At 42.7% G+C, this 71,346-nt stretch overlaps 3 protein-coding genes across 4 annotated transcripts in view; 2 read left to right on the top strand and 1 right to left on the bottom strand.

The window, feature by feature from the left end:
• The window catches only part of cpdp (CPD photolyase), a 5,558-nt gene extending 21 nt beyond the window's left edge, over positions 1–5,537 (top strand). The window contains exons 1-10 of the mRNA XM_069139447.1: positions 1–183; positions 383–750; positions 846–994; positions 1,689–1,871; positions 2,091–2,249; positions 2,784–2,982; positions 4,073–4,225; positions 4,422–4,543; positions 4,655–4,814; positions 4,907–5,537. The exon at positions 1–183 is cut by the window's left edge and continues 21 nt beyond it. Of these exons, the coding sequence (XP_068995548.1) occupies positions 161–183; positions 383–750; positions 846–994; positions 1,689–1,871; positions 2,091–2,249; positions 2,784–2,982; positions 4,073–4,225; positions 4,422–4,543; positions 4,655–4,814; positions 4,907–5,055 (1,665 nt within the window). The 5' untranslated portion in view covers positions 1–160 and the 3' untranslated portion in view covers positions 5,056–5,537. The remainder of the gene's footprint in view (positions 184–382; positions 751–845; positions 995–1,688; positions 1,872–2,090; positions 2,250–2,783; positions 2,983–4,072; positions 4,226–4,421; positions 4,544–4,654; positions 4,815–4,906) is intronic.
• Positions 5,538–12,471: 6,934 nt separating this feature from the next.
• Positions 12,472–15,493, bottom strand: LOC138192274 (neuromedin-U receptor 1-like). The gene is made up of 3 exons (XM_069139567.1): positions 14,809–15,493; positions 13,552–13,782; positions 12,472–12,782 (listed from the first exon to the last, which is right to left on the bottom strand). The coding sequence occupies exons 1-3, from the start codon at positions 15,491–15,493 to the stop codon at positions 12,472–12,474; spliced, it is 1,227 nt and encodes a 408-aa protein (XP_068995668.1).
• A 21,213-nt stretch (positions 15,494–36,706) lies between these two features.
• On the top strand, positions 36,707–68,824 carry ephb3a (eph receptor B3a). Of its 2 annotated transcripts, none has more exons than XM_069139452.1 (15): positions 36,707–37,258; positions 43,229–43,293; positions 45,573–46,245; positions 48,305–48,460; positions 51,274–51,609; positions 52,423–52,547; positions 55,963–56,119; positions 56,310–56,418; positions 56,718–56,770; positions 57,298–57,420; positions 58,132–58,379; positions 61,467–61,682; positions 62,105–62,254; positions 64,310–64,503; positions 66,410–67,026. In XM_069139452.1, exons 1-15 carry the CDS (start codon positions 37,195–37,197, stop codon positions 66,516–66,518), a joined length of 2,778 nt encoding a protein of 925 aa, XP_068995553.1. In that variant the 5' UTR covers positions 36,707–37,194; the 3' UTR covers positions 66,519–67,026. The 2 variants fall into 2 exon arrangements, with proteins under 2 accessions (XP_068995553.1, XP_068995552.1); XM_069139451.1 differs by lacking the exon at positions 66,410–67,026 and adding an exon at positions 67,043–68,824 and having other exon boundaries at positions 36,708–37,258.
• Positions 68,825–71,346: the final 2,522 nt, after the last annotated feature.

Here is a 71,346-nt window from a genome sequence, read left to right as displayed (position 1 = left end):
AACGCGCTCATGTAACTGCTGGTTTAAAGGCGGAAACGACACGTTTCTCTCTCTGCGCTGCAGCAATAACGACGTTTTCGTCTGTCTGTCGTGTCTGTCGGTTATCTCCACATTTATGTGGTGCAGCAGAGACCACGTGATTTGAACTTTGTTCCGCTGTATGTTGCACGGTGTCTGGAGGAGGTTCGTGTTTCACACCTTAACACCGGAGCAACGCAGTGAACTGAGCAGTGTTGTTGTGTCCGCTGCTTGTTTTTGCTTCACTTTGTATCTCGCTTGAGCTTCATTTATATTTCGGAATATTTTTGTCTTTCATTTGCAGTTTTCTGGCTTTGTTAACTGTTTTGTTTTTTTCTCACCGTTTCATTGTGGTTTCCTGCAGCTCATCCATATCCTCTTCACCGAGGCTGCTCTTGAAGCTTGTCATTCACCGTAAACAAAGGCCCTGCCCAGCACTCCTCTTTTTGACCAACTGTTTCTCCAGTAAAACCACCATGTCGGGCAAAAAACGCAAGGCATCTGCTGCTGCTGCTGCTGCTGAGAAAGAGCCCAGTACCAAGCAGCGGAAAGTGGCAGAGGAGAAGGAGAGAGCAGCTGGCTGGCTGCAGAGCCTGGTACAGGAGCAGAGGTCAGAGAAGAAGGAGATGAAGTTCAACGAAAAGCGCCTGCGTATTATATCCGATGCTGAAAAGATAAAGCAGGGCTCAGAGGGCGTCCTGTACTGGATGTCAAGAGACCACAGAGTACAAGGTAAACGCCGAGCACAACCAGCAGCACAGACCTTTTGTTGCTTTCATTTTCTCCCATGTCTCTGTTGATGTGCAATTTTCACCGTGTGTCCCAAGATAACTGGGCACTGATCCACGCCCAGCGGCTTGCTGCGAAGGAGAACCTCTCTCTGCATGTCTGCGTCTGTGTGTCGGTGCCAAAATCACAACTGTCCACCCTGAGACATTACAGCTTCATGCTGAAGGGTCTGGAAGAAGTGGCAGAGGTATAAAAACGTTATGCTTTTAACCATTTGATTGAAAGAAAAGTCTTATGTTACATTTACTCCCATTAGTAAAGGATTAAGTCATACCACAAAACCCTTGCAAGCTCTACAAAAGTTTATTGCTTTCATTTCTTCTCTAAGTTGAGTTTTACAGTGTTTTATACATGTTAGCATCTGGTAGCTGCTGTAGTTCAGATCTGGCAACTTTAGATGGATGTTTCTCTTTTTTTTTTTTCTCATTTAAGAAGTTGAAGTGATTTGACAGCAAATGAAGTAGTTGAAATTATGCCAAATTAATAATTGGAAGTCAATCAATAAGTAATAATGTGACGATGTGCAGCTCTGGTTTTTCTCATATCATTTAACATTTTAGACTGTTGAATAAAACATGTCTTTTGAAAATGTACTCTCATTGTGGACATCTGTGACTATTGAATTATGTTTTAAAGACTAAAGTAACCGATGAATTGAGAAATATTTCATGGATTCATTAATAAGGTTAAATAATAAACAAATCAATGACGCCTTAACACTTTTTTGAATGAATGAATGAATGTGTAGTTTGAAGGCACACAAGTCCAAATATTCTGTAAATATCACCTGGTATCTTTTACATTTTATTAAACGGTAAATGATCAAGGAACCCACCACCAGATCTGTCAATCTTAACTTCTCTTCTGCTTCCGCCAAACAGGAATGTAATCACTTGAACATCCAGTTCCACCTGCTGCGTGGCGCAGCGGGAGAAGTTCTCCCCGGCTTTGTGTCCGACCACAGCTTTGGAGCAGTGGTGACTGACTTCTCCCCCCTCAGAGAGCGACTGCAATGGTTGGAGGACGTCAAAAAGGGACTTCCAAAGGAAATCCCCCTCATACAGGTAAAACACTCTCCCTCTCCAAGACGTAGTTTATAGGGAAGGTGTATTGATAAGATGCTCCAGATTCTGCCTATTTTTTGTTGGGTGCTCTTGATTTCCTTGTTGCCCTCATCACACTGGTTCTGACCTCATTTTCATTTTATGAGCATTGCCTTTATTTTTGCTCTCTGTATCTTTTCATTATCTCTTCTAATTCAATGCCCCATTTTCTTTTTACAGGTGGATGCACATAATATTGTACCCTGCTGGGTAGCATCACCTAAGCTGGAGTACTCCGCCAGGACGATCAGAGGAAAAATTACCAAGCTTTTGCCCGAGTTCCTCACCGCTTTTCCTGTGGTAGAGAAACACCCCGACACTGCTGCACGTACCGCCAAAGTAAGTGCTGCAGTAAAAAATGAAACGAAGAAATCTTATCAGGCATTTAGGAGGAGTATAGAAGAAGTTAAGTTTTTATGTCAAGTTCAAGGACTTCTGGATCAGTTAAGATGTCATATTCATCGGAGGTGTTTTCTAAAATCAGTTCAAAGGAAAGAGAGCCGTTGTGGAGTTTGGAAGTCAAACTCCTGCAAGAAAACACATACTTTTAACCTTCAGCTGTCTACCAATCCTCCGCACATTATTTATTGATGAGTTAAAATAAACAGTACACTTTTAGACTGTCCAAAAGTTGTTCATTTCCTTCCTCGCACCAGTTCTTAAAGCTTAAAGCGTGGGTGTGTGCTTGCGCTTCGGCGTTGAGATTGAGGTGCCATTCACTGATTTGAGCCTCCTGATATTGTGGTGAAAGGCTCAGAACTTTCTTTTGAAGTTTGCAGGTCTCTTCAACACTGCAGTGTATATTTGAGCTCATCACTGTCAGCTGTGACCTCTGCTGAGTTTTTCCTCTTTTCTCCCCTCTCCACCTCGCAGCCAATAGACTGGGACAAAACCCTGGCCTCCCTAGACATTGACAGAACGGTAGGAGAGCCAGAGTGGGCTAAGCCGGGCACCAAAGCAGGGATGGCTATGCTGGAGTCCTTCATTGATGTACGCCTTAACATGTTTGGCACCCAGCGCAACGACCCAAACGCTGTCGCCCTCAGCCAGCTCTCCCCGTGGATCCGCTTCGGTCAGTAATGTCATAAAAAGCACAGCGAACGTGTAAATAACACGACTCGGGGTAAAAAAAAAAAAAGAAGAAAAATCCTCCATCAATTGTGCATTAATTCCTAACAATTTACTCTTCTATCAACCATTACTCACATTTCTCTCCACTTCCTTCCATCGTCATGACCTAGACAACCGTCAGCCTGTGTCTGGGCTTTCCTGTATACGTAAAATCCTGGAATCATTTGTCAATACACAATTTATGGAGGACGTTTTTTTTATTATCTCCTTTAACCCCAGCAGTCACTGCTCTTCACTCTATGTAGATCTCTCCAAGGCTTTCGATACTGATGATCAATTGAGACTATCGTTACAGATGGTTTTAATCCCACAAAGTAAGTCCAAAAATAATAAAGGTGTTCCACATGGTATCAGTATTAATGCCACTGCTATTCACTTTACAGATAAAATTATATTTACTTTCCAAATAATCATTGCAATGTCCATTTTTATGCTGACCACATCATCTTCTATGTCATCAGCCACATGTCTGATTTTCAGACGTGTTATTGATTTGAGGCTTGTTCTGAGGTCCAAAAATACAATATGTGTAAAATACACAATATTTACAGCAGCTACTATCAACTGAAATGGGATTCTTACACCAGAACAGAGGTTGTTCCTCTTTTCAAAACAGAAAATCCATCATACAGTCCACTGTACTATCTGTATTTGACTGTAAAGACAGTATGCTCATGCTGCTGCCTCTACTATTAAACCACTGGATACCTTATATCATGGTGTCATTTAATTCATTACTTAAGACGGGAATAGTACTCGTCACTCTGGAGTGGAGAAAAATGTGAGGTCATCTCTGACATCCAGAGGGCATCAGCGTACCTGTGTGTTCATTTTTCAAATCCTTGGTTTCACAGATATTGAAGATCCTCATTTGAGTTCAAAGCGAACGGCCGTGACGCCAGATCACAGAATATTTAAGCTTTCAAAGATGCTCATCTAATCTCTGAGCTGGGGGAGACATTTTAATTGCCTCTTCATTATGTCCATCTTTTACATCCTGTCCAATCACCTCGTCGTCTTCTTCTCATCAGGCCACCTTTCGGCCCAGCGTGTGAGTCTGCAGGTTCAGCGCAGTGGGAAGAACGCAGGTCAGTCCATCTCAGCCTTTATCGAGGAGCTGGTAGTGCGCAGGGAGCTGACCGACAACTTCTGCTTCTACAACAAGAAATATGACAGCGTGGAGGGTCAGTAGAGTTCTCAATAAATCCTGTGATAAGTGTCCAATTAGTGACACTGTTTAGATGAGTCACCTGCTCTCAAGTTGGATTTGTCTGTCCTGACAACCTGTCTCTGTCTCTCTGTCTCTCTCTCTGTCTGTCTGTCTGTCTGTCTGTGTGTGTGTGTGTGTGTGTGTGTGTGTGTGTGTGTGTGTTTTCTCAGGTGCAAAGGAGTGGGCTCAGAAGACCTTGAAAGATCATGCTGAAGACAAGAGGCCGTATCTGTACACGCGTGAGCAGCTGGAGAAAGCAAAGACACATGACAAACTGTGGAACGCAGCTCAGGTACATTTAGTCTAAAACACATTAGATTTAATCTGTGTCCATGTCATTCAAAGTGTTTTGAGCATCTAAATGTTGATCCACTCGTGTGTGTGTGTGTTTTTTTTCCATCAGTACCAGATGGTCAGTGAGGGGAAGATGCACGGTTTCCTCCGAATGTACTGGGCCAAAAAGATCCTGGAGTGGACTTCTTCACCAGAGGAGGCGCTCTCCATCGCGCTGTACCTAAATGATCGCTACGAGCTGGACGGTCAGGACCCCAACGGCTTTGTCGGTAAGGACACAGATCGAATCCTACTTATCGGAGCAGCTGCGCTACTGATTTACTCGATTACTGTCCTCCCCCACTCTGTTCCCATCCCGCAGGTTGTATGTGGTCCATTTGCGGCATCCATGACCAGGGCTGGGCAGAGAGACCCGTCTTTGGAAAAATCCGCTATATGAACTACAAAGGATGCCTTCGGAAGTTCAACGTTGCCCAGTTTGAGAGAGAGCACTGTCCCAAAAACCTTTGAAGATTGACATGTTTTGAGGGATGTATGTAAAGTGCTTGACATCTCTTCCATGTTTGTCTCATGGAGCATTTTTAAGGCCTTTTTAGCATTGCATGTTGTTGTCTTCTTTTTTCTGCACTACTTGTTTTGACATATTGCTTGGACGGTTTCTTTTGTTGAATGTTCAAACTTGTTTATGCTTATTGAAAATGTAAGCTGTTTGTGAGGTAGTTGGCAGTGAGCTGTTGCGTATATATTTAGAGGATGTTGCTCGTTACAACCTTTGTATGAGAAAGAGTTTATTTAAATGTTGCTTTTCATATTACCAAATGAAATTAATGATCTAATTACTAATTTACTACTTTTCATTTTATTTTACACAGAATATGTTGTTTTCTCATTATTCGTTGAAGAACTGATTTCATGTCATGCTGTTGCTGTTTGTTTTTTTAGTCATCTATTCAAACAGTAAACAAAGTTATAAACAATTTTCTTTTCACTTATATCAGTTTCTGTGTTCATTTACAGTTCTCCCACAGTCTATTCCATTTATCTATAAGGCCTGCTTACAGATTGTAACTGTTCTTTACTCTAAAGCACTCTCCCACCCACAATGACTTGATTGCATTTGAATTGAAGTACAGCTACACTATTGCCACAATATCACTACCTACAAACTTGTGTTTGATGAGAGGCTTTCAACATAAACTTAGCAAATCAGCACATAGATGCTGTTGTCAGCATAAACCGTCAACAAACATGACAAAAGAAATTCATTCAGATTTGTCATACTGCTATGTTCCTTAATCCAAAATGAAAGATTAAAATATGTACAGTTTTATGTGCCTGTATTTTCAGCGACTGGGTTTCATCACGATTTCAAATGTGCTTTTATTGAGCAGTGATGTAATTAAACTGAAATAAAACCCACTGCTATCCAATCTAATTAGCTGCACCCTCAGTAGTGGATAAAAACAATCCCTATAGGTAATGACGCGCTGAACAATCATCCGCAAATTACAGTACGAAGCCTCGTCTGTGCTGTGGGCTCTTCGGTTGTTTTACTTGTGTTCAGGGGAGAGAGATACAGCTCCCGAAATTGGGATTTTTTTTTTTGTTGCTAATTAGTTGAAACCATTTTGGTCATAGGGAAGAAGAATATTACAGTGTTGTATGTTGTGCTGTAATTTACAGGTGTGTGGTCCTCTGCACTTAAAATAGGTTTCTCCTGTGCTTATTTGCTTTTGTTAAGATGAAGAGTAAATCAGTTCTTTATTAGATGGTTGGATGGAAGGCAGCAGGTCTGTGAGTCATATTAAGTGCTGTGATTTCATACATGAGTTATTTTCCTTGAGGTAATTGACACTGATGTAAACAATTTTAGCAGCAGTGGTGGAAGAAGTCTTTAGCTCCTTTACTTAGGTAAAAGTATCAATACAGCGATGTAAAAAAAAAATGCTCCATGGTAGGTAGGTAGGTAGGTAGGTATTTACTTTATTAATCCCCGAGGGGAAATTTTTTCGCTAATAAAGTACAAGTGAAAGTACTGGTTTGGTGTCAACAACTTATCTAAAATGTGGCCCTGACTAAATAATGTTTTTTGTGAGACGTCAGAAGACAAAACAGTTGGTTTAATCTTTAACATTGTCTTGTATTTAAAAAGCTTGGGATATTTATCCATTGTGTCAAATATTCATCTTATAATTCAATTCAATTTTATTTATATAGCGCCAAATCACAACACAGGTTATTTCATGGCATTTAACACATTAAAGTCCTTACAGAAGAACTTTACAATATTATACAGAGAAACCAAACAATTCCCACATATGCTAGGAGGGAAAAAAAAAAAAACTCCAGCAGAGGGAAGGAAAAACTCCCTCTTAACAGGAAGAAACCTCCGACAGAACCAGGCTCAGAGGTGGGCGGCCATCTGCCTCGACCGGTTGGGGTGAGAGGAGAGCAGAGAGAGAAAAGGACAGCATAGAGATCCAAAACATGAACTGTTGGTGGGGCCGACAATAAGAGCAGCGACATGCAGCTCCATGACGGGACATCTGCAAAAGAAATAACCAAAACTACGTGAGCGAGGAAAATGTATGTAGAGGGAACAGACATAATCAAAAACTATGGGAGAGTATATTTGAGAGTGAAAGAGTGCGAGGAAAGAAGACCCAGCAGCCAAGTGTATAACAGCATAACTAAGGGATGGTTCAGGGCCACCTGAGCCAGCCTTAACTATAAGCTTTATCAAAAAGGAAAGTTTTAAGTCTAACTGGATTTGCTAACTTCACGTTCCGCAAAATAGAATCTTCAACAACCGACAAGTTGTTTCTCAGCGGGTGCGTCTGAGTGAGGAAAATCGGTTGGAAACGTGAAGGGGTTGGTGGTGAAACGTGGGCTTCTGCTTCAGACTATGCTTCCTTCGTACTGCCACCCAGCCGCCCTGCGGTCCCGGCTGTTTGTGTGCTGCGGGGAACTGGCTAAGGAAACCTGTAGCCGTGGGCAGCTGCACTTACAGAAAAATATGCATCCTTCTTTATCACGAAGGGTATGTGTTAATGAATAGATTTAATAAAATGTTTTTATTATTATCATTATCAATTTTACCAACCACATGGCTTGTGCTGGAGCTGCAATCTGTCTCTGACCTTCAGCTTGTTCACATTATCACTGAGGTCTAATGGATTGAACATCGATCTGCACTGTGGTTACTGTCCCCAACATACCCAGTGTTTATTATCTCTTCTATATTTATGCTGTTCTTTTCTCTCTCCACTCTCCCTTCAACCCAACTGGTCGAGGCAGATGACCGTCCACCAAAAAGAAAAGTAGAGCGATCAAATGCTGCCACAATCCATTGTTGTTAAGACACATCATTAAAACTACAATTGTGAACATTATGGAGGCACTTGTGGAAAAGTCAGGAGCTAAATCAAGTGTTTAGGATTCATCCTCTGGGAATCATGAGCCTCTGTACAAAGTGGAACTACAATACCGTTTTATCAGTCTTTATCAAAGTTGATGAGCAACCATCAGACTTCAGAGAGTGTTGTTCCTCCAGCTTTGTTTCTGCGCGGCTAAAAACATCTAAAGAGGAGATATTGGACTTTGACTTCCTCCCACTCTCCTCTGGACTTTCTCCTTCTCGACTTGCAGGTCTATTAGTCATTCTAGCACACGAGCATCAGACTTACAGCCACACAGGGAGACTGCAATCATAGCAGAATTTCTGTGTCCTGGGATTTACCTGTTTTATGTGAAAAGGCTTGTGTATAAATTGAGTGGAGAGCTAATCCCACTCACTAAGACTGGTCTAACAAGGAGAAAATGAAAACGGTGGAGTGGTGCCAGAGTTCAATTAATGTGCCGCTGATATTCCTTTTTCTCTTTAATCCACCAATATACATTTATATTGACCGTCTTTTTTCCTCACCCTGGCATTTGCTGTAGTCTTGTTGTTGATTTTTTTTGCAAGCTTTTCTGTGAGTATTTTTCTGCAAGCTTTTCTGAGTTTTTTTTCCGTCAGGTTGCATCTGAATGAAAAGTCACAACCTTGACACTCCTGTAGTGTTTGGGAGCCTACAAGCAACTTAGGGGAGTAGAGGGGGAGAAAATGCTTTCAGATTATGTTTCTTACGTTATCTTTCACTGGCCAGGTTTGTTGAAATGGAACTTATTCCTCACAGGTGAATATTTTCCCTGGAATCTGTAGTCACACATTCACATTCAGCTTTTATTTTCCATTCATACATTCATTCTACTCCCCCTTATCTTGTTCAGGGTCAAAGCAGAGGAGTCATCTACTAGGTGAGAAGCTGAAGCCTGATGCACCCTTTGCTGGGTTTTTAATTAACCACGTTCTTCATATAGCTGTATGCTGTTTGGTGCTGGGCTGCAAATATGTTGTGGGACTATCGTTGTCTTTTCTGATAATAACAAGGTACCCGCTATCAGGAAGTGAAGTTAATTAGAGTGAACCAAATCAACCAAATCAACTGTAACACCAAAACAAGCTTAAAACGCTTAAATTGCTTAATAGTGCTCAGGTGAACAGCAGAGGTGAGTGACGTGTTTTCGTGAGTGCCTCTTTCATTACGCGCAGTCGTTTAATGCATCGTTAGTTTATTCCAACTAAGATCTTGCTGTGATGTTAGCACTCTCTGTGGCTATGCATGGCTAAATGGTAACAATAGCAATTTAATACCATTAGTTTTGCAGGTAGGCTATATGGTCAAAAACCAAGTGTTTATTGAAAATTTGAATTACAACTTTGTCCTCTTGAAAGATCTACAGAAAAAAAACCCAGGGGATCTCTGAAGTTATTGCAATTCATTCTGCGTTCGTCCATGCCAAAATTTATGCCATGATGCCAAAACACTCCATTCAATACAACACATTTCATCCTCAAGGTGGCTGCTATGATATGCTGATACAAGTCAGTGGATCACCAAGTACACTTCAATTTTATTTTGAGTGTAAAATCATCATGCAACAGGGTGTCACAAACTTTACAATAAGAAAATAGAAGACAAAAAACAAGTAATGAAATCCATTTAAGCAACCTAGGCCTCAGACAGGTGAGCCATTGCCAGGGAACTATGACTTTCTATGCAAAAAAATCAATCCAAAGGACAGTTGTTGACATTCAGGGACAAATAAGACCCAAAGTGGTGGTCCGACTGACTGACACTGCCATCCCTAGAGTCGTAGCATGGCTAGAATAGTTGATTGGTGGTATGCACAATCCTTTTACAGACTGCATATTGCTGCTGAAAGTGAATTCAAACCACTGCTAGTGAACAGAGATGTCCACTAGTGCTGCAGCCCAGACAATGTACTCTCACCAATACTTTACACATCAGGTCAATGACATATTGTCCTCATGTCTCCGCTCTCATTTTTCTCAACTGCTATTAGTGTTGACTGGACCTTTGAGCTCCAATCAGGCCATCAATGTCAGTCATCTTCAGAATACACTTAAACTCGTCTCATTATGAAACACTTCACATCTTCCTTTTGGCAGGAAATCATATCTCCTCCTTCATATTCTTCTCATACATTTTTGTGCTTCTATATTATTTCCTGTCACTGCACATGTCTCAAATTATTACATTATTACTTTGGAAAAAAAACTACAACTCCCACTGAGCGTCATATTGCTTCCTATTCTGGGATTTCATGGCTCTCAGAATGTAGAAGTTTCTCGATCTCTTTCCATTTCCATGAGTGAAAGTAAAATGAAACGCGTCATACTTCTCATTTGTGCTGATTTGCCCCCTTAATTTCACAGCGTCAAACATTCTGCTCACATAAATCTTGAAAGGGAAATAATGCAGTCTGCTTCATTTTGTCATATCAAAGGGCTTCAGGCTTTAATCATAACCGTGCTCTGGAGTTAATATTATTACTTGGGTGATACGGTGATGTGACCTTTTAAATGAGTCTATTTGCAGAGTGTAAACAGTGTATTCTGTTGTGGCGATGGCAGCTGTGGGTAGAGTGGCCTTCATTAGTGCTGGTGTGGCACATTGCGTAGTCATTTGTCAGTATTCAACAGCTGGCTCATCTTTGTCTTCTGTCACGTCCTGCTTCATCTCCTCATTCATTAATTCATTTTTTTTTCCATATTATTGACCCGGCAACATCATCTTTCCCCTTTGCTTCTACTCCTCATTATCACCATCTCCATGTGTACAAATGAGTTTTTCCTCTGCAGTGTGTCACCCGAAGTTGAGATGAGACATCCCAGCGGAAAGGTTCTCGCAACTCTTGGCACGCCACGTTACTCGTAACTCAAACTGTTCGGCCAGTACTTTTACTGCGGTGTTTACACAGAGGACATTTGTGTCCTTTAGCTGGTAGCTCTATAAGAATCTGAACATGTCATTAATGCTCATTTCTTTCTGTGTTAAACCAGTGATAAGAACAATGAGTCTTCTGGCACGTTTTCCCAACAGCACCAATGTTCAAAAGCAAGTGGTGAAATCATCTATATTTCAAGGACACATGCTGAGAGAAATATACATGCTTTCATCAAATAGTAGCGAATACAGCATTAGATCATGTGCATTATTTATAAAAGCAATCTCATGTCCTATATACACACACTGAAAAATGTTGAAGCAATTAATTCAATATATGAAGCAACAGTAATACTCGCATGTGTTGCTAATAAAGATTTAAACCATAAGCAGAGCTACTAATATTTTACATTATATTATACATAATAAACATATCTATATGTGTGAAAAAAAGGTGGTTGTAACATAAAATCGTTACGCCTCAAGTATTTTCAGAATATAATGACATGACTAATCGTGTTGGGATTAGCTTCCTTCCTGGTTATAAATACCTTGTGTGTATTCCCGCTGCTCCACTTAATTGACTTTCATTTTCACCTCTGATTTATTCACAGACAAATTTATTTTTTTTACAAATAATATTACTCAAATAGTGTAGTTTGACACCGGAAATGTGGGGGAACAGGGCAGGGGAATGCTATGCAGTGAAGGTCAGGGAATTGACCTGACGACTAACTGCTGACGCCAATTGGATCCTTGGGAATAGCACCCCAACCACTGGGCTATCAGATCGCCCCCACAGACAAATGCTCTTCCTTTAAAACAGCAGCCTTTGTGTGTTCATTTATTTGCTGTGAGGGTGTTGGATCTACTCAGCAGTAAAAGGGAAAGCCTGGAAAAGCTAGGTTTAACATTTTTCAGCATATACCATAAATGTATTCACTTACATCACAAAAAGACATGATTGACTTTTGAGACAGTTAATGGGTTACATTTCCGCATGCTTAAAAATTTTCTGGTTTCATTTATATGATAATTTCATTATTCATCCGAACAGTGACCTAATCATCGTTTCTTTTCACTCTAGTATGTTGTCGTACTGGGCCTTTCTCTAATTGCGATTTGAGTTAATGTAGTTTTTTCTGCTGTGTGGAGGACTTCCAGATACATTGGGAGAGTGTACAGCATGAAAACAAGCTTATTTTCCTGAAGTGCATTTCTCAAAGCTTGTGACGTAGCTCTTGGTCTCACGGTTCTACCTGACCACTAATAAGAGAAAATCTTTCCCTTTGGGGTTGAGACCTTCCTATCTGAATGTCTCTGGGCTGCTCAGATATATATGGATATATGTGAAAATATTTAAGGAAAAGCCAACCAAAAGTTTCTTTTAAGGTGTCGGGCCTCCAAAACAGTTTTAATCCTTTTCATAGCGTAGTTTTTTCCTACAAGCTCTATTAACTTTGAAAAGATTTGTTGTTTTGATGATGGTTGTGGTCAATCCATAAATCCTGAGAGGTTGGGTTACAATTCACATACGAGATCACACATCCTGTATTAGTGGCATTTATCCACTCCTTTATATACCTTCAACTTGTCTCTGACTTCCTTTTGTCCACACTGGTTGAGGAGACTCTTAAGTCCATGTCTTACTGTCGGCCATTTTCTCGCTCAAGGTGCTGCGTTGGGTCATCTGTACGCTGGAGCGTGATGTCCAGCTTTTAGAATAACACGTAATCTGACTGAACATTTCTCTGAACTTGGTGGACATGAGGCTGTAGAGGATGGGGTTGACGGCAGAGCTCAGGTAGAAGCAGACTCCCGAGACGACGTGGATGTGCTCGTAGATCTTGCTGTGTTGGTCGGACCACTTGTCTTGGTAGCTCCACATCAAGCGGTCCACGTGGAAGGGAGCCCAGCAAAGGCCAAACACAACCACCAACACACCTGGACCACATGAAACAGTAACGTGAGTCACAGTCAGTTGGGCAGTAAAGACGTGTTAGACAAATTGAAAATCAAATCAGTTTGATCGCTAGGAACAAATGATAAGACAAAGCTCAGACAGGTCGACGGCCAAGTTAGAAACAGTGAAATGGTAAATAGGCTGAAAATAACATCTATATGATAACAAACATATATACATTCATGTTTCTTTCAATTCATAAGACAATAAATTAACGTACATTCATTTCCTTTACCATTACCCTCACTTCAACCGAAAGTGTCCACCCTAAATTTGAATGATTTATATCATGGACTTTTGCTGTTTTTCCCCAAAGGGTCCCCACAATGTGACTGTGTGGACAGAATTACGGCCCTACTAGAGATGGGCATTTCAAGCAAAAGTACTATTCAAAATTTGCTCTGAACTTTTCTATTATTTATTGAATATTCGAAAATCGTGTCCCATCCCGGGTCCCAACGACATTAGTAATACAAGTGCACAGATACAAGTCCATTTAAAGTTTGTTTTCTGTTGCACAGTTTTACCCAAAGAATTTCGATCTGTCTTTAATTTAAGATTTATAGCTGCAGTACCGCTTTCCACCACATTGGTTTTCCGCCACACTCATGCAGAAATTGCAGTAAAATGGTCCAAAACATTCATTTTCTCTTCTCCCGATTCATAAGTAATGCCTAGTCGGTCCCTGGAACAAAAGTTTGGTAAATACTGGCTTACATAAAAATGTAAAGTTACTGAAATAACACCTACACAGCATTTTGGTGACTTGCAGGTTGCGTTTGCTCAGCTGCTTGTTGGACCTGGAGACGCTGTCAGGTCTAAAGCCATGATTAGTATCGACTATGGTCATCACCCTCTCCTTGTGCAGCTGGACGCCAATGAGCAGGTAGAGAATGCTCATGATCAGCATGGGCAGTAGGAAGAAGAACAGCGTGGAGATCAGCATGATCCATTGGTACATCCACAGAGGCTTGACCATATCTGAGGAAGGAAAGGTAACATTTGTCAGTAAGATCACAATCTTCGGTGTGTTATGTTAAAACCTCTTTTTAGCTGTACTGGCATGACAAGGGTTGGCAACTCGGTCTGACAGACAATCCGCTACGTTGGTCCGGACTGAAATATTGTAATAATTTGATGTGGATTGCCACACAAGCCCCAGAGGAGAGCCCTTCTGACTTTCCCTCTGCCATCATTAGCAGCCTGACATCGTCTGTTTTAATAATACAGCTTGACTGTTGGGTGGATTGTCATGAAGCTTGGTACAGTGCCATATTTCCAGATGACAAATCTGACTGCTTTTGGTGAGGCCTTGACTTTTATTTTGTGCCAGCAGCCACTAAAATGGGCACTTATCCAGCAAAGTACGTCATCATCTATTTTGTGTATTAACACAAAAGTTTGGGACAGACATTCATTGACACAGACAATCCTGTTTGATCATTTTTGAGAGAAAAATGTCTCGACAACTATTGGATGGAACAATATGCCATTATGTACAGATATTTAAGATTTTTTTTCTATCGAGCACCTTTGCCAGGTCAACATCTTAATTTGTTCAATACTTTGGTTTAAGAACTGCAAAGAATGACAGTTGCACTGTTGACCATCTAGCCCACCAATACACTAAAAGAAGTACCGAATCAGGTGAGTCGAACCCAGGACATTTACCCAAGAGAGGAGGGTTCGAGTCTGTGAAAAAATGATGTGGATTTGTTTGCCGAATACTAAACCCGCAGTTTACGTAATACCCACAGGCGAGGCAAAATGTGACACTGACATCGTATTGTATACTGGACTGACAGGTGCGTTGCACTCTTTGGCATAATACTCACTGTACTTACATGATGAACATAGTAACCATTAAGGCTGTTTAACCCTGATTCCTCACTGAGAAAGTTAGCATGCTGAGATTAGCACTCAGCCTCACAGGGCTGCTAGCATGGCTGCAGGCTGCAGAAAGTAGAATGAATAGTAGAACTAATAAAATGTATATTCTTTACGTACAACACATGGCAGACTGGGGAAACTGTCGGCCAAACTTTGACAGCTTCAGAATCCCATGCAGGCTGGTGTTTGGCACCGAGCACAGCATGGACAGCCCCCACAGCAAAATGATGACTCTCTTGACGTGAGCGCGGGTTGCCATGTGTTTGACTTTGAGGGGGTGCACCACCGCCACGTAGCGTTCCACGCTGAGGGCCGTGACGTTGAGGATGGACGCAAAGCAGACGGTCTCAAACAGAAAGGTTTTGAAGTAGCAGCCCTCCTCCTCGAGCAGGAAGGGGTAGTTCTGCCACATCTCGTAGATCTCCAACGGCATGCCCAGCAGCAGCACCAGCAGGTCAGACATGGCCAGGCTCAGCAGGTAGTAGTTGGTGGGGGTCTGCATCACCCTGTAGTGCAGAATGACCGCACAGGTCAGGAAATTGCCCAGGACGCCCACCACGAAGATGGTGAGGTAGGTGATGCAGACGGGGATAAACATAGGGGATCTCGAAGGCCCCAGTATTTTGACCATGAACTCCTTTTCGGTCAGGCATATTTCATCCAGATCTTCTTTACTGGCATTGGCCAATACCGAAGAGATATTCATCCCGCACACCACAGCAGCCTCGGGGCAGCCTACGCCATTGAAAACTGCAGCGCTAGTTGTTAAAAGAGCTGCCAGAGAGCAGTTCAGCACCGCCATCTTGATGATCTGTAAGAAGGCCTGTCAGCTATACCCAATGGAACAAAGAGAGAAGAGAACAAGTGAATTTTAAAGGGGCATTCCTCAGATTTAACATGTTTAAGTTCATTTCACCCATCACAAACAGTAACACTCAGCCTGTGAAAACAGTTTTCGAAAGATTTTAGTAGTTTAAATAAGTAACTTCAATGATGGCAGTGGGGCTATTTTGGTTTGGACTTCAGACTTTTTTTATTTTTTTTAAACAGAATTTAAAATTTTTACAGATATCCTCTTTTTTTTTCTTTTAAAAAAAAAATCAGGATGGCAGATGCTAGCCCGTTGTATTATGGAAAGTGTAAAATCCTGCAGTTTTAAGCTTGACCTGTAGCTAAGACTAAAAGTAAAGACATATTGCCCTTTTTCTTACTGCTATTTTGACTCTACTTTAAAGGGTATTGTGCTGTGACCCTGTTGACTACTTGGCAAAATGGTTATGGTACAGGAAATTTAGAGGATCTGATCAAAGTGAGATTCAGAACGATCTGTTACTTCCGTCTTTTTAAAAACTAAGCGTAATAAGACCTTTAAAAACAATCCTTTAAAAAAAATGTATAATTATTACTATCGAGGGCAATCAAGTCTTATAACTATGTCTATTACAACAGCATTACGTTTAAAAATGTGACTGCATTTTTTTATTTTCCATTCTACAAAAAAAAAAATGATGTGCCTGAGCAATATCCTAATATTAACAAACCACTTCACAGAGCAAAGAGTTACCGAGCAGCTTAACATAGCTTTCTCCTTAGCAACTAAGTATGCTCTTAAGTCAAAGTAACATGCTGTCAAAAAGCAATTGAATTATTTAAATATATGAATGAAATCAATACAAATTCTTATGTGAAGACATATTTATTCTGGGAAAAATACGTTTTTGAATTTTCTTAATTTCCTCTCATTAAAAAAAAAAAAAAAAAAATGCAGTTTTTGACTATATTATTTAAAAATATTTTGATTAACAATATTCACAATATTATCTTGTTGCACATCTATGCTCAACAGAACAAAGACTCCAGAGGCTTTTGTTTGGATTCCCACAGTGGTACTGTGGATGTGCACATCCCTTCAATTTGCATCAGAGTCATTAAGATAACTTCATTTGTATATGCAGTCTGTTGTAAAGAATAAAAAAAAAGAAAATAAACCCACCTGCAGTTTGTGGACTTTATCCTCTTCTTATTTACAAGTTGAACAAGATTTGATGAAATGTGAGAGTTACAATAATCACGCTTCTCTGCATCCTGGACTTTCTGCTAATACTTTATCTTGACTGCTTTGGTGCTTCAGTGCGTCATAGCTGCCTCGACTTCCCGTATTTCACGGCTGGTGTTCACTCCACCTCTTTCTCTCTCCTTCTCGCTCTCTCTCCCTTTTTTCATCACCACCAGTGGATCTTTTTCGAATCCTCCACCATTAGCTGCTTTTTTTTCATCGCTCTCCTCCAATTCAACTTCTTTTACCCTTTTTTTCCACCCTGTCTTACTGCCTCATTGTTTCTCTCTCACACACACGCACACATTTTCATTATCTATCCACCAGACTGTATACCTTGTCAACGTCCATTCCATTACTTTCACCAGTAAAAGACCACGCACTGCGCCAGTTTGAAAATTAAGGTTGAGATTGCTTTGACCCTGAAACCTGAATGTGTTTAGAGCTGAAGAGAGAGAAAAAAAAATCCTATATATAAAACAAACACAATTTTTCAGTCAGAATTGCTCAGCAAATAGGCAGGTTAAAACCTATATAACTTTTTCAACACAGTGCAGACCACAACTTCAGTTTTAATCTTGGCATCCATCAAATATTTTAATGGGGGTGCACCGTTCCTGGAGGTACTGCAATCCTTAAAAAATTTCCCCTCGGGGATTAATAAAGTAAATACCTACCTACCTTAATGTCTTTTCAAATGTGACATAATTCTAAGAAATGCCTGGTACCTTGAGGATAAATCCTTGTAACTTCAATGATCACTGAACTTTTACTTTAGCGCTATCAGCAGAGTGTTATTTTAATATTTTCAGTGACATATCTTGATAACTATTGGATGGATTGCCATAAGATTTTGAACAGACATTCATGGGGACCAGAGGATGAATCTGATTGATTTGGATCATCTGCCATTTTCTCTAGCATAACTATGAGGTTAATATTTGTGGGTTTGAAAGAAAATCATACTCGCTAGACATGACTGATAATACCGTTCCTTCTCTGCCAAATTCAAGGACTACCCTGCTAGTAGGACTTGTGCCAATACTTTGGCACCAGAAATGTTGATCCTCTATCCATCAGCCAAAGAGATATTTTGTTAGTGGGGATTCAGACAAAAACACCCTGGAATTGAAGCAGCACAGAGCGCCTGTAAGTGACCAGAGAGACCAGTGAGATTATGACGGGTTTGACTGATTATCACATTAGCACAGTTAAAGGCGTATCACACAGCAAATCACTGCACTTCTTTTGTCACACAGATTGTGTGGTCAACTGTAGTAAGTGGTTGTCAGATGATGTTGCAGCAAAAGTTAAACCTGTTTTTTCTGGAGCATGTTGCATTATCAACCACACAGCCGAATCTAAACTGCACTGCTTAATCAGTAAAGACTCATTACATCTTATTTCATCACATTTGAAGTCACTTGTTGCCAGAGAATAAACATCTATATGAACATATCTCAATGTGTGAACAAATGCTTTGATTTCAAGTGACTCATGCATTAAATGCACAGCATTATTAGGTTTTTTTGGTTTTTTTTAAATCATTTTTTCTCAACCCTTAAGGATCAGATGAGTTTTTTTCCCCCACTGCGAACCAAAAACCTTGTTAGTAAGAATTTTTCATAGGAATATTTATTCATGTGTACAGGGAAGAGCTGAGGAAATATCTGATGTGCAGAGGATTGCTTAGCTCTATCTCAGTTCAGAGAAAAACATCCTACACAATGCATTTACAAACGAGCAAGGACAGGAATGGGAACTCTGTGAGCAATAAATCATCAACAGAGCCTGTCAGAGAGCAGAAAAGTCAGTTTTTGCCCGCTTCAAATGCTTGTATGACTGTGTTTCATACCCCCTCCTCAGCCTGTAACTCTGCCTCCCTCTGCGACTCTGTCTAATTCAATCACAGCTTTTAATCCCAATGCAGGGGCTTCAACACTTCCCCGGCAGGAAACTGTCATGTTCTCCATTTAGTGGAGCCTTAATTGGGCTTTTGTGTCACACGGACTGAAACAAAAAGCTTTGTGATGAGACTCCCTCAATGTTCTGGTGGGCCAATGTTTTCTTTTTTAATTTGGGCTGATAGTGAGTATTTATTTTGCTGTTGTTTTTTTTTTTTTTTTTTTGCCAAAAGTTCATATAATGATGTGCTTTTTTAAAAACTGTAACCACAAAACCAAAATTCACAAAGTGATCTGTAAAGGGTCATTTCACATACATGAAAAATACTATTTGGACCTTAAGTCATCTTTTTTAGTCATACACAAAGCATAGGCACTTTTGGGATGAGATCTTTTATTTGTATAGCAGGATGTATAGTAATCTGTTAACCCCTGATTGTCTTCTTGTGATATTTGTGTCCCTGTAAGCGTTTATTGACTCTCCCTTTCACATTAAAAAGAGAACAATAACACTGTTGACTGTGTTTCTTGGTTGTTGTATTTAATATATATAGATATATACTGTACTGTATATACTGTGCATTTTATATTTTATATTTTTTACTGGTATTTGCTGCTATTTTATTGCTTTTCTATTATTCTATTATTATCTTATTGCTTCTGTATGCTGCTGTAATGAAAAAAAATTCCCCTTGGGGATTAATAAAGTAACTACCTAACCTAACCTAACCAGTTGCAGTGTGGTTTTTGTTAATGCAAAATTGGTTATAAATCCAATACTTTTTTTTAAAGGAGAAAAAAACAACACTATTCTCTCACTTTCCTTCTTTTGGTGTCTATTCATACAGATAGATTTGTTCAGATTTATCTTGGAGCTTGTCTTTCTGGTAACTGTCCCTGTGACTGTGGATAATCTACAGACCTCACTGTTTTCCCTGCGAGTGCTTTCTGCTGAAGGAGTCATTTTTCCATGCTTTGGACTCCACAAACAAAATTCCAGCAGCCTTCGTTTGTCATGACCTCCGTTTTCTATTCTTTTGTCCTTCGGCTTTTGTTTTTCTCCAGCCCTCTCTGCCCGTTCTATCTTTTTTCTGCTCCCACAGCCCCAATCTTCTCACCTGCAGCCACTCTGCCAATCAGCCCGGTCAAGTAGGTAGGTAGGAAGGTAGGTATTTACTTTATTAATCCCCGAGGGGAAATTTTTTCGCTAGATGTACTCAGCAGATGTACTCAGTCTACAACTACTGTGGTTGCCAGTTTGTGGTTTCCTTCCCTCAGCACTCAAACTTTTGTTCATTTTCCCTGTTAGTCCTTCCTACCTTTGATCCTGTTTTTACTTTGGACTTGTCCTCAGCATGCTCTTTCTGTTTTGTTGGTCAATTACCTTGATATTGGACATTACCTCAGGCTGGCCTTTGTGTTTTGTCTTCTTGATTTTTACTGTCTCCAACCTGCCTCCTGCGTCGTACATTTGGGTGAAAATGTAACGGCAGCTCGAGTTTCATTTGAACGCAGCGTCAGGCTCAGCAGAGCTTTGAGCTACATGCTAACATGCGGTTAAACCGGCATGTCGATGTTAAGCGTGTGAGCATGCCAGCATTCACTATATTTAGCATTAAACTCAAAGTACAGCTGCTCATTTTGTCATAAACTAAAGCAATGAATTTGAGTTTTCATCTGATGGTGGTGATGGATGGACCAAAGCAACCGACATTCAAAGATCTCCGCTTTCTTCTTGTGAAATGTTAGTTGTACCTCTGAAGGATCTGAAGACACAAATAAAAGCATGCAGTCAGTAAAGGAAGTGTTACTCTTCAGGTGTACTGCTCAAAAGTATTGAACATGTGCAGCCTGTACCATAGAGTCGTGAGAAGGTTTGACTTTAAGTGCTCAAGGTCACCCGCTGAAAACGTTGAGAGCCGGTGGTCTACATGCAGATGGGGAAATATGTTGTTTTGGGATTTTGGAGAAACATCCCTGTAAAATATTTCAAGGTTTATCTGCATTACCAAAACACACTAAGGAACCCTGCCATACCTATACCTTTTAAACCAGACATTTTTTTTTTTTAAACTGTAATGTTTTTAAATATGTGAAAGTAAAAACATCACATTCACTAAAGATTAATGTTGTAATAATCAAATAAAACTGAAGGTGCAAATAAAGGCTTCTCTAAATTGGAAAATATGAGTGAAGTGGTGAACGGCAGCAGTGATAAAGTCTTTGGAAAATGTTAAGCTTTTATAATTACTTGAACTTGTTATGGGTCATATCTTCAGCCACTCTCCTTTTAATTTGTATTTCTGTGCAGAGTGGAATAGCTCTCAGGGCTTTGTTCAAGGAAAGCAGGGGACCAGAGATGTTACAGTTTTCGTTACATCTGCCTGCTACATCTTAGGTCCAGCCTCAGCCGCTTACCTACATCACACATTGTTGTTTTACCTGTCCAAGGAAAAAAACATCCCCAGCCTGGAAAAGATTTTTCTGCTCATTTTAAATCCTGTCATGTACCTGCTGAGAAAAAACCCTCTCCGTGTAGCTGAATAATGGCAAACAAGGCGGAAAAACAAAAGATTTGTGATTCTACGATGTTTCTAGATGTTTTTGCTGTAGAAGATTCCCACATTGGGATGTAGTACGCGTGCTCAGGCTCTGCTCTGAGAGGCATCAAGGTAAACCGTCATATGTGAGGTGACAGGGTCGTGGAGGAGTCAGCAGTGGCTGATAGCGGTGCACAGTGTGACATTTCCTCCATGCCACCACCACTTTGTCTGCAGCACCATATAAGAATGGATATCAGGGGGATTTTTTTGCCAGGATGATTTATTTTAATTGTATGCAGCTCTTCCTGGGCTGTGTCAGAGGGGACTGCATGAAGTCTTCCAGTCTGGACTCTGGATATGTTTGTATCTGTTCTCTGTTATATTTTAATAGGAACCTGCTCCTTAACTGACTTGCATATTTAATGTGGAGTCATAAAACTGAGAACCCTGTTCAAAATGAACAAAGTCAGCTCTTGCTGTTCATATTCATATTTCAGCAATTGCAGCAGAGCTACAGAAGGAGTAAGTAAACAAGACATGGTGCTTGTCATATTAAAACCCTTAAAAAATACAACGTATTAGTGCTCACATTAAAACTGTCACCCTGGAAATGCATTAAGTCACAGGTTTCACTCTCTTTTAAAAGAACAACAATACAAATTTATTTGTCTTTATTTATCTTCAGACAGCTTCTAATGAAAAGTCTTTTTGTATATACTGATGAACATGTCAGGTTCTGCAGCACATCTTTACAGCTGTGAATGCAGCTATTTTAACACAAATCTGACATGTAAGAGCACTTTCTTAATGCTCCTAATTTCATCTTTAACATACTTTTTCAAGTGTGTGTGTGTGTGTGTGTGTGTGTGTGTGTTGTGTGTGTGAACAGTTCAATGAGACAGTCTATTAAAAAAGGCCAGCAGAGATGCTCTCTGTCTCCCCTGTGAGTCTGTCCAGCAACAGGCCTTCATCAGAGCATCCAAGGATCGAGGCAACCTGCTGGAGTATCCTGTGTGACAATGAGAGTAGTGGCTCCTCAGAGGTGCAGCTGCTATGCGGACCGTGGAGAATATTTCACACGGTCAAACAACAAGTTTTTTTTTCAGGACAGGTTTTACAGGCTTTGTGTGGTTTCATATTGGTTTTAGAAAGTATGAGTAAGTAAATGAACATAAATGGGAAAATATGGAGCGCAAAGACATTCCCTATTCAAAGTCAGAAATGTAATAGAACTTTTTTTCAATCTGGGCCATATATCAAGAAATAACTTTTTTTTTTCCCTTCCTGCTTTTCCACTTTGAGGATTTGTTGCTTTTGTTAGTTTTATATCAATATGTGGAGGTTTAGACTGTTCAGGCACCATACCAGCATTTCTCATTGTTTTTAATGAATAATTAAACAAAAGACTAGAGTAATTCATGATGAAAATAATAGTTAATTCGAACTGTTCTTTGTATAACACAGTGTAAAGCAAAGAACGAAGCACATAAAGAGGGAATTTTTGATATCTAGGATACATTAATGGATGCAACCTTTAAAGTGTTACATCCTCAGTAGGATGTAAAAAGAGCATGTAATTGGTCTGAGCCCCGAGTATAAAAGCTAATGGAGATGTTAGTATTGTACTGTAGATTCTGTATATTTCCTATACATCTTTTTGAAGTGATGGATCAGAAATGAAGGATATCAGAAAATGTGTGAACGTATAATATATCTTCTGATTTGAGAGGTGCTGTTGGTCCATGCTAAGATCCCTGTTACTAAGAGACTGGATGTGTAGTTCATGGGACTTGAAGCAGTGCTATTTTTTGTTTGTTTTTTTAACAATAAAAACATACAACAACAACTAATGCAATTCATTTCACTTAACTGAACTTGGTGTGTTCTTATAGCAGATTCAGTGAAGCTGGGAGATTCACAAGAGACAGATTAGTATGGGTCAAGTTTAAAGAACACTTGATCCTACGTTTCCCATAACCCACTGACAGCATCTTTAATAAGACTGCCTCGCCTTGTTTCAAATACATTAAATGCAGGCTTTTGAAATGTGAAGCTCAAGCCAAGTTCAAATTGAACTTCCTGTGTCAATTTGGCACAGCGGTCCTGCCGAATCCCTGTTTTCGGTATGTGTTACACAAACATTTTAAATGCTCCACAGGCATAGCTTCACAGTGCCACCAAACAAAACAGCAATGAAGAGGGCTTTCATAACAATCCCTCAGGATGCTGCATGAGTGCTTTAAAATTAGTCAGATTCAAGCTAAGTGGTTTACTTTACTGATAATGTGACTCTTTATAGTTTAACATTCTCATGAAGGACCACTTGTTTCTGCTTACATGACAACAGTCAGTACTTGTGGGAACATTTTAAAAGCAAGCAAGCAATTTTAGTTGTACAGCACAATTTGTGCGCAGGGACAATTCAGAGTGCTTCACATAGATAAACGCAGAAGAAAGGAATATACATAAAATACAATAAATATGATGAAAAAAAATTCTAAATTAGTAATAAAAAGTTATTAGGAGATATAAAAAAAAATATACAACGTGCATACAACGTGATCACATGTATGGCACATGTTTAACACATGTTGCCACATATGATAACACGGGGAAAACATGTGGAAAAGTTTTCACCATGAAAATGTTCCAAATCCACATGTTTAACATGTGGTCATGAAATTTGTGTTCTTGTTTGTGATGGAATAAAAACATAGTAAAATTTAAAAAAAAAAAAAATACCATAAAGCATTGACTGGTAATAGTTGGAAACCCGAGAAATCGCTCGTGACAAGAGCTCAACTTAACGGTAAAATGCAATAGCATGACAAATAAAGACTTCAATAAAGCCACATGCAAAGACAAATGTTTTTTTAATCTTGATTTTAAAATGTCCATATTTGAAACACATCTAAGATCTACTGGCAGTTTGTTGCAGTTCCATTCAGTGTAATGGCTCAAAGCTGCTTCACCATGTTTAATTAGTACTGACTGACTGGAGTCCATGGATCTGAGAGCCGTAACCGCTTTATATTTACTGAACATGTCGCTCAAATCAAACCCAAAAACACTGCAGAGTGATAGTCATGCTGAAAACAACACTATTGTCTAAATGTATTGACAAACAGCACAAGCAGCGTCAACATGGATATAAATTATATATTTGCGTCATGCTGGTGGAGCCTCTAGTCTGCATGCTGCAGAGCGATGCTGGAGTTCAACAAATTCACAGCTGCTTTATTAAGCAGAAAGATTCCTACGAAGTCTGTCTGTGTTCAAGAAAGAAAATAGCGTGACGGCGAACAGGCCGACATCAGGACGAGCCACCATAACCTCAGTCACGCAGGATATATGCTACAGATAGATTACCCAGCATGGCGTATTGGTGGTGCGGTTCAGATGTCTGTTGGATGGTGTAATCCATCTCATTATGTTTATCCCCTCTTCTGCAGTGGGTGTCAGACTCTGTGTCACCATGAAACGAGCAGCAGTGACACTCTCATACTTTGCTTCTCCAAACTTGGGTGTAGGCTTTGTTTAGGTTCAACCACAGTTTACAGAAGAGTACATCGCAGAGGTGCCAGTGATATTTGCTCATTTCAAACACTGTGAGGATATATACATGAGGGAATTCCTACTAGAGGTCTGTCAGGGATCACTCATAAAACAAAAAGACCAGACTGTACACTGTAGTTTATCTTTGCTGGATTCCTTCTGCTGCTTCAAACTGTGGTAAAACAACATCTTAATAGCATGAAATGAACTGCAGCATGACGAATTACATGCAGGCAGCATTGCAAATAATCACTGTGGGAAATAGTCAAGAAATGGAGACCCTCCTTGAGTGATGTATATGAACAGTGAAGAACAGAGTCAAGTGGACATCCGGGTGAAGCAACAGGAAAGTGCAAGTCAGCCTCCTCATTTTCACAATGTGAGAAGAATAAAGCGGAAAAGTCAAAGTAGAGGAGAATTAATTTAGTAAAATACTTCAGTTTAGGTTTATATCCCTGACTTGCGCCATCGTTTAACACCGGTCCTGTTTTTGCAATAAGCTCTTAATTCTTCCGCCAACATTTCCATGCTGGGTTCAGCAGCCTCCAAGTACAGTCATCACAATAACACCACAGCTTTGTTTACAAGGCCGGCTCTCAAGGGACTCGGCACTGGAGGCTTTATTTTCAGCTTGCGGTTGACTTCATGAAAAAAGAAACCAAATCCCACATTTTAACTCCCATCTGGTCTTTCCTTTGTCAGATGAACATGGATATCAACCACAGCCCACGTATTGTCTTTCCTCTTCAGTCAATGACTAAAGCTGTCTCCCAATGCATTATCAATTGATAATTGTATACTGTCTGTCTAATTTGAATAAAATACGGATTGTGTGGTTGGTATACAAGAAAAAACAAACTTTACAGTTTTACTGTCATGAACATCAATCAAATAAACTTACATTTTTTTGGTATTTTGCGAACAGCATCATTTTTATTTTTTGCAGTAATGTAAGTAGTTTGTTTAGGATTATATTAAATACATAGTTATTTTAAAGTCTGAGACCAAACTGAATATCTGTCATATTTTTGTGTAAAGACTGAAATAATGCAACACTATCACACCGAAGTCTGTAATACACTCATCAGTCCACCAGAGGGCATCGTGTCAGTGTTGCGTTTTGTCTCGCCTGATTCGGGTTTGGACTAGATCATGGTTTGGGTTCAAAAAAGGTAATTTTACTTAAGTAACATTACATACATCATGTAGGTTACTCAACATACATTAGGTACATTTAATATGTTACGCTATTTAAATAAGTTATTTACGTTACTTAAAGAAATCCAGGTAGACTTCTGTTTTCTCACTAACTCCAACAGCCTGTGTGGACTTTGTCACTCTTTGTATTTCGTCACATGACCTCGTTCTTTGGCGGCCATACATGCGTGCAATTTTCACGCCTAGGTGAGGCAGCATAGGACACAATATCCTCTAGTGGACTTAAAGGTGTATTACACACTTTGACTTCATATCATTGTGATAATGTAAAACATGACATCAGAGCTAACCTCAATAAGGAGAGGTCATTTGTCAGCGACTAACAAGGTTTATTTATAAGACAGATTGATAAAAGAAATTTTGGCCATTAGGCTCCATGGTGAGGTCACGTCAAAGGGGCAATGAATCATAAGAAGTAGGGGGGACATAAGTCAGAAGCCTAGATGCTGGTTAAAGTGGTGGAGCAGAGAGAGTGGATGGCTGATGGGACTTTAATTGAGGCTTCCTGAACAACCAGAAGAATCAGGTGGGAATGAGGAGGAGGAGGGTGTTATACTTTGATACTTATAGAAAGTAAATTCCTGTTTACATTTTCATAAATTATTACAAATTACTACAAAATATAGTGGATGAGCAGCTGCTGGCCTCTTTAGCATGATAAATGACATTTGTGGGAAAATAATGCACCTCACATTTAGCTAATAAATTAAACTCCCATTTGGCATTTAATAGCAATTTTTCCAGCTTGAACAGCTTTTATTCTGGAAACCTGCTCAGAAGCGGTTAGTTTGAGGTGTGGAGTTTCACTTTTCTGACACTAGGAGGCGCTCACGTTCCACAACTGAATGACCCCCCCTCCTCCCCCCACACCCCACCGGAAGGCACAGAAACATACCTACTGAAGCATACAGCAGGTTGCATCATGATGTAACATTTTCTGCATCCTCGTGCCAGATACAATTACGAGTCGGCAGCCTTAAACTCCAGTCTTGGTAACAATGAAGCTTCTCCTTCTGCTTGCTCTGTCACAGCCCGGTCCAGGGATGAGGAGGGGTGGGAGCGCTCAGGGCAGGCAGACTTTCACAAATGCTCATCATCACCATCGCTACCTTTTACATTTGGCTGTGGCGCCATGTCATGCAAGTTGTTGCAGCCTGCGACCCCCCCCCCCCCCCCCCCACCCCAAAGGGTTGTGGCCCTATTGCTTAAACATGAAACAAATGCACCTGGAGGTATTTGTTTTGAGTCACACACACACACACACACACACACACACACACACACACACACACACACACACACACAAACACCGGGCATCACCCTGACCTCATTATGAGAAGGCCTTCGACCCACAGATTGACTCCTAGGCTTCTTTTTCCAAGCTTGCGCATGAGGTCATGCTATGAGGGTCTCCTGTGGGGAAGCAATGTCTATTTGATGCACAGCTACTATTGTTAGCAGAGGAAGTAAAAAAATCATATTATGTGGAGGCAAACCCCAAACTAATATAAGTTTAATACTCTGTGTGGTGTGTGTTCATTATAGACACTGAAAGAGCAACAGAAAGTCTTGGTTTGTTTGGTTTATTTTTATTTTTTATTGTTTTGCTCAAAGGCTTTCCTAAATCAGCCACATAAAAGATGTGAACTATGTTGGGTATTACAAAAAAAATTAACAACCCACAGTGGAAAGTACTTTACTGAAGAATTCTTCCAACTACTGATCATAAGTACAATTTAGAGGTGTGTAATTCTATTGTCTGGTACTTTATACTTCTACTTTAGCACATGTCAGAGGGAAATATTTGATATTTTTTTAAAAAATAAAATAAACTAACTAACAGACGATAAAAAAAAAAAAAAAAATCCTAAATCTTAATACTTAAAGGGAAAATAACAGATTATTTTACTGTCTGGGGCAACGGAAAGAGCAGTAAACTCAACATAAATGGAATCACCTTATAAAGGAAAGCTAACATATTAGCAAAGAGCTGCTTTACACAACCAGCAGTTATAGAGCGACTTTACGTTTGGAGTTGAATGTTGTTGTCCACCTGCTGAATGCAAATCTGCTATTCACTCTCCTTTTAGCTCTGTTTTGGTGTCCACTGACAATATCTGCGTCTCATTTGTCTTCAGTCGAGTTCCCATTAAATATGGGTTTAATATTTTAATATGATTTGCAAATCACTTTCTGTTTTATCTACATTTTACACAGCGTCCCAACTTTTTGGGAAACGGGGTTGTACCGCCACCTCAATTATGGAATCATTTTCGAATGGTCCACCAGAACACTGATCAGAAGGATGAGGAGTTTTGTATATCATAAGAAAAAGTTGAATGGGAGTCTATTCGAGCCTGAGGCTTTTTGGAGCCAGCACTTTAAATCACTTCCCCATTCAAGTGTCTCTTTTAGGACCTGAAGACTACATCCATTTATATATACATTATATATGTCCACCTGATGAATGTAAACGGCTTTTAGCTCTATTTTTGGTCTCTGCCAACTCTTAAGGAGGAATATCAGACTCCTTGGAGGACCCATGTTCACCTGTTAGTCTCAAACTATGCCTGCCTGCTGTTAGGTGTCCCGCAGGTTGTGTACAGTAGGACTTCAGAGTGGTTTCACTGAATGCAGCTGCACGCCGTGACTGCAAACAACACCAAAGCGTTGAGATTGAACCAAAACAGTAGAGTTGAAGGCTGACAAATTAACATTGACGCAGAAATTTTCCATATAGTTCCACAAATTGAAGTACTATCTGTAGTGTCATTGTCTTTCAAGACTTTTACACTGTCATATTGCTGCTTTAGTGTTTTTTCTGAATAACTACCAACTCAAAAACATAGGCGTGAAGACGGAAACCTTAAAATATATCATATTTTGGGGGTCCTGACAAAAAAAAAAAAAGGCACACAGCTACTTGTAGTGGTTGAATGTAGCCTTGGGTTGCACTGGCAACCAGGTCAGCCTATCTGATGATTTTTGTGCTTGAGCAGAACCTGAGGATGCTGCTGCTGCCTGACTAAATTCATCTCGCAGCTCTTGCAGGGTGAGGAAACGCCGTGTTAAAGTGTGGATCTTTTACTGCAACGACTGGCAAACCGGGCTGGGACACATCAGACAGTTTTTACTCCAAATGAGAAGTGTAAGAAGGAAAACTGTCTGACAGCAATTACTCCACCTGCAGGGGGTAGTGGAGAAGCTGCTGGATAGTGTCACAGGTACCACTTACCTGGACACTTGTCAAGGAAAATCATACATGATAAAGAGGCCAAAAGCCCTCGGGTTTTTCTAGATGCAGAACATTACCGAGTCTGAATAATGTGGAAAAAGCTCCGGATGTCACATTTCTCAATGTCGTATGCATGACACTCAGACGCAAGAATGACCTGAGAGTTGATTACATGATGGAAGAGTTTGCATTCCCCCATTTGCATGTTAGTGAGTAAACTGACAAAATTTAATGACCACAAGCTCTCACTGGGACCTTCAGTCTGACCAGCTGCACAGAGTGAAAACGAATTTGAAGCTATAAGGTGGCAAGCATTCATTAACAAACAAGCTCATAGTTAAAACCACACACATGTTTACAAGACAAAGCAGCAGTGGAAACAGCAGCGGAAACAGCTGTCTTTCAGTCTTCACCCTGTTATCTAATTTGTCTCAGTCCTGTTTGATCATGTCCCTGCTCCATCTCAGCCGATGAAAAACAGTTGTCTGTATTCATTTTCTGCCTCCACTATTCCCCCGTCTTCTCCTCTGCCTTCCTGTGGGAGCCCAGTTGGCTGCGCTCTAGGCTGGTGAGAGATGTGAATACAGAAAATTAGCAAACATGCCAGAGCCAGTAATTGTTAAATTACAGCAAATGGACCCCATGTGAACCAGGCGAATAAACTCAGGAATCAACAAAGCCTACCCAGAACCAGTTTATCTAAATTCCAATAGTATGCTCAGTAATGGAAAAACACTGTAGAAATGCCATTTCAAATAGACCCCAATGTAATCCCCCCCTGCCCACTGGGGTCCATTTAATCAATGCTACAGACATGAGCATAGAGGAGGAGCAGTCTGCAAATGGAAGTAGAGTTCTGAGTCAGCTCACAGGAGATTAAAAAGTAGAGGTGGATGAATAATGGAGGAGGAGAATGGTGGGAAAATTGCCGAATGTGGCGAATCATCAATAACGCCTCCTGTGAATAATTCTGTAGGAAAAAAGACTTGTGCTGAAAAACTGTCTGTGCCCACTAAAATGAAATTGTTCCTAATTAGTTTTTGCTGTGTATTGCCTCACTCCACAGATGAGCACTCGCTATCTCACGAGCATTTGGGTCCTAGATTAACCTGCGATTCTAAAAAAAAAAAAATTAAAAAAAAAAAAAAATCTCCATCTGAAATCTGACAGTTTTGGGCGGGTTCGGGAGTGCAGTCGGTGTTTGATGGAGCTCCACAACCCTCAACCCGGAGCTCCGGCTGGCGGTGACAGCTTCTCGAGCTGACTCGAAGTTTCTGACGCAAACCGCGACTCCCCAAACATACACCGATTCATTATCAAGCGGCGGCGCGCAGAGCAACGCGCCGACAGCAGCTCGTGAAAAGCCCGGCAGTGGCCGCGCTCTTCACAGCCAGCTGCTCCCCGCCCGAACAGAACCACGTCCCATTACTTCTCCAATCAACGAAGCCAAATACCCCTCCTGCACTTGTTTCATGTCTCGTTTCAGCGGTGATCTTGACGGCTCCAGGAGCTCAAACAGACAATGACAAAATATGCAGGATTGTGCGAGGTGTCTTCTCCTGATTGTTTTCCCCTCATTATCTGTCGGTGTCGTCCCACATTAACTTTGGCTCCCAGTGTTTGTTGACAGATCATGTTCTGCTTTTCTCACTCCAGCAACCCTAAAAGATGGTGCTGGGGAAAAAAAAAAAAAAAAAAAAGTATGACTTTTGTGTGTTTACGTGTATCTTTGGGGAGCATATATATGTTCCCCTTTGTCATATTAAAGGACTAGTGTGTAGGAATTAGCGGGCTCTATAGCCAGAAATTCCATGTGCTATTTCTAATTATGTATTCATAATCACCTGAAACGTCGTTGTGCTTTCGTTATCTTACAATGAGCCCTTCTACTCGACAGGTCTATGGAGACAAATTAGACTCAAAATGTTTATTACGTGATCTGCAAATAAAAAAACTAAAAATTTGAATTCGATTTTCAATAGTTGGAAAATGTATTTGTTCAAATCGAGGCGTGACGAGCTGTTCTGTCTATTTAGAAAAACATCTTCCCCAATTTAAAATTACACATCAATTCACCAAATGCCAACATGTCCCAATTTTCCAGCAGTACTTAGAAGCAGCATATTTGTGGATCTGTGGGGAGCTGGAGACGTGAAAACAGTCCTAAAACTCAGCACGCAAATGTATCGCGATCTGTGCGAGTCAGGCGATATAAACAAAAACAAGGTCACAAATATTTTTAGACTCATGAAGCTTTTCAAAAGTTAAGGTGATCAGATCTGTGAATCTGAGGTTAAAATCTGAACGTAAAATATGAATATTTATTCAGTTCGTTATGTGTGCATTTGCAGAGCATTTCATTGCTTGGTATTTGTGTGTGGAACAAGCATTAGTTAGTGCCCAAAATTACACACATACCTTCGTACAGTTTTGTAAATCTTATTTTTCAGTTGCGGATCATGTGATACACATCTGTCACTATTTTAAATCCAATTACTCTCCCTTCAGGTCAGGCCACCGGGCTGCACCCAAGCAGCAACCACCCGTGACGTCACCCATTGATTTGTGAACTGTCAGTTATGAAGCCTTGAGTTTGGATTTTGTCCTTCGCCATCTTGCTAGTTCGAAGCCGTTTTGGAGCCATAAATGAGAATATTTGGATGGGTGGGGGGCGAAGGAGCTGACTTGATCTGATTGGAAACCCGAGGACGCTACACCCCGCCCACCAATAGTGGAAACCTCACTGCACCACAGGCCTGTCAATCAAACAGACGCGCTCACAAATACGTCTTTTGCCTAATTTCTAATTAAAAATAGGATTTTTTTTTTTTAAATATGGACCTCCAGAAAACTAATAAAAAAGTGACATTAACTAACAAACCCCAAATAACTTGTGGAGAACATGTATTGACTTTGTATTTTATGACAGAAGTTGAATGGGTGTCTATGGAGCCAGAGATTGTTTGGAGCCAACCCCTAGTGGGCCTCAGTGGTATTGCAGTTTATGGCTCTTCTGCATCGGACTCGTTTTTCAGACCCAGAAGCTACGTCCTCTTTTATATACAGTGAATGATTGCACTACCATGTTTCTATGTTCCTACGGTGGCCGAGAACGGACAAACCAAGCAACAGGACCAGAGAGGGCCTTTCATGCTTCTCGTGGAATATGAGAGTGTGATCAGTTTCATCATCTCACTCCAGTAAGAAAGCAAATTCTTTTACATGCAGTCGTTATTTCATTTATCAGCTAAAGCCTCTGTATGTCAGCATGTTAGCACAAACGTGGCAAACATGCTAAAATGTCAGACCATTAAAATACAGACTTCACGCTTCTTAAAAACAACTGTTCAGGATGAAGGTCATGTTTAATCAATTCGCTGCAATCATAAAGTTTTAATGTTCAGCAGCTCTTAGCTTGTTATAAAACATTCTCATCACAAGGTCCATTTAGTTGCTGTTCTGGAGCTTCTGATTATATCACAGGAACTCCATTAGGAAGATGAGAAATCCTTAAAGGAAAAAAAAAAATGGAAATCTGACTGCACTTCCATGACTTTACAAACTCAGTGTGTCGATGAAGACTGTGATATGATCAAAGGCTCCATAACAGCTAAATGATGCTGATAAATTATATCATCCATTCAATTGTTCAGCTTCAATTTTCTTACTGTAGATTTAAAGGGAAGTTGATTCAAGCAGAATTTATTGCTTATTCTTTTATGGATTGAAAGAGAATTTATTGGAAAGATTTCAGAGATTGTCTCCATACTGTAAACCAGTTTTTCCTCACTGTTTGATATCATTGTAAATTATGCATCTTGAGTATGAATATAGATTCTTGCTTTTATTCTCATGATAGATGTTTTCAGGCGCTGCTACAAAGGAAACATGTAACATACATAAAGCTTGGAACAAAAGTAGAGAACTTGCTGCATTCATGTGCGTTTAATAGAAAAATGGCTGCATGTTTCTGACATAAATCCACAAGCACATGCACACAAAGCTCTGTGTGCACATGCACAGTTATTTTACACACAGAGAGCTGGACTGGACAGACTCCATAATTCACAAGTAGTTTGCAGGAAACAGTCCGGCTTTGAGGAGATGTTCTGTCATCCCTTCTTGTCAGCCTAACGCCGCTGTCCCACAGAGCTCGTTTTCATTCCCTCCACCTCGTCCTTGGCTCTTCATGTCTTCACTCTACGCTCGGTAAAATATGTATTTTTTTTTTTTCCCCCCTAAGCCTGAGAACTGAGAACTGATTTCTCATCTGCAGCAGGAAAGGAAGACTCTCCAGAGCAAGCAATTCTTTATTCCACCTGTCGGGGCAACAACTGAAGCACACACAATCCCCCGTCCAGCCGGCGACTGTAAAGCTTGGGATTTGACTGGCAGTCCATCATGCCAGAGGGGGTTAAAAAAGGTGTCGCCGAGGCAACACCTGAAGATACAACGCAGATGAACTATGGATGACTGCACGGTCCCTTTTCAAGTTAAACAGATGCAATGAGACCCTATTTTCACTGCAGAATAAAAGCAAATAGGTTTAGCACACTTTATAATCCCCATCAGTCAAATGTAGGCTCCTAAGGATCTTTCAAAATAAGAGGAAGAATGGCAATCATATTTCGGATTGTTTTTTTTTCTTACCCATTAATAGGTTGTATTTCCTCCCTGCACTGTGTACTTTAAAATACCGGGGGAATTCAAGGACTGTTGCAAAGCTGAATTTAAAAAGTAGATTTGTAAATTTTGTCCAAAACACTCGCAGTCTCTCAGGAGCTTCTTAGAAAACACACACAAACAAGTAATCTGCAGTGAATGAGGGATATTAAAACAGACAAACAACAAAAAAGAGCTACACAGCAGCAGCAACTGAATCCTGCACTGTCACATGTCATTATTTACATCACCCGTTCATGTCTGTACTCATGCTGCCGTGAGCGACACTGTCTTGTTGTTTCAGTTTGGATGTAACTGGTTAAAAAGAGGTGTCCATCACTGGTTTCAATAGTGGATTGACCCAAGCCTGCTGGGAACTGAACTGTAGTTAATTAGTACACAAAGCCTGGGGGACAAAAGAAACTTTGGGGGTGGAGGTGATGGGGGTTCTGCTTAGAAGTAGCGGGTGGGTGGGTGGGTGGGAGAAGATTTGGGAGGGGGGGTGGGTCTTAAGTTTGTGGCACTGAGGGATTTTGAGGAGGAGGAAGGGGGGTGGGCTTCTTATGTGGGAGTTCCTGTGGGTGCAGCAGAAAAGGAGGGGGGGGTGAAGCAGTGGGAGCCCAGGACCACAGATGGATGAATTAGCGGTGTGAAGGGAAGCCTTGTCCCCAAGCTGAGAGCTACCACCACCCAGCGCACGCACGCACGCACACACACACACACACACACACACACACACACACACACACACACACACAGAGAGTCTCCGCTGGAGCCCGTCAAGGGACAAAAGACCTGGTGGGTCTCCTGGAAAAGGACACAAATGGAGGGAAAGCAAGACAGAGCCTGCAAAAGGTCAAAGTATGATGTGAACTAATGAGGGCGGGCAGTCTGTCAAGACACATGCTTTTCCTCTGAAGAGATCACTCTGAGTAGTAAACTGTATCTTCTTTCATAAGCCCCTCCAAGGGAAACAACAACTCAGCCCATACAGGGCCTCAATCACCATGTCTGTGCTGCTCAGCGGTGTAAGTCCACATAAAGGTTACAACATTTGTTGTAAAATGGATCCAATTATGCATTATTGTTGTCATTACTCCATCAGCATGATCCAGCTGATGAGACAAAGTAAAATCTGGGGATTTGCTTTTGTTAAACCTCCGAGTGTAACTCAAATCCCACATGGTTATTATGCAGCAGGCTATCGGCCTCAAAGGCCACTCAATAACCCGCGGGAGGCGCTGTCTATCCATTGTTATCAAAGCTCCTATTGACGTTCTCCACCGATGCGACCACAGTCCATTTAATGCCACAATTGATCGGCATTTAGCGGTGGTGAGCGGAGCGTCCATGCCGGTGTTACCTGCAGCCAGCATGGATAAACAGTGCGGGCTAGTGGCAGCTTCAGTCTGCTGCCAAACCAACCAGCTTCCTCCTCCTTCTCCTCCTCACACCCCCCCCCCCCCCTCCCCCCGGCCAGCTGCGTCAAACTACACGGAAACATCCAGGAGAAAGTCGGAAGTTTGGATGTTTTGATTTCAAAATAAAATCTTGAAATTATTTTGTGTGTGTGTGTGTGTGTGTGTTAGTGATGGTTAGAAATGAGAATTAATGAGATGAGCAAGCCAGCACAGAGCTCATCACCCCCAGTGAGTGATGTCAGGCCTACTGTTATGACGTCACTGGTTAGGATGAGGTCATCTTTAGTTGACTACTCAAATTCCTGGCGTGACTCACCTGTGACTTGCCCTTTTAATAATGCTCATACAAGATGTAAAAAATATGAATAATAAAAAAAACATCAAACAAAGTATATAACTTGTATGTATTGTGTCCACATATTATATAATTTTAATGGAATTTAAAATCTGGCAACATGACAAAATTTAAACTAAACGTATTAATTTACATTGCCAATAACATACAACAATCATGAAAATGTCAGAAGAATGGCAGTTACAACTTAAACATTGTCAAATAAGCTGTAGAAATAGTATAAAAGTAGTATAGTCACTTATAATAAAATAAAACCCGAGTACCAATTAAGATTTTCTGTTAAAAGAAAGATCAACTTTATTGATTCCGCATAGCAAAACGTGAGTATAACAATAGCCAGGATTAGAAGAATGGTGACTGGTGAGATGGTTAGGACATTCAATGGTCACTTTAAATACTACGTTTTAAATGCTAGGCTATCTGGAAGTAAAGAGTTAAAAATAAATAAATAAAACAATAAAAAAATAGTGTTGACGTGATTTCTTTTCTTCCTTTGGCCAGCCATCAATAACTTTAAAAAACTAAAAACTATCAGGCTTGTAGGAGCCAAACAGAGACACAAAATAATGAAACCATCTGCCTCACTCAAAATGAAAAGCGGTTTATTCTCAATTCTCAATGATACTCTCTTTGTTGCTAGAAACGTCTGCAAAACAGGAGGAACTGGACTCAGAGATAGTGTTCATCACAAAGTTCACAGGTTTGCACAGCAAAATGACCTTGGTTCCCACAGAAACACAAGCAAGGCCTTTCTGTTCATATTAAAATAAGCAATATAAGGTTTTCTTTCATTTCATACAGTAACATGGTGGCTTTGAACAAAATAAACTTATCTAGACAACAAATAGAAAAACACAATTTCCTTCAACAAATGCTAGTTAGTACACCAAACAGAAACATTAGCCTAATATACTGTGACAAAAATAGTGAAAAATAAAATCAATTTAAAGGGGTTGCAATAAAAAATTGTTACTAATATGCTTTTACTTTGAAAACCTTGGCCGGAAGCTGGATGTAAATAGTCAGCCCCTTGACGCCGCCTGAGCCCCCCAGCCCCCTCTGTGTCTCAGTGTCCCAGTGTTGCCATTCCGACGCACATCTCTCGCAGAGGAGCAACAGCTACACGGAGTTGGTCAGAGCGGACTTCTTGGCTTCCTCTGCGGGCAGACGCGACTTCATACCCGGGTTTACATCCTCCTACCCCGCAGGGCAAGCAGCCCGGAGATGCGCCCCTGGACGGAGGCTCGGTGTGGGTAAAGTCAGATAAAGAGAATGAGAGTGAGAAAGGGCGCAGTGTAGCGCTCCGGTAGCGTCGCAGCCACAACTCGGCAGCAGGAATAAAAACGGACCTGACTGAATGCAAAATAGAGACGCGCTCGGTTCTGATCTGGAGGATTTGGGTTGAACGGGGCGGTGAGAGCCCTCATCACAACTGGAGACATGAGAATCGGGAGAGGAACAAAAAGCTCGGCTGCGGCGCTCTGCGTTTGAGTCTCCATCCATCCGAGGGGGTCCAGTCTGCACACCTTTCTTCATGTTGCAGAAGCCCGTTTTATGACAATGGATTACTTGCTGTGGGTGTGCAGCCTCGTTGTCCCCGTGGTCCTGGCTGTAGAAGGTATGTCGTTTCATATTTTCATCACTACTTTTGTCTCCCGTCGATGAACAATGGACTGCTTCATCATAATTTGGAAATGTAACACGTTATTGTTGCCCAGAAAAAAAAAACCACACAATAACCCGAAGGAAACGCAGATTCAGGAGGGAAAACACAGTGTGTATTTTTCCTCACAATTAGAATTATATTGGGGTCAGTCCATCCCGCCAGTTTAAATACCAGATCACTAATGCATGCTGTCTCCATAGGAGAAATTAGACTTGTAAGCAAGACTCCATTCATGTTTTCCTTAATTAAAGCTGCTAATATGACGTCTCTGTTAAATAGGCTTTTGTGCTGAGTATCAATGTGCTCTCTGCTTGTAATCCATGTACACATGTAATCAACACGCCCCAGTCCCTCTGTGTCTGTGTGTGTGTGTGTGTGTGTCTGTGTGTGTGTGTGTGTGTGTGTGTGATGACATCCAAGTGTTTCTGTTGCGGCTGAAGGACTGCCCTGTTGCTATTGTCCTTGTTGTCACACCCACAATCTGCTTGAGGATGCCCACCTGCCCCACCTTCCCTCCCCGCAGACACCACTGAGGTTTGGTTCACCGGGCAGAGGCAGCAGGCAGAGAGGTGGGGTGGGGTGGGGTGGGGGGGAGGTGGGTCGTCCCTCTCTGCTGTCACAGAAACAGAAACAGAAACACACTCACTCCTCATGTGATGCATGTCAAAGGTTTTTAACCACGCCGGTGGGTTCAGCCACCAGTCAGTGGCGGGGATGCTCAAACACACCAGAGCAGATCAATCTCGTGTCCCCGACGCCCCGCGGGGACACGCATGTGAAACATATTAGATGACAAGTGCGAATTAAAGGTCAATAGCTTAACAAGTATGCTGCAGAAACTCTCTCCGTCGTCGAGGGAGTGTTGCTCCAGGGAGAAGGGCCACCCTCGCCCACCGCTGACCCCCACCCATCTTCCTCCTCCTCCTCCTTCCCTCCATCCTGCCCACCGGCTCCTCTCTGAGCTGTAGCCACATTTCTCTGCCTTTCCCTTCCCCGTCCAATCTGCCTCTCCTGGACCGTGGCCAGCCTGATCCCTCATCAATTCTGGTGTCAGCAAGTAAATCAATGCAGCGGCAGCGGCACTCCCAAGTCCCAGTGGGCTCGCTCACGCCGAGATGATCATCCCCGCTTCCCCAACCCGGCCACTAACTGTTACTCAAAGCTCAGGGGTTAACTAATGTTTGTCCTCTGGGGATAAACATGAAGGGCAGATCGTCGGATGGGTTTAAATGAAGCCTTTTCCAGCAGGTTACACATCGCTTTTTTAGCTGCTTACTCTGTGGATTTCAACACATGGCTTGAATCTGGGATTTTTGTTTTTTTGTTTTTTTTTCCCTTCCTCCGATTGGCAAGTGTTTGCGCATGGACGATGCGAGCTGGAATGCAACTTTGAAGTGTATTTACGGAAGCTACAGGGATGACTTATCTCCAGTTCAACACCAACAGGCTGCAGTAAAAGCTTCAGCAACTGTGACGTTTTTATGTTGTAATACTCTCATTTACAGTCAGGCCTTTACTGTACTCGTATTTTAAAAGCTCATAAACGAGATGGATGAGCACTCACAAAGCATTTTACAAAACAATCCGCAGGACGTAGACGCGTATTTTTGGAGGACTTTCACGTCGATACAGAGCCGATACGTCAGAAAATCAACAGGAATCATTATTTGTTGACCTATAAAAGCACATGTAAGCAGGCCTGAAGAGATATTGAATTAGGCAAACTTGACCTGTCAAAAAACTGCTCATCAAAAGGCCAACTGAGCGTCACACTCAAGTGTCACCACTGTGACTCTGTAGGGAGAAACATGCTCTCAAATACGAATGAAGCCTTGCATTGAAAGACCATTTCTTTTTTAACCCCTATTTATAGCCACACATTTAATCATCCAGCTGTGACCACTGATGATGATGATGATGATGATGATGTTTTGGCTGTTAATATTTCATATGTTTGTTTGTTGGCACTGAGTGTCAGCGTAGTACAAGGAGAGGCCTCCCTTTCATGGTGCACCCGCTCTTCACAAAGTGAATAAAACATTAGCATTCGTGAGCTCCCAAAGCTCACTCAGAATGCAGAGTTGTGTGGCATTCTGGCTCCAGCAGGCGATCAGGAAAAAAAAAAAAAAAAAAAAAAAAAAATGGTAAATGCCACGGGTGGTGATGCTCTGAAGTTCCCACTGCAGCATTGTTTTCTTACCCCGGGGGCAGAATGACTCCACCGCCGCTGTAGTTTTATGGGAGAACGGGGAGATTTCTGGATTTGAGTTATAGCAGCCGGGCGATCTCGGAGGTATTGTAAATTTAACAGGGAGGGGGAAGAAGTGTGGAACAAATGGGATCTTTTTCAACCTTTTAACCGCTTTCTGGGAGTTAGTGAGTTGACGATAACGCACTTTGCCGAGGAGAGTTGATTGCGAACGAAAACCTTTTCCATGCTGCAGATTGAGTGTTTCAGAGCAGCACACGAGCCCGGACTCAGATGTTAAGCTTCAGGATATGCAGCCTTCTCCTCTCCTCTGCTGGCTAATAATAGTGTTTTTGAGAAAGATCTGATGATTCTTTCAAAATCTTTGTACATAAAGTCTCTCTCTCTCTCCTGCTCCTCCGGGAGGTCAAAGGTTGTCCTCTACAGCTGCTGGGGCTGCAGTATGTTGCCTCAGCAGGGTGCAGCCCTGCTTACACGGGTGCTTGAACCCGGCTTTTACAGATGCAGGATGGTACACCCTGCTGCCCCCCCCCCCCCCCGCCCTGCATGTGCATTGTGCCTGGAAAAAAAAAAAAAACGAAGCAGCAGCTCAGACCTGTGGGTAGCTGAGGCGCAGAGATTCCGCCTTTGTTGCCTCCCGGTACCGGGAGAGAAAGAGGGGGGAGGCGACCCATCGGATTAGACACTCCAGGGACGCGCGCTGGATCCATGGATCAACAGCATGGAGGACTCACTCAGCCGTGCGCTGCTGAGGGGCCGAGTGTGGCCAAGCAGAGACAACAGCCGCTGATTTCGCTGATTAGTTCCTCCTCTCTGGCTCAAGTCGTGCTAATCAGTAAAACAACCTTGTTCACAAACGTGCATTCGGGCACGGGTTATTAACCGCTGTCTCTCACGCCCTCCCTCACACAAGTGCGGAAGAATGAGAATGCTTTTAAAAATAATTAACGGGACGAGCTTTGGTATTTAAATCTCTAAATGCAAATATAGATTTGCTTTGTGCATGAATATTACTTATTGAATATCATGCTAAGGCAAATGGGATTTCCATTGTTGACAAAAATGGAAGCACTTGAGCCATTTATTCCCTTTTAAATTTGTACTTTTTGCAGTACAACTCATCTTTTAATTACATACATATATCAGCCCACTTTTTACTTCTTAGCAAGGTCCCATATTTTACACGTTCGCAGTGTTTTATTTGCAGTCTTGTTATCTTTTTTGAAATCATTTTTTGTGGTTTTAAGAACCAAAAAACATCTCAGTGTAGTTTCAAATCGACTCTCTTAAGCTTTCTTCTGACTGTGTCTTTGAGGAGCAGCGATTTCTCTCTTCTGATTGGCTGATTTTATCCTGCGTGACGTACGCTCAGAACAACCACAGCTTTTCTTTGTCTTAAAGTTGGCTTTCTCCGCAATAAAACGACTGCCCTGTGTTGTTGTTTTTTTTCCAAATAAAAGGTTGGACAGCGGGCCGTGCTGAAGGCCGACATATAACATCAGCATGAGTTTGGGACATCACCAACTCGAGGAAATCCAAACGACATTTGCTGACAACTGGCTTCACGCATTTCTTTGTGAAAGGAGTGTTCTGAAACTTTCTCACGTAAACCTGCTTTTTAATGAAAAACACAAAGATATTTTATTTATACAATATCGGACCTTTAAATTACTTTTATCTTGACATTAAAGATTTCTGGTAAAGTACAAATCAAATGCTTAACTAATGTAAGATTCCTCCAGCTCTCCATTAAAAAATGATCAAGTCACTGTGAGGTCCTGTGATTAGTGAACGCTCAATGGATCATCATTTAATGATGGTTAATTCACTGTTACATCACACATTAATATGTAGCCACCAAATTAGCTGGAATATCCATTTTCATAGACAAAAAGCTTTTCAGATCTGCTCGTCCTCAGAAACAAATGAAGCAAATGTCTGCATGTTGCTGCATGACCAAACGATTAACAATGATCCATCAAGAATTAATCAATCACGTGATGTCATACTGACTAGATCAGTTTATAATAACAAGAAACAGGAATACCGGAAACATGCTGCATCAAATTATCATAAATCATTATTTAGCTTCAGCTGAGTTTCAGCTCTTTCACACTGTTTCCAGCGTTATGCTAAGATAACCAGCTGCCGTTTGAAGCCTCTTATTTTCCCAATTATTAAAGTATTTTATTTTTTTGTCTCAGCTTTTAACCAAAGTGGATCGTGATCTGCTAAACTTGCCATGATTTTGAAAGGAAATAAAACAGCCTCACTGCATTTCTTAAGGTTATCACTGCACATCAAATACCAGTTATCAGCTCCTGTTTCATTTACACACAGACATCATATCTCACTTACAAACTAAGAAGTAGCTCATCTGATTACTTGCTTTTGGTGTTGTGTGTAACTGCGCTGTGACCGCGACCACATGAGGAGAGATAAAGTCAATTTACTTCTTTTATCTGTAACGTTTTGGGGCCTTTAGTTAGAATGAAATCGCTTGTAGTCTTGGCTCTTCATGGGGCAGTGTTGAACAACACAGAAAAGTAATCTGGTCCTGTAATCTAGTTATCTGTCCTGTTAGATGTCCTTATCTCGCTCCCGGTAAAAAAAGAAGAAAAGCCATTGTGGTTTCTCTAATGAACACACAGCACACACTGTAAACATTCGTCATACCTCCAGGCTCAGCAGCTACAGATGGACGACTGATCTATTCACTAAATCAAACATCTCTTATTATTGACACACAAAAGCCGAGGACACTCTGTGCTGTAACTGCACTGTCTTCGGTCCGCCGCCAGAACAAAGTCATGTTTCTTGGAAAGAGTGGTACTGTTGTTCCACACAGGACACGCTATTTGTTTTAGCCTCTCACACCCTCCTTTAGCACCGTTATCAACAACTTGTGAGCAAATGGTGCACAGCAGGCGTCGTGTCATTGAGTCTCCACGAAGAAAGTGTAATTATTTCAGTAATTATGTGCCAACAACAACAGAACAATAGGAGCCAGCGCGTCTGCAGCTGTATACAGAGAGCCTGAGGGAGGGGGAGGGGGTTAGTTCCTCCGAGGTGTGATTATCTTGCCGGACCACCACTCAGGTGACGTATGATTGACAAGCCTGACAACAGTGCTCTGTGATCCTGCTGTTTATCTTCTGATTGTCTGACCGGCTCTCACCTCCTCGTGAAGTCGTAGACAGCCGGGTGAAGAAAACATCTGCCCGGGACTCGCGTTAACTCAGATTTGACAGACCTCAGTTGAAAGTGAACCCCCTCCTCAAAATGTAATATATGAAGTTCCTCCCTGCCTATCTGACCCTTCTGAACCAGTGCTAGTTAATGGAACATTTCCCTGTGAAGGCATCTCGGTGCATGCTTTGTTATTAGCCGCACAAATGAATCTTGAAAGAAGTGCATTTTAGAGTGCCAAACACACAGAAAGAGAAAGCCTTAATTAGGCGGCATCACAGACACGCCATGATTGTCAGGGCTTTTTAAAAACTTGAGTGCATGTGGGCGGAGGTTATGAAACAGAGGGAGAGTTAAGTTTTACCTGCACAGGGAACTGTGTGTGTGTGTGTGTGTGTGTGTGTGTGTGTGTGTGTGTGTGTGTGTGTGTGTGTGTGTGTGCTCTGCAACAACTTGTGTTTTTTTTCTTCCTCACACCATTTAATTCCAGTTAGTGAACCTTCCTCCTACTCTTAATTTTGCAGAAACCCTTATGGACAGTCGGTGGGCTACCACAGAGCTGGCGTGGACCACATTCCCAGAGAGTGGGGTGAGTTAGTTTGTGCATGTGTTTAGTTTGTTTTTCTGCTTTTTTTTCTCTTTTTTTTCTCTCTCTCTCTCTCTTTAACAGCATTTGTTCCATTTGCTTGTTAATAGAGCCCAGTCTGCCTTGAACAACCCACCTCCTACTGTTTTATATCTTTGTTTTTGCAGTGGATGTTTGCTTTCTTGGATACTATAAAGCAAATGAGAGCCACAAAGTGTGACATTGTGTGGATGGAATCAAAGATTTCTGTAGTTCGACCACGTAAGACAAGCTTGACAAAGTGCGTGGAATCGGTGCAAATTGGGCTTTAAACATACAAATGAGCAAACCCGCAGAAACATGAAGCAAAAATCCCCACGGAGTGCGAGGACTATTAGGCAGGCTTTACCTTGCTTCTTTCCCCAGGATAGAGAGCTGGATAATTGAAAGCATGTGTCTGTGTCTTTTATAATATGGACCCAGGAGCACATTACAGGCAGAAATTAAAGTTTTCAGTTGATACCCCCTATAGGAACTGTGAGAAAATAAAACAACATGAATTTGACCCCAGGGCTAACAGCCTGACAGACCTCCCCCACACCCGGCCAGTGTAATTTGTCTTCGCTACGTGAGCGCAAAGTCAGTCAATGGAAATGGTGGGTTTCCATGGAAACGATCTTCGGCAGCCCGGGCTCCTTCCTTTTTCCTCTACGAGGGTCGGCTTCTGAATGTCCTAGCATCCATGAAGTCATATGTCACGATTGGCGAGGCCCCCCCCCCCCTTTCTTCCTCCACCTCCTCTGTCTCTCTTCGCAAACCTGACAAGCCCATACGTTCAGGGGCCGGCAATTATCATATTTGTCAGGTAGTGCATCAACGTGTTGCTGGTGATTTACGACACCTAATGCTGACTCTTGGGCTCATCGTTTGGGAATAAATTGCGCAGGAGCTCCGAGACGTGAGATGAGTTATGCATTATTTTCCTCCGGTTGAAATAATCAATTTCTGGGATGCTCATTTGTTATGGAAACGAAGCATTCGGTCCAACGGGGGAATTAGGGGAAAAAAAACAAAAAAAAAAAACGATTGACTTCTCACAAGGTTATTTCCTAATGGACTTAATTTATTGACCGCTGAAGCTACTCATCATAGCTTCTAATGTTAGTTACCATTTACAAACACCATTGTTAACAACATCTAAAGCTGCACGTTTTTTTTTTTTTTTTAAATACACACAAAAACAGTCATGCCCGTGCCATGTTAGCTCTTCAATCTCTATTTCCAGAGTCCGACAGGTTTGTAAACCACGGCAGATGCAAATATCTGCATTCATGCTGTATGTGTAGGCACGAGAGGATATATAGTGTCGTCTACTTGAAGTGCTCAGGAGTGCCTCCGTGGTGCAATCACACTGCACTTAGATGGCCATCTTAGATGGCCATTTTAATAAATAACTCACTCTTTGCATTATAGATATAGGGGGAATGTTTCCATTTAAAATGTACCATTTGTTGCTCTCTTCCACAGATCACAAATTTATATGTTATTGAAACCAGATTGGCTCCTGAGGCGCTTTCGATCGCACGGCAACAGATATAGATGCAGATATAGCTTCCATCTGGGTGTGTCTGCAGTTTGTTTAACAGCTACTGAAGGTAGATTTTTGATATAGGCCCCGTGATAAATAATAACCGGCCCGTTTTTGTGACGGCCTCGGCTGCAAAACAGCTCCCCGTTTCCCTCAAACCTCCGGCACACGATCGGCATCAGAACTAGCCAAACAGGCATAATGCGTGAAATGTGTTTTAATGGGAAAACGTCTTCTATTAATAGTCCATAATGATTGGGATTTTTCTGAATGATTCATGCAATTAGAAGCTGCAAATTATTCCTCACAGGCCACATGTACACAACACACTGTGGGGAGTGTGTGTGTGAGCGTGTGTGCGTTGTGTTTTTATAATCTGTTCGTAGCAGACGTTGCGTCAGTGTTTTTGAACGTCCTCTGTGCTCGAACAGTTTGAATTAGGATGCATTGCATTTAACATTGGTTAATATTAATTAACAGCATATCAAATTAATGAGTATCTGCTGCGGCTCAGTTGTTGCCGAATGAGGAATAGAACTGTTTTTACATCAGGGGGAAACATTAGATAATCAATGAGAATTTGTCTCATTCTATTCTTAATGTTATTCCGCTCCCCTCTGCATCGTCTTCATTAGTCGTCCACAGCGCTCACACTCACTCATTAGTGTTGTCACCGCTTCCCCTCATCACGGTGTGTCCCTGTTGTTCTCCACAGTGGGAGGAGGTCAGCGGCTACGACGACTCCATGAGCCCGATCCGAACGTACCAGGTGTGCAACGTCCGACAGCCCAACCAGAACAACTGGCTGAGGACGGACTTCATCCCCCGCAAGGGCGTGCTGCGCGTCTACGTGGAGCTCAAGTTCTCGGTGCGCGACTGCGCCAGCATCCCCAACATCCCCGGCTCCTGCAAAGAGACCTTCAATCTGTTTTACTACGAGTCCGACGGGGACACGGCGACGGACACCAACCCTCTGTGGCGAGAGAACCCCTACGTGAAGGTGGATACTATCGCCCCGGATGAGAGTTTCTCTCTGCTGGAGGCGGGCAGGATCAACACCAAAGTGCGCAGCTTCGGCCCGCTCTCCAAGGCCGGCTTCTACCTGGCCTTCCAGGACCTGGGAGCCTGCATGTCGCTCATCTCAGTCAGGGTTTTCTTCAAGAAGTGCTCCACCACCATCGCCAACTTTGCCGTCTTCCCTGAGACTGCCACGGGGGCGGAGGCCACTTCCTTAGTCATCGCTCCGGGGGCCTGCGTGACCAACGCCATGGAGGTGTCCGTCCCTCTGAAACTGTACTGCAACGGGGACGGCGAGTGGATGGTTCCCGTGGGCTCGTGCACCTGCGTCGCCGGCTTTGAACCGTCCGCAGACAGCACTCAGTGCCAGTGTACGTGTATTTAACAGACATTTAGTTTTTATTTAACCAAAGCTCCTTTATATGCTCCGTGCAAGTCACCTCCGTCTGTGCCCTCTTCTCTGCATTTATTGTGTGGCTCCTGAAAGGGGGTGAAGGAGGGTGGAGGAGAGTATGAATTAATGAGGTGTTGCAGAGAGGAGCCGCATACAAATATTGTGCGAGCAGGACAGGAGGGAGAGAAAGATAGCGGAAAAGCACAAAACACAGAGCCAATAGATTGGCGCAAGGAAAATGCAGATAATAGAAGGGGAAAAACGAAGTCCAGAGAAGAGAGATATTAGAGAGGAGAGATAGCGCGAGTTAAAAGGCGTGAACTGGCAAAGATTGGACCGAAACGGCAGCTACAAGGAGAAGAATAGGAAAAAGGGAGGGAGGCTTGCAGGAAGTCAAAGACGGAGAAGCAAAGCCTCCTCTCACCTGGGTGTGAGAAATAGTGTCCAACATGCGCTGGAGAGCTCATTCGTTGCCATTTGGCTGCTCAAGGTTAAAAGCTTGCCGCCAATGGCTGATAAAAAGCTCTGATGGGCTTCAGCCAGCGGTTGCGATGAGGAAGTGTAATTTCCTCCGCGGCCTCCCGTTAGTTAATCTACAGGCGGCCACGCTCATTAACACCATTCAGACCAACGTGAGCCAACACTGCCACGCAAACATTAATCACTCAGACATTTAATTTCTTACCTCCGTCTTGCCGTTCGCTCGCAGTCAAGCGCCGCATGAGGTGGAGAGAAGGCGAGGAAGAAGAGGAGACAAGAGGAAGGGACAATAGAGGAAGGTGGAGAGGGAGAGGGAAACGTTAGTGTTTCAAAAACAGGAAGATTATTGTGCCCTCCGAAGAGGTTAATGGATTGACGCAGGACAGTGGAGGTGATTCAGCACGCTCTCCAACGGAAGCAAGGAAAACAAACAAATAAAAGGAAACGATAATGCAGTGTGTAACAGAAGAGAAATGAATCAGATCAGAGCCTAAAGGTCTCTACAAACTGTGAAAGAAAAGGGGAAAAAAGTACATTTTTATCTTCTTGGGCTTTTTATTGCGCAACGCTACTGCGAGGCTATTAGCTGTGCTGATTTTCCTAAAAGTGCCATTGTTGGGAATTAGGGGAGGAACTCGAGTTCAAACTGAAACACCACTTAGCCTAACTAGTTAATGACACTCTCTCGCCGGCTGGGATTTTATGAGCCCTCACGCTGACAGAACAGATGTTTGCCAGAGACCCCACTTTTACACCACCGGTTAGGAATGTGGCAAAGAGTAAAACGTGGGGCTCTGGAGGCTGATGTATCCAGACCTTTTGCTGCTAATCCCCTTTATCTGAATCCTCCTTTAGTCTGGGCTTATGCTGGTTTATCCGTAAGACTCGCTATCAGTCAACCCTCAGCGTGACACTCTGGAATTCAAATTAATCGCTTGGACACATCGTCTGAGATTACCGTACTTTGTATACTTTTCTAATAACTCTGCTCTGCTAATTTACGTCGAGTCTGATGTCCCTTCATTTGAATTGATTTATTGGCTTATTATGGAGCTCTTCTGCGTGCGTGCGGAGGCCTTGTTTGTATTCAGCGGTGTGGTTTGAAGAACTGAGGACCGAGCAGACACTGATTGATGGGTTTAGGGTGTATCCCTTTTCTCCGAAGCATTCTCCATCCCTGTTTGTCTGACAACAGCAATCTCCTGTTGGCAGTCGGTCTTCATCTTTATCCTCCTTTTCCTCCTCTTCAACATGAAACTTTGCTGTCATCCCGACTCTCTTTTTAGGGAGATTAATGTCACCCAGTCGAGGGAATGAAAATGAAAAAGCAGATTTGAATGTATAGATAAGCCCTTATGCTTAAGCGTTCATCATTTCTCACGTACATATCAGCACTTTCTCCATAAATATTGAGCTTTTTGCAGGCTCTTCACAGGTACCGTTTTTGTTCGGTGACAGATGTGACAGCCGCTGGTCTTTCAGATAAGTGACAGCGCAGCGTGTTTTTTGTTTTTTACTCTCATTGTTCTTTTGTATTTTCTCTCCCACTCATCCAGCTTGCATCCCAGGGACCTTCAAATCCAAATACGGAGAGGGATCCTGCGCTCCCTGCCCGTCCAACAGTCGCACCAGTGCACGAGGAGCTAATATTTGTCCCTGCCAGAATGGTTTCTACCGTGCTGACAGCGACCCCCCTGACTCTGCCTGCACCAGTAAGTCATCCTCCACTGCACAGACAAAAAAAAAAAAAAACATAGTTTCTTCTGAAAAGTTAGAAAGGCCTGAGGTTACATGCGGTGAATCGTAAGTGCCATGTTGCATCTATTTCCTCTAAAAAAAAAATTAAAAAAAATCTGCATGTCCAGCACAACTTTGGTGTTTGTTTTGACTCATTTGTTGAGTACTTAAAAAAAAAAGAAAAAAAAAAAAAAAGAGGCTTTTTTTTTTTTTTTTCTTCTAGTGATGTTCCGCTAGAAAGTGTTCTCCAGTTTTTGGTTCTGATGGACGATTTTGTCATTTCATAGGTGCAATACAGTGTATAATCTTCCAATATAAACACTAGTAGTTTATCAGCTGGGCAGACGTATGTTGTAAGCGTTTTGGCCGAGTACTTGCATGACTCCACTCTTTGTCCAGATTCAGATCGTGAAGTAACAAATAGAGTGCTGAAGTCTGAGTTGTTGTTGTTTTTTTTGCTGTCATCACAGCTAGACCCACGAAAGTGGTACACCTAAGGCTAAGTAGCCTCCCTTTTGGGATGTACAGCAGAGTGCGATGATTCAGCAGGCGTTGAACATGGATGTATGAAGAGACCTGGGTACGACGCCGCCACTCAGCCTCGTCCACAATTTGTCCCGGTGGTCACCCGTAGTATTGCACTCCCTGCATTCCCCGGTAGCCCCAAATAGCATTTTCTCTGTGGGTCACAGTTACAAGAGACACACAATAACACACAAAGTCAGGTTTACTTTTTCTTTCATAATTTTTCAATTCGTGAAGGTTTCCTATTCGCAAAAACCTCCAGAAATATGAGCTATATTTTCAGAGTGTCATCGCAACGTCTCACACAACGTGGCACTGCGGGGACATATGAACGAGGCCAGCGGAGGAAGCACTCCGAAATTTCACAAGATGAAAGCAAACCCAGAAGCAAAATTCAGCACATTAACACCCAAGTGAACAGACGCCATCTTGGAGTCCAGAATCTTTTTCTGAATACATTCATTTCTTCACACTTGAAACGTCAGCAAACGCTTTACAACTCGTGAACTCGAGGCTTCCAATGTCACGAATACTGACAACAGGCAGGTGTTCGTGTACTCATCTCAAGGACACAGAAACAAGACCCCGTTTTAAAGGCAGCATCACATCTTGTGGGATCAGTCCTAACGTCCGGGCTGACTCGCTTCCACTCGGAAAGCAGAAGCTGGTTAGCTCCGATTGGTAGCTTCCAGCTTCTTGCTATTGGCGTGACGGGACCCATCATACAGGTGTTATGAAACGCTGCAGTCGGTAGGGAATCAAGAAAATTGACAGCTCCTTCTTTTAAATGTCAGTCAAACACCACCCCACCTTCCAGAGCCATGAAATGCACACACCGCTTCAATGCCTGTCAAATGTTTTAACTTTTAAAAAAAAATGACGGACACGCAGCTGCTTGTCAATACTTTAAATACACAGCGGGTGCTCGGCGTTCGCCGGTCTGGTCCGGTGCCAGCCGCAGAGTCGCTGCTCGCTCTACATGGACAGGCCTCCTGAGAGAAGTACCAGCGTGTCCCGCTGATGGAGAGCGACATGTGCGGCCTTGACCGTGTAAAGTCAAAGCCCCGGGGGCATTTCGCCACGTTAAATGACACACGGCCCGCAACTGTCCTCCCCAGATCCTCGTCACAGGAACACTGTGGACTCTGACACTGACCGAGCGCGCACAGACCGGCGGGCAGGGACACAAGCACCACCTTCGACCGAACACGCAAACACACAGGCCTGACAGATCTGTCCCTGCGGTCTGGCAGAACTTGTGCCAGGCAGCCTGCGCTTTGTGTTGGAAGCTGCGTGTTGCACAAGAGCGCCTCGGCCGGTCGACGGCCGGCAGCTTGAGCTCAGCGTGTGTTTCAGAGGGGTGTCCAATTAGAAGAACCTCCACTCTGAACTATGTCTGCCTAATTAGAAAGGACAGGGCGAGTGAAGCCCAGCTCGGGGCGAGCCGGCTGAGGAGCTGAACTCCGCGGACGGGCAGTTTTGGCCGTCAAGAGCCGAGAGCCCCGAGAGCCATTCGCTTCTCTTCCCTCTCTCTCTCTCTCTGCTGTGAGACAGGTTTAGACTGTCTGCCGCTGGACACTCGGAGGGAAAGCGCCTCTCCTCTCTCGCCGTAATGGGATGAAAGGCACGTTTGCTGAACCAATCTTTGTTGCCTCCCTCTGCGGTTATCATACTTCATCCAGGTTTCAAACTCTCTTCCCTCAAAAGGTAGCTGTGCTCCTTGAGACGCGGTGGCCTTGGCAGACACGAGAGCACAGAATTCCCATCAAGAGTAGATTAGCTGCTGTAAATTCCACAAGCACTGACAGTGATGATGCTGAGGAACGGACGGCAGAATTGAAGAGGATTGTGCCTTCCGGACAGGAACAATATGTACTGATGGACAGACAAAATTGATTTATCGTCCTGTTCGTAATTTGCATTAGGAATGTTTTTTTTATTTTTTTTTATCCTGCTGTCGGTTTTCATTCCCTTTTCTCCATCCTAAGGGTTTGTTTGTGCCATGTCTATCGTTTTAATGCATTTATTTGTCAATTATTAAAAAAAAAAAAAAAGATTAGGATTACATTTTGTACTTATTTTAGGACACAAAATCTGACCTTTTGTTGCCTTTTTACTGGGATATTTAACGATTTCTTTCACCACTCCGGAGGAGAACGTTAGCACCGCACAGGGAGCATGACTAAAGCCTCACTTTTGTGATTTATACTTCGCCTGCTCGTCTTCTTAAACACCCACATGTGCGTGCCTTGTGTTTGTGCAGCCATCCCCTCGGCACCTCGCAACGTTATATCCAGCGTGAACGAGACCTCGCTGTCCTTGGAGTGGGAGGAGCCCCGGGACACGGGCGGGCGGAGCGACCTCGTCTACAACGTGGTGTGCAAGAAGTGCCTGCGGGACCGGAGCCCGTGCACGCGCTGCGACGACAACGTGGACATCGCGCCGCGCCGGCTGGGGCTGAGGCAGAGGAAGGTGGTGGTGAGGAACCTGCAGGCTCACACCCGCTACAGCTTCGAGGTGCAGGCCGTGAACGGGGTGTCGGGGAAGAACCCCACCTCACCCAGCTACTCCACGGTCAACATCACCACCAACCAGGCCGGTGAGTAGCACATCTGTCATTGACATCGGATACGTCCACGAGTTCATTCATAGAGCAGCACTGATCAATACCACTTAACATCACCATGAAAAAAAAAAAAAAAAAGGCTGTTTAGTGAATCCTACGTTCAGTCAAAGTCAATGAGTGTCTTAATGAGATTTTGGCATCCGGAGCAGTACTAACACCAAGAGTAAACACTGTTGCACGAGCTCATTGAGACCGACAGATGGACAAACTAAGCCCGAGCGCTGCTTTTCTCGGAGTTACACGAAAGGCAGATAAAGCGTAAACAATACTTCATACCTCCGCTGTCAGCATTCAGCACGCCGTCAACCGGGCGTCTTGCGTTACAGCACCGACAATGTCACCTTTCAGCATCTCCTGTATTAATATTAATATTTGCCGCGTCATCATCAACCAGACCGCTCAGCGTCTCTCGCAGACTGTAATTACTCTCCCAGTTAACGTGCACTTCATCCACCTTACTGCAGTTTATGGACCCACTACAATGACTGTCAATTGAGTCACTTTCAGGCCTCACAAATCAATAAATTGCAGAACAGTTAAGGTGAATCACTCTCGGCTTTTCTTAAACCGTTCAGGTTGGATAATTTTGAACAATAATTATCTTACAGAACGGTTCATGACTTCAAAAGAGAAAATCTTGGCAACTTTAAAGTGAGGATTCCCCCCCCCCCCCCCCCCCCCACCACCACCACCACCACCACCACCATCCACCCCCAGACTTGCAAATGAAGTAACTTTCCACTGCCGGTGTAATAATAGACTGTCCTCTCTGATGTCCACCCACAGCACCTTCAGCCGTGCCCACTGTCCATCTGATGCGCTCTACCTCGGACACTCTCAGCCTGTCGTGGCTGCCTCCAGAAAAACCCAATGGGGTCATCCTGGACTACGAGATTAAATACCATGAGAGGGTAAGCTGTGATTTTGTCTCCATTTCCCAATGTAGGTCACAGTACCAGCCGTATGGACTCTTCTCCAGCCTCGTACAGAGACAAGCTTTATTATGGATGCTGATTTAATATTTAAATGTGACGTGTGTGTGTGTGTGTGTGTGGGCTGGCCAGACTCAGCAACTTCTTATGCCCATACTGCGTCATCGGTATTGATCAAATTCTCTTGGACAGTCCTGCAGATATAATATGGCCATTTTATAACCTCTAATGATTAAACCTTTAGCCCTTTAAACCCCCCTAGCACTACATTAATAGAATGAAAGGGTCTGCGTCTGGCTCCGGTAAGACCAGCTTTAGTTACAGGTTCATGATATTCTCGGACACAAAAACGCTGCCGACCGTTCCTAAGCCTGCTGGGGAGAATTTCACGAATATTTCACAGCAACATCATCTCTCCATCGTTCAAACCTCCATCTCGGTGATCGTGACGCAAATGGAGGAATCAGTCCATTCATGTACACAAAGTGATTTGCATGTATTCAATTATTGCTGAATGACTTCACATTGGTGTGTGACACAAGTCGAGTCAGATTCAGCTGCACGTCGGATGACCCTGCATTTTAAAATGAAGGACGCTCAGAAGTTCATAACACGTATGAATAAATCTTTATTACAACACCCCACAAACTGATCGTAGAGTAGCTTGTTCGTACCAGTCGCTTATTGAACTGAACTAATTTGAAGAACAAACGAATGATGAATGAATGAATATACTTCTGTATAAACTCAGCTACTGTGTCCACTTTGAACTGCAGGAAGATGTATTCAAATTAATATGTGATTTATATTTACTGCTGCATTTCATGTTCTCCATGCTGTGCAGATGTTCTCTTAAGAATACTGCCTTTAACTTTTTACTGTCACGTTACTTTGTAAGTGACAAGTTTAATAAGGGAAAATGCCAAAAGCTATTATTACAACAGCGCAAATACAGAAGAGCCATAAACTCAGTGTCCCGTTGCAATATCTACACTGTAAAAAGAAACCTATAGAATATACTCAATAAAAGTGAGGTAACAATTTGCACTCAGTTTGTTTGGGTAGATTTCACCCCTTGTTTTGAGTAAAAAATACCTACATTTAACAGCTATGACACACTAAAGGAAATTAGGTAAAGTCTACTTAATATTTGTCAATAATACATTACACAACTGATTACTTAAAAAAAAGGAAGTAATATAAACTCTTAATATATTATCAATAATAAATCAGTACGACTAATTAAACATGAGCTATTCAGAAAAGGTAAGTTTTACTTAAAAAACAAATGTCAGACACGGGAATTGATCTTGTCAATTACTTTTTATTTAGCAAAGGTTACAAAAGGACTCTCTTAATTCAGCAGAAACCGAGGGTCTCGAACACTTCAAATTAGTTTGTGTGTGCACAAGAACTAAGACTAAAATATATAAACAAACCCGGGATCGAAAGCTTCTTGGAGTACTCATGGTTGAGGGCGTAGATCGGTCTTATCAGCAGCATGCATGTGTTGGTTTGGTTTCCAAACCCGTTCAGCACTTGGCTACCCTCCATCACAATCGACACGTCTGCTGGGTCCTCCTTGGTCGTAGACTGATGAGTCACAGTTTGGTCGGAGGCCCTCACCTACGTCATCCATATTATAAAAGAGAGAAAAAAAAGAACCATATGCATTTTTTTATTGAAGCACATTAACAACATGCTAGTACAATACAATTCTGTTTTCTTTGTCAAACAATTGAATTCAACATTAGCAGGGTTTTTTTTTTTTTTTTTTTTTTATAAATCAGCATTTCAATACAAGTAGGTGATGAGTAAAAAGCAAAACCTGAATGTTTGGCCCCAACATCATTTGCAATCAGATATCGCACCCATAATATTCCTCAATTTAGGGTGCTCAGTCTGTGTTCAGTTCAGTGCATGATGTTCCTGTGTCTTTTGTGAAAACTGGGATACGTGAAGGCGTCTCACATGCTCGTCAGCGGTCTTCATATCGGTCCGGCTGTGGAGGAAAGAGAAAGTCAGAAACAAGACATTTCAAAAGTGCTTAAGCATTTACATTTAGGCCAGACATGAAATTGTTGTCATTTGTAATTTAGTAATTATTTTTCTTTACAAAGATAATAATTTTCAGTTTTGTTTTACACTGTCAGAAAGATATTACTTTAATTAAATGTTTATTATTGAGGTCGTAGGTTTGCAGTGGTATTGAACTAGACTGCATAATATTTCGCTTTTTAACATTTTAGCCCGTCATTTACATTCATGAGACGAGCAGAATATTATAAACACCTTTCAGTATAATGCACTCCACTTCAACAGTAAAGCAAAGCAGCTCTTGCCTAGTGCACAGCATATATTGTTATTAATACAGACAACTCTAAGTATAATTACATTATCATAGTATACTATACACTACAGTACTGCAATGTTTATTCAGGGACAAACTAAAACCTGTGCTGGATATTTGCTGCCACTTGACAATCTTACTGTTAATTTCTTCTCTGCTCTGATCAACACGTCGCTACTCTCTCTCTCTCTCTCTCTATCTCTATCTCTCTCGCTCGCTCCGCACTCATTTCTTAAAGCAGGTTGCGGTCAACAAGATAGCTGGGTAGCAGGCTTCAATTTCTAAATTTTCACATTAGTTCAGGAGTTGAGATGTGTTTGCTGACATTGATGGAAACGGCAGAGGCCTCGGAAGTTCACGTTTCGTTGGATGCGAAGCGAATACGTTCTAATTTGACTCGTGTACAGTTTGTCTTCATCACTTGGATAATAGCCGACGTCTGAAGAAAATGCTGACGGCCTCCTCTTTTAAAACTGTGCCTCTGCATTTCCTGCATTACGATATCCACTTTGAGTTCCATTTGAACGCAGCGCGTGTCTACATGCCTAAATGCATTAAGTCCCTGATTGGCTGATTCGATATTTGCTCTAACGAGGAGTTAAACAGGTGTACCTCGTGAAGTGATTGATGAGTAATGAAAAAAGGTTTGTTTTATTTCTTATGAATACAGCTTCAGCTGTATTTTTGGGAGGACCTTATAATCTGAATTTAAGCTTCTATTAAACACCAACCTGTGTGGCCACAAGTGACAGTTACAGGATGATGATAAATTAACATGAAGTGTAACAGTGGTGCAAAAATACCTGGTTTTTTTTTTTTTTTTTTTTATCTTATCAGCAATCACAAACCGCTTGTCAACAGATTAAAGGAAGCTGCAGCGACAAAACCTTGAATAATGAATTCCAGATTATCAGCTCTTCTTGTTGCATTGTTGCAATTGCTTTATAATGCTGTTTAACAAACAGAAAATGGATCCCTGCCGTCTGAAAATCATGAAAACACACGTGACTCTGTAGCACTAAGTGGTCCTTTGTTTTCCTCCAGGGCCAGGCGATGTCTCACACCGTCACAGCCCAGCACAGCTCAGCCAAGGTGGAGGGCCTGAGGGCCGCCACACCCTACGTGGTGCAGGTCCGAGCTCGCACGGTCGCCGGATACGGACGCTACAGCAACCCCATGGACTTCAGCACCAGCCTGCACAGTACGGACAAATGCTCTCCTGCTTCACAGTCTGTTCTTGATGATCTGCTGCCACAGTTTTCTTAATGAGGGTTCAGGCTTAATAGTTTTTATGGGCGCCTTAATTGGTAGCCATTACACATGCAGTACGAGCCCCCCCTTTAATCTCTGCTGTTATTTATTCATTCGTCTGCGTGCGTTATGTGGTCCAGGTGACCCTCAGAAGTCGGTGCAGGACCAGCTGCCTCTCATCATCGGCTCGGCGTCCGCGGGTCTGGTGGTCATTGTTGCCATGGTGGTGATCGCTGTTGTCTGCCTTAAGTAAGTGTTTGATTTTTTATCACCGACAGCACTACATGTTTCGTTTTGTTAGTTAGACTTCGAACAAAGGGGCTCATTAAATTTTAACATGCTTTCAGAAGGTGTGTACTTTCGTTCGCTCTAAAAAAAAAAAAAAAGGAGCTCTGAGAGAGAAAGAAATCCAAGCCGCTCTGAGTTTCTTCCCTGGTCTGCGGTTAGATCTGATAGCGTGGTTAGATATTAGTCTGACTCGCTGTACCTGGGAAGGACCGAGACTAATCATGTGAATGTGACTTTGTTCATGTGCTGCTTGTTTACAGGAAGCAGCGCAGCGGGTCAGAGCTGGAGTACACTGAGAAGCTTCAGCAATACAGTAAGCTTATGTGTTGTAGCTTGGAAAATACCTCCTCTGTGCTCTTTTGGTCATGCCAGTACAGTTAACCAACTGATTCAATCAATTATCCAATCACCTGTCTGAGTCAGAAAAACATTTCCCGGTTCACACACAGAAAGTTCGACCACACAGATCCGCGAGGAGAAAAATATAAAGTAGATACATTAGCAGCAGGGGAATAATTCAGCGTTAGAAAAGAAGAGGCTTTCCACACAGTTTTGTTAATGCAATATTTTTTACCCACGAGGTCTTCCGCTGATGAAATGTCAGTTTGCAGAAAGCCTCTCCATTTCCTTTGTTGCTGCTTTTTAGTCCAGTACCAAAACCAAACTGAATAGGGATGGATTGGAATTTCAAATTATTTAACAATTTTCTTTGTTAATGATTGATGGATATTGATTTCCATCATATTGCTCAGCCGTAGATGTATGTAAATCTTCTAACAGATACATCCAATCAAACATAAATTAAAAGATGCTAATTTCTCCATGACTTTTTCCTTTCAGTTTCTCCGGGGGTCAAAGTCTACATCGACCCTTTCACCTACGAGGACCCCAACGACGCCGTCCATGAGTTCGCCAAAGAGATAGACATCTCTTGCGTGAAAATAGAGGAAGTCATCGGTGCAGGTAAGCAACGCTGCTGTTTTTGGCCAAGAGGGCAGAAAATAATTCACGTTTATTAATCATTTATGTGAACAGGAATGTGCCATCAAGCCCGGGGGTCTGCTCTGGAAAGAGAGTCCTCTGTGGGAGAAAAGGTTTAGGATTCAGAGTGTGCATGAGAGCTGCGGGTGGGAAGGATTGAAGTGAAAATCTCCTCTGTAGCTCTTTCCCCTTCTGCCTATTTTTTTTATTTTTTTTCTCTCCAGCGGCATGTTGTGTCCTAACTTTACCTCAAATGACAGTATACTCCTGCTCGTTCAACCTTCCTCCCTTCCTATCTGTTCTTTCCTCTCCCCTCCGGAAACATTCGTACTCAGACACCAAATTCAAAACCCCCAAGTACCTCACCCGTCCTCCGTCCCCCTGCACCACTCCCAGGTTGCACTTTCGTTCGATACCGGTCACTCCTTCTCTCCCCAACATTTTTGACTCCTGACCTCCCATCCCTTACTCTACTCGTTTCCTATTCTCTCCCACAGTTGACGCCGACCCGCAACTCTTTCAAATCAGCTCCTTCACTCCCGAATCCGACCAGTAACTCTCCCTCTCCCCGCACTTTCCCCCGACACCCTCGTCCTCTCCACTCCTCCTCTTCTTTCCTCTGATCACTCAACCCTCCCCCCCATCACCCTCACCCCTCCTCCCTCCTCCTGCCACATCCGTCTCTCAATCCAGGTGAGTTCGGCGAGGTGTGTCGCGGGCGTCTCAAGCAGGCCGGTCGCAGGGAGATGGTGGTGGCGATCAAGACCCTGAAAGCCGGCTACACCGAGCGCCAGAGGCGGGACTTCCTCGCCGAGGCCTCAATCATGGGTCAGTTCGACCATCCCAACGTGATCCGGTTGGAGGGCGTCCTGACGCGAAGCTGCCCCGTCCTCATCATCACCGAATTCATGGAGAACGGAGCGCTGGATTCCTTCCTCAGGGTAAGCTTGGTGCGAGGTGTGTGCCGCAACACCTCTGACAGAGAAGATTACTTTCTGTTTGTATCAAAACTGAGAGGAAGACACATGCAGACAGTCATTCACGATACCTCCAGGTTATCGTAATGTTTTACTCTCTGTAAAACACCCCGAGGCGCTCGCTTGCTGAGTGATAGAGATTAAATGCGTAATATAACGCCTGGAGACAGGCATACTGTCTCTGCTTGACGTGACTGACTGATGCTGACAGGCTTTCCAGTGCACAAACTCCTGGTGGAAAACTGTCGCATGCAGACCTTTTGGATAGGTTTGCTTCAGCGTGTTGGAGTCTTTGTACAAGCACAGAATACATTACCGATCGGAGTTTTCTGTTCAGACCACACCACCCACACAAAATACTGAACAAAGGCAGGATGAGAAATGAGGTGTCACAAGGTACATTTCCAGCAGCGTGGAGGCTATTACATGTCATTTACATTCAATAAAATGTGTTTTCCTGCATGGCTGCGCTGTGAAGAAGTCTACTTACTGCAGCTGTGATGAATCAGTGCTCTGCTGCTGGTATTAATAGCGGTGTTAGGCTGCAGAAAGTTTGGTGTTATCAATACGGCTGGCTACCGAACTACCAACCGAATTGCTTCTGTACCATCTAGCATTGAAAAATGTCTTCGTCATTCAGACACACTTCCATACACGCACATACAGCTTGATACTTGCTCCATCCACACTAATACATCTCTGTTTCAAACGCACAACTTTTGCCATTCATGCAGAAGTAAATCTCATCAACGTCAGTGAGCCACAGCATCTACCATAAAAAGGCTCTACTGGGAAACTTACCCAAGTAAATAAAATGACTGCGTCTAAATTTATGCAAATCTTACTTTATAACAACTTATTTCACTCTTTCCATACAAATTTTTTGCCATAAATCTGTGTGAGTTGGGCGTGCTGCAATAACTAGAGGACTCTGCGCAGCCAGCAAGCGTTTGATAGCATGTGAGGGGTTCAGGGAGCATTAGTAATATGTAGCATTCATCAATGGCTTACATGTGAAGCATGTAGGAAACCGCAAATTGTAGAGTGTTGTGAAAGCTTGCATGGGAGTCTTGTAGGGAACATTGGTAAATCATAGCGTCTACCTATAGCCTAGATGTGAGTTGTTTACGCAACATTGTTCAATTGTTGTGTCAACCAGTAGCTTTTATTTCAGGCATTTCTAAATTGCAGTAACAGAAAATCACCTTGTTTACACTCTCCCTCTCTAAAATGCATGAAAACGAAAGCAATTTTCTTTTACTTAAGTTGTTGTTGTTTCTTTTTAAATGGAATTTTAAAAAAAACTATTGTTCAGGAACCAGTATTGAAGTTAAGGTATTGAAACTGGCAATTTCCTCTGTTTTAGTGGGTTTGATACCCTGTAACTTCCCGCTTCGTTGCATGTTATACCCGTCTTGTCACCAACCAATCAACTTACTGTTTCCTGTCTAAGTGAAAACCATCTATTGTAAATTATAATGGACATTTTCACTGTTTCCTGGCCGACTGATTTCTTTCAAACTTAAAAACTAAAATGATTAAAGGATAATGAAAACAATTAGTTGTAGCCTAACATCTGATAGTCCAGCCTGAGCTTTATTCCCTCCTTCTCACCCACTCCTCTCAGCCAGCTGTCCTACAAAACAGAAAAAAAAACACAAAAATCTGCCTGGTCTGTGCTCTCCTCACCCGCCAGTGTCGCTGACTCAGAGGAACTCGCAGTTCTGCTCTAACGAGGAAACTGAAGAGTTAACTCGCACACACATGCACAAACTGTCGGAGTGTGTCACCCACATGGAGCCCCTCAGCCCCCTGGAGACATGGACACACACACACACACACACACACACACACACACACACACACACACACACACACACACACACACACACACAGAGAGAGAGCATATGCACATTTAGAAGCTTTACAGATATACAAAAATAACATACATACACGCCACCGTGGCTTTTGAGGCCTGCTATGAATCATGGCTGTTTATACCTCCATCCATCCCGGCTTGTTTGGCTGTCAGACTTCAGCGGAGTGTGCAGACTACAAAGCAGAATGTTTATGGTTTTGTCATGTCACGTCTTGTGTTCTTTTCTCCCTCGTTGTGCAGTCAAAGAAGGAATTGATTATGTCGAAAATCTTTTTTCTTCTTCCAGGCAGATTCTTCTTGTATTAGATTTTCAGGTCGTGAGGAAAAAACAAACTCGCAGTCTATTTTCATCACATTTTGCCGAAATTTTCCATTCATTTTTTTTAATTGTATATTGACAATCCATTGATTGGCACATCGGGGGTTTGTGCAGCTCGGGAGTGCTGATTTATTATGACCTCGAGTTTGTAGCAAACTGCGAATGAAACCCTGAAAGCTTTCATCTAAAAAGCTTGTTAAATGTTTTAAAAAAAAAATCTGCAACTCAAAGGCTTTTAAATGGGGAGAGTTACCTTTCAGTAACATGCCACTTTAATTTAGTTGACAGGCCAATTTTGCATTTACTGCAAAAGTATTTAACTGCTCATAAAATGCAAACCAAGCTCTTCGCCCGAAACAGTTTGTGTTAACATTAGTGTACCTGCAACTAATTTCGTCAGTCAGTCAGAGAAAAAAAATACCTGCGGAGGTCTGGTTTTGATTTCACTGTTGCTGCTCTCTTTTCTGTTTTTGTGCAGCGTCGATATCGAGCCTTAATAGCTTTAGTGTGACGGTAAAGACTCTAATTAATCAGCTAAGTGGACAGCATGCGTGAAAAGGTCAGCTGTCAGTGACTGTCAGGAGCAGCCGTGAAGCGTTATGACAGATGTCATGTTTATGCGGCCTCGGTGACTGATTGGCTCCCTCCGGTGCTCCCCTTATCTCCTGCACCCTTCCCCGTCGTCTGTTCCTCAACACATCTTTTCCTCTTTCTAATTTTTCCCTCCTCTTCCTCCCTCCTTGTTCATTAACTGCCTTCTCCTCTGCTCTCATCCTCCCTCTCATCCTCCCTCTCTCCCTCCCGCTCTGTCGCTGGCTGTTTTAAAAAAAAAAAAAAAAAAAAAATTATACAGCTGAACGACGGGCGCTTCACGATGACACAGCTGGTCGGGATGCTGCGTGGCATCGCCGCCGGGATGAAGTACCTGTCAGACATGAACTACGTGCACCGAGACCTCGCCGCCCGTAATATCCTGGTCAACAGCAACTTGGTCTGCAAGGTGTCTGACTTTGGCCTATCGCGCTTCCTGGACGACACTTCCGCCGACCCCACTTATACCAGCTCCCTGGTCAGTGAAGTGTGTGTGTGTGTGTGTGCGTGTGCGTGCGCGTGTGTGTGTAAGTGCGTGTGTGTGCGTGCGCTCACACTGCTCTGCTCCTCCGCTGTGTTTGTATGCTCTGCATGTTTAATTGAGCTTGTTAATTTGATCCCCTTGACTTGTTTCACATGTACATATGGATGCACGTGTGACTGTTCATTTGTGCCAATATTTACGTTAGTGTGTGAGACCGTCTGTGAGATTTGCATTAGCTCTTTCTGCATGTGTGTTCGCTGTCTGCCTTTGTGTGTTGCTATAGGAGTGTAGTGTCTTTCAGAGTGTTAAAACCATCCCCCTTCTTTGTGTGTGTGTGTGTGTGTGTGTGTGTGTGTGTGTGTGTGTGTGTGTGTGTGTGTGTGTGTGTGCGTGCATGCGTGCGTGTGTGTGAGCAGGGAGGGAAGATTCCCATCCGGTGGACGGCGCCAGAGGCCATCGCCTTCAGGAAGTTCACTTCTGCCAGTGACGTGTGGAGTTACGGCATCGTCATGTGGGAGGTGGTGTCCTACGGGGAGAGGCCGTACTGGGACATGAGCAACCAGGATGTGAGTTGGCCCGACAGTCTCGTAAGAAAACACGCATCAATAGGACTAATGCACGCGGAGGGAGTTTTACGTCTAAGTTTAGGGCCGGCTGAGAGCTCCCCTGAGCTGCTGTGGCTTTGATTTCCAGCGTGACATGTTGGACCCGGGCCTGCTCTGCCATCTTTATCTCCTCGCTGCAGATGCTGGTGCAGCTGTGGGCCTGTGTTCTAGTTTTTACCACCTTATTTACAGCCCCAGCCTGCCCACCCCTCTACAAATCCATACTACAAATCCTCCCTGCTCACACCCACAAAGGAATACTAGGGAAAGGCTTTTTTTTTTTTTTTCTTCTTTACAGGCGTTGTTACCTGTAGGCAATCTGCGCCGCGCAGACATTATAACTACAGCAGTGAGCTCGCAGGAGAAGAAAAAAAATAAATCTCTTGGTTCCTCCTCCCTGAACAAAGTACTGAAGCAATGTGTACACCTCCACTTGATTCTCTGAGGAATATCTGCTCTGTATTGTGCTTCAAAAAGAGACCCTGATAGCAATAAAGCAAAAAAGGGAAGGCGAAATGAAAAATGCCTGTAATGTATGTATAACTTTCACAACAAAAACCCACGTGCAGTAATGAAAGCATCAAAGTAGAGGCCCCTCTATTGTTCCCAATAGCCTTTGTGCCACAGTCGCCGCTCAATAAGCAACAGAGTCAACAAATACGAGATATAAACAGGGCTGTTCGCAGGCTGGAAGCACGACATAAAAATCAAAGGACAAGCAGCAGGAGGAGAGGAGTGCAGCAGAAAATGCTTTATTGTTCCCAAATGGCAATTTTTTTATTGTTGTGGGGAGTTAAAACCCATACAGAGCTTATGGAGGCAAATGCAGTTGCTAGGCGAAATCAAATCAATGAGTCAACGTGTTCTTGCTTCGTTTATTGTTTCTCCTATCAATCACGGCGGCTTTTGAAGTGACAACTTTGAGAGGAGTTCAGAATATTGGTTTTGTAGTTGTGTGAAGCTAGTGAAAGAAAGATTTGCAATACGTGACGATGTGGGCTGAGGAACTGCTTAAAGCAGGCCATAATACAGAAACTGTTGGGTATTTTTGTACTGCACTTCCACAATGGACATAATATAAATGAGTCAGAGCAAAGTAGTAAGAATTTGAAGATGCTCCAGAGGAAATTAGCGTAAATCCGTATGCATGATATTTCACGTTTTTCGACAACTCTGACTGACCTCTTTGGCTCAGAGGAAAACATCTTTACGCTCATTGGATATTGCTGTAATGTTTTCAAAGAGATATTCATAGTCTCCAGAGAATTCATTTGTAATGATGTCGGTGAACGGCTGACTTCTCCTCTAATGTGATCGAGGTTTGATTTTGAGTAAAATATCATAACAGCTACTGGATGGATTGACAGGAAATGAGCTGCAGATATTCAAAGTCCCAAGAGGATGAATTGTAGCAACGTTAGTGATTTTCAGGCTTTTAGTTTGTCTGATGCTCTGGTTTTTGACCAAATACCTGTAAAACTCCTGACTAGATTGGATTAGACAAAAAAAAACACACGTTTCACATGTTTCCAACATATGATAACATGGGGAAAATATGTGGTAAAGTTTTCTCATGGGAATCTACATGAGCTTCCCACTTTACACCATTAACAGAAAAATGTCCCTCTGAGGGATTAATAAAGTATATATCTATCTATCTATCTATCAAAATGTTTCAAAACCACGTTTCCCATCAACAAAATACATGTTTCACGTGCATAATCACACGTGTATGTGGTGACATGGAAGTTTTTGTAAATGTGAAAGTCGTGTTTTTTCTGTAACACATGAAATAAAAAAGCAGCAAAAGTACATTTTGGAATATATAGACATAAAGCATAGACTACCAGTAGATAAAAGTTGTACTGAACAGTAAAGTGCAATGTTTTACATGTGCACAATCACATGTGTTATGTCATCACATGATTGCTTGCACATGTGAAATTCACGTGTTTTTACTGTAAGGGTTGCATTTAGCTCAAAGCACCTTGTTAAGAATGATTGTGTGTCTCTCAGGTGATGACGGCAGTGGAGCAGGACTACCGGCTGCCCCCTCCCATGGACTGTCCCATGGTGCTGCACCAGCTGATGCTGGAGTGCTGGATGAAGGAGAGAAACCTGAGGCCCAAATTCTCCCGCATCGTCAGCACCCTGGACAAGCTGCTCCGCAACGCCGCCAGTCTCAAGGTGGTGACCAGCACCTACTCAGGGTGAGTCAAGTTCAGGAGGTGTTGGTACAAACCGGTGCGACGCATCGTCCTGCCAAGGAGACATGAAGGAGACCAGCAGGGTTGTTGTTGTTCAGAGGTGAAAAGCTGAGTGTCAAAGAGTTAAGGCGCGGTTGGATAATTGGAAAACGTTCGCGGTGTGGCGCTCGGTTGTACAAACCCTGCGTCCTTTCTCGCCCGCCGTCAACAGCTCCGGGAAGAGCGAGAGTTTGTCAAATTGTCGGTTTTGGAAAGTTCCAGGGATTGATGGATTGCCTTGTTGGAAAGATGTGGGCAGAAGGTGTGTCTTCAACCGTGCAACGAGCTTTTCTTTTGAAGCACATAGACACCTTAAGCCCCCATTAAAAGCCTGAAGCAGTTCTCTCAACAGCTTTTTGTAAATAAAGAAAGATCAATGTCATGAATTGTGCCTCAGCATTGTTCTCAAACTGCCTTTCAGGGCATTGAATGGAGAAGTTTTGAAGTGGAAGGAAACTATTTGCTTTTGGAAATGTTTTTTATCTCTTTTTAGAAAGAGCAACGCGCTTCACTGTCGCCGCCGTGGCAAGTTTGCTGCGAGATTTAGCAATTTTTCAGAGAAACTTGCTGAATTCTCTTCATGAAGAGCCGAAACAGAATCCAGAGTGTACAGTAAACGCAGGAGTTAAGAGCAGAAATGTTCTGACATTTAATAACAAATTTGCAGGAGCTTTTAATAATGTAGACCATAACGTCGGCTGTGTTGTGGCCGACCTGCTGCAGCCGACCTTTGCTGAAAATAGATGCATCGTGTTGCTGGCTTTCTCATGCACAAAAGGCTTTTGAGGTTTTTCTACAATAACAGCAGGAATTGTACAAAAAGAAAGAAAAAGTGGTGATGCAACTCGTTCTCCGTCACTTTGTGTGAAATTGTCCTCAGTATTGTATTTGTAGGCTGTGAAGTGCAGGATGGAGACTACTTCTGCTGCAGAGACTGTGCCTCTGGGTTTTTGGAATAAGATGTCACCGTGAGGGGGAAAAAAAATGGCTGGCCTAAAGAGAGAGGCACAACAAGGTTCATGCTTGTTGGGTTTGGTTTGTTTTATGCTTTCGGTTGACTTGGGAGGATTCTTCTTTGAGCTGAAGGGTTTCGCTGCCAGACAGACGTCTGCCTCTTTCCCTCCCAACACTTCCCTTGGAAGTTGTTTTCCGGCCTTGTTTTTGACTCCAAATGTTCCAGGCATTTTTATTTATTTTTTTTTTACTGCCATGTTTGTTGTGAATTTTGTTCGCCTGGCATCCAGTCAACAGCATGATTAGCACCGGTTTAGATGCTCGATCCTCAGCTCTATAGTGATGTATAATGAATCAAGCACCTCAGCTCTGTGTCTATGACGCGGGCTGATAGCACCCTGTTTAAGGCAGAATTCATACATGCAGCATCCAGGTCTGCTGCCAGCTCCTTGGCTCACAGTTTCACTCTAACACTGAGCCCCAAGGGCGATTCCTGTGCCAGGATTTGGGCTCAGTGAAGCTAATTGTGTGTGGAAATGTAATGGCTGACCTCGGTTTAATTCCCCCTATACTTGGCTGGATGCTGGAATGTAGGTGATAGGACAGACAGCAGCCAGAGCTGCTGATGTGGAAAAGCAGGAGGTGATGAAGTGTGAGTAATAAGGGAGATTGAGGAGAAGCTAAAAGAGAGGAATGTGTTTAATTAGGTTGCTAATGAGCTTTTTAATGCATCAGGGGAGGGTGCGCCCAATGCTACAATGGGCGACTAGGAGGGTGTGTGTGTGTGTGTGTGTGTGTGTGTGCGTGTGCGTGTGTGCGCGTGTGCGTGTGTGATGCTTGTGCGTTATGCATGTTATGCTGTCGTTGTGTGCAGATGACATGCCAATGATTAATTTATGGCCTCATCTGTATGCAGCAGCGAGAGATGGATGGAGAAGGAGCGGGAGGAAGAGGAGGAGAGAGAAAGGATCATGTTGTCACAGCATGATTTAGAGAGCGTCTCCCGTGTTCACGCGTGCGTCTGAGGCGGCGAACTCTCAGCTCACCCGCCATTGGCTGCTCGGCGATGTTGTGCCCGATAACGGAGGGAGAGGGAGGATATGAGCCGCGGCGCTATCTGCCGGGTATCTTCTGCCACCAGGGCCTTAAAAAACAAGGACGCCGGCCAGGAAACAAAGGACACTCTGAGGCTGCGGCGCTTTTTCCCAGATAGCCGAGACATATGTTGAACTTTTATTAAAACTGGAAATGTGATGAAGAGATGTGGCTCGGCATTTTGAGCTGGACTTTGTTTATTGCAGAAGAAGCTCCAGATCAGCAGTTTTTTTTTGGTTTTTTTTTTTTTAAGCTTCTCTTCTCACGGTGCTGTATTTTTACTGGGAGATTTAAGCACCGAGACTCTGCAGAACTTTCGCCGTGCTGGCACTAAGATGGATTAGACCTTTACCCACCTTCAGTGGGAGCACTTAGCCGAGCAATAATGAGTTGTGCCTTTTGTTTAAGGTGGCCGTGAACTCTGCTGCTGACCTGTGTGGCTCTGTGTTGGCAGGGACCTGCTGCGTCTGGGAGGAACGCTGCCGGGGCACAACAGGAAGAGTCCGGACAACAGTCAGGAAATCATTCGGCAACAGATGAGCCAAACTCTCCCCATCCGAGTGTGAGCCGCTGCAGACCGTAAAGGATACCGAGTAAAAAAAAAAAAATTAAAAAAAAAAAAAAAAAAACTACCTGGGAACTCTGACGCCAAGAGCCTGATGTAAAATAGAAAAGAAGAAACTTAAAAGATGGAAGCTCCGGCTGCACAGAGAAAGAGGACCGTTTTCAGAGATTTCTTTCCTGCCGGGGACTTAAATGTCTGTTTAAAGAGAACTTTCCATTGCAGTGTGTGTGTGTTCATTACTTGACACTTGTGGATTCGTGACTATCGACATAAAACCAAACTTCTTCTTGCTCCCTCTCAGGTTGTGTTTGCATGTCTGCATGTGTTTTCTGCTGGTTGGGAATCAGTCATTCCTTCTCTTCACCGTCAGGCCGAGGACGGGGCGAGCTCACACAGACGACACGATTCAACGGTGCCAAGATAAAGCAAAAACATTTGCTTAAAACGAACTCTTACAGACAGCTTGACCTCTGTAGACCTTGAATCCAACCAATCTTTTCTTCTTTTCTCTTTGTAACCCAACCAAATATGTTCTTTTATTTTACTCACTTTTCATCCGCTTCCTCCTTAAATTCCGTCTTCCACACGTACCGGGAGATTCCAAGTGTTACAAATCTGTACAAAGCATCCGAGTCTTCACACCGTCTCTCCGTCAGAGGAGGGATGTAAATGACACTGTGCGGGACACGTCATGTGCATGCCAAAGTGGAAAGTACGTCCTGATGAGAAAAGTACAAAATGTTTTCCACGGTTAACTGTTGCTTTGGTGGCATTTTTGCTGTACGGACTTTTAACGTCCACTTTTTATTAATCTTATTTGATTCATATACGCATTGTTTTGAATGCTAAGTTATTATCTATTATTACCAAGAAGTGTTTTTTGTGTTTTTTTTACGAGTACCTGGGCTTAACTTTTTTATCACGATGCTTGTTTTTTCACGAACCAGACAGACATGAATGAGTGAATTTAGAAGGAAACCCTCTGCTCAGAGACTGGATATCTTAAAAAATATATATATATCTGAGTAGAACTCGCTGTTCGGCCTTTTCCTTCTTCTTCTTCTTCTTTTTGTTTCTTTGAAATGAAAAGCGCCCGTTGTAGTGCCGTGTTGTACTTTTTTTTTTTTTTTTACTTTGGCAAACTTGTTGCAGATCAGTGGGAATTTAAGAAGGTCACAATCCAGATGATAGCTCCTCGACCTTAATAATGACCTGACCTACAAAACATTGATGTGGAACAAATCGACTCATTTCTCCTCTTCAACATGTGTTTTCTTCAGCTCGCCAGCTGTCAGTGCAGTTCCTATTTAAAACAACTGCCTGTATATAATACTATATTTGTATTAGACCGATCCGCTCAGCATTTACAACTATCTGACCTGACTTTGGCCTCTCGATGACCCTCGTTTATATGCTTGTTTGTTTATTGTTGCGGAGCAAGCAAATGGAGAAATTTACAGTTTAATGGTCATTACATATCTGAAACTATATGTCACAATGAAAGAAGAAAATGTGTCTGTTAGGGGCAGACTTTTTCCTGTGCAATTAAAGGTGTATTAGATTGTAAAAAAAAAAAAAAAAAAAAAACATTGCCAGAAAACTAGAACAATAATAAGCCTTTCTCTTTCAGTATTTTTACGATAATCATATGCAAATAAATTATTAAACAGATCTCTGGTATTCTCTTTGATTTCTCAGCGGGTTCACTCGGCCGAAGTTCCAGGTCTCCTCTCATCCGGCTGAGGGATGAAAAGAGGGAGAAGCAAGTGTGCTTTACCTCAGTCGGAATATCACAGCAGCTTCGCATGGACTCGTTAAGATTTCAGATTAATCAAAACCCGGTCCACGCAGCTCGCCAATTAGCGAGAACCACGGGACTATTCTGGGGGATTTCAGTCTCTGTTGCTGCTGGAGAGGCTTCAAGGAGGCAAAATAATCTGGCTTCGCACCAAATGTCAGTGTTGTTTGGCTTTAATTTGTCAGCCAGGACACAAACTGGGTCTCCATACCAGTGCAGATGAGTGAAGCTGTCGCCTTCTGTTTTTATTGACTTGAGGAAGCTCATCTGTTAGGTGTTGTTGGTTGGTGTGTGTGTGTGTGGAGGGGAGGGGGGGGGGGAGGGAGGGGAGGTGCTCTGAGGAGTTCATGCTTAACCATCTCTGACTCGCTGCTCAGACACCTGCCGTACGATCAGCCACCAAAGGGGAAAAACTGCCACCGTGTTCTCTACATGTTCTCTAATCATGTCTGCTGCTCTCGCAGGATGTACGCGCACCAGGTCGCCACACAAGCCTCTGGCATTCATCATGTGCGTCCAAGCTTTGCGGGTAAATTGCCGACTAAATGCTCCGCGGTGGCTCTGCTGCCCTTTCTGTTGACGCAAGAAAAGAAAAAAGAAAAAAGTGATGTACAGAAGGGTTTAACCTTGGAGGACACTGATGCACACCATCCCGTAGAGGTGGAAGACTTTCAGGGAAGATCTACCTTTTTTTTTCCGGGTAGTTATTTTAAAGTGGGCCAAGCTTTTTAAGTGTTTTCTCAGTGTTTACCATCACGTCTGAGATCTGACACAATGTCAAACGTGAGAATTTGCATCCTGTTTACCATTAAATATCTGAAGTGTTTCCAGCTTCACGAGCCGCTCTGCCTCGCCGCTCGCCAGAGACAACACTCGCAGCCCTCCATCTTCAGAAATTTCTCACCGCTGCAGCTTAAAGATGATGCAAAATGGCAGCAAACCTAAAGGAAAATATCTCATTATCGTATTACGGACCATTAAGTGATGAGGAATCAGCCACGGCACGCTCTCTCTCTCTCTCTCTGAGACTTTAATGAGCGTGCTTGGTGGAGGGAAAACTGAGAACGTGATGGCAGGATGACAGGCAATTTTTATTTCATGGCTGCTGGTTGCTCATCATTGACCAGACAAGTCTGCGGTTCAACGTCCAATCCCTGCATCGCCACAGTGATCCTGACGATTACTGAGATTAACAGCAGCTTAGGCTTTACACTGGATGTACATAATCACACACGAACACCAGCCAACACAGAGCCAACAGAAAAAAAGAACACAGGCACAGAACAAACACACATTCAGAAGCATAACTACACACACACACACACACACACACACGCACAGATCTGCTAGCTTGGCAGTGATTTGTCAGATTTAGCTGCATCTACCGGTGCACCCCTTTCTGAGAGCAGCAGTCGGTTCTCTCCCGAGCTCAAAGCACTCATTTGCCATCCTGTCCAAAGCAAGTTTAATGCCTCCAATTACAGGGGGTCTGCAAGCAGGCAGATTTGGAGCGAGGAGGCTTGGCAGGAGAGTTTGCTACGCATCAGGGCCTTTTAACAGAGTAGTGATTTGCTGCCGCTGCTGCTGGTGGTGCTGAAGCTGCCTGCGCCTGCTCATCAATGGAAAACTACCCTCTTTATGGTGAAGCGCATGCAGCACTAAGCCGAAACTGTGAGGAGAGAAACAAAAATCTCAAGCTTTTTAACGAGTTGTTACTGGCGCTTTTTCACACCCTGTGTGTGTGTGTGTGTGTGTGTGTGTGTGTGTGTGTGTGTGTGTGTGTGTGTGTGTGTGTGTGTGTGTGTGTGTGCGTGTGAGGTGTGGCAGGGGGGGGGGGTGCATCTCTGCACCGCAAGCACAAATGGAAATCAAAGTCTTTTCAGCAATAATTTTTATGCAAAATGGGCTCTATTTTAATTGAATATTCTGAGATACTGTAAAGCGAATAGTTAAGGGTGTGAGGGAAGCAATTGAAGGAAACACAGACGAGATAGCTGCAGTAATGCTGAAACATAGCTTGTGATGCGGTGCATTAATTATATATGACAGTCATGGGAGAACCTTTTTATCTCCACTTTAGTCAAATCCTCTTTACTAAAGTCAGATCTGATTCAACTTTGACGTTGCATTTTTTTTTTAATTTAATGGTGCAACAGTAAACTTCTATCTGTGAAGTCTTGAGTCCCAGAGGCAGATTGGATTCTTCCACATCCATATCATTGATAATATGCTCCTGGATTAGACATATTCAACCTTTATAGGATCACTTTCACCACCACACATGCCATAAAAATTTCATTTATAGACACTAATTTAATTTTCTTTATACTGACAGACACTAATTAACCATGAAAAACCTTTAGAAAATGTATGTGATTTCCCACTTTGCCCATAA

This window comes from Embiotoca jacksoni, unplaced genomic scaffold (assembly GCF_022577435.1).
Source record: "Embiotoca jacksoni isolate LCO1_2020_lvr unplaced genomic scaffold, fEmbJac1.0.p SCAF_83, whole genome shotgun sequence".
NCBI classification, from domain to species: domain Eukaryota; kingdom Metazoa; phylum Chordata; class Actinopteri; family Embiotocidae; genus Embiotoca; species Embiotoca jacksoni.
This window is presented reverse-complemented; position numbering and strand designations above follow the sequence as displayed.

Excerpts from the sequence above, each read along its gene's own strand:
- LOC138192274 (XM_069139567.1), bottom strand. The coding sequence starts at position 15,493 with ATGGCGGTGCTGAACTGCTCTCTGGCAGCTCTTTTAACAACTAGCGCT. Across the intron at positions 13,783-14,808 it reads TCCCCAGTCTGCCATGTGTT|ATATGGTCAAGCCTCTGTGG; the intron begins GTACGTAAAGAA and ends TTCCTTCCTCAG. Across the intron at positions 12,783-13,551 it reads GCAAGTCACCAAAATGCTGT|GTGTGTTGGTGGTTGTGTTT; the intron begins GTAGGTGTTATT and ends CATGTGGTCCAG.
- ephb3a (XM_069139451.1), top strand. The coding sequence starts at position 37,195 with ATGACAATGGATTACTTGCTGTGGGTGTGCAGCCTCGTTGTCCCCGTG. Across the intron at positions 48,461-51,273 it reads CCCTGACTCTGCCTGCACCA|CCATCCCCTCGGCACCTCGC; the intron begins GTAAGTCATCCT and ends GTGTTTGTGCAG. Across the intron at positions 56,419-56,717 it reads ATCGCTGTTGTCTGCCTTAA|GAAGCAGCGCAGCGGGTCAG; the intron begins GTAAGTGTTTGA and ends GCTTGTTTACAG.